The sequence below is a fragment of the Lactuca virosa genome, chromosome 7, assembly GCF_052849685.1.
Source record: "Lactuca virosa cultivar CGN04683 chromosome 7, Lactuca_virosa_CGN04683_v6, whole genome shotgun sequence".
Lineage (NCBI taxonomy): Eukaryota > Viridiplantae > Streptophyta > Magnoliopsida > Asterales > Asteraceae > Lactuca > Lactuca virosa.
Genome location: NC_136432.1, coordinates 236,743,181 through 236,815,269, shown reverse-complemented (window position 1 = coordinate 236,815,269; position 72,089 = coordinate 236,743,181). Strand labels below are relative to the sequence as shown.

At 37.4% G+C, this 72,089-nt stretch overlaps 2 protein-coding genes across 2 annotated transcripts; both read right to left on the bottom strand.

Annotated features, from left to right (window-relative positions):
• Nucleotides 1-41,466: 41,466 nt before the first annotated feature.
• Nucleotides 41,467-45,342, bottom strand: LOC145124405 (histone-binding protein MSI1-like). Its single transcript, XM_079059729.1, has 7 exons — nt 44,926-45,342; nt 43,067-43,563; nt 42,669-42,995; nt 42,309-42,461; nt 42,097-42,221; nt 41,926-42,021; nt 41,467-41,823 (listed from the first exon to the last, which is right to left on the bottom strand). Exons 2-7 carry the CDS (start codon nt 43,463-43,465, stop codon nt 41,631-41,633), a joined length of 1,293 nt encoding a protein of 430 aa, XP_078915855.1. The 5' UTR covers nt 43,466-43,563; nt 44,926-45,342; the 3' UTR covers nt 41,467-41,630.
• Nucleotides 45,343-57,156: 11,814 nt separating this feature from the next.
• On the bottom strand, nt 57,157-59,954 carry LOC145124320 (mitogen-activated protein kinase kinase kinase 1-like). The gene is made up of 7 exons (XM_079059610.1): nt 58,759-59,954; nt 58,591-58,675; nt 58,442-58,504; nt 58,197-58,354; nt 58,050-58,122; nt 57,785-57,961; nt 57,157-57,702 (listed from the first exon to the last, which is right to left on the bottom strand). The coding sequence occupies exons 1-7, from the start codon at nt 59,817-59,819 to the stop codon at nt 57,490-57,492; spliced, it is 1,830 nt and encodes a 609-aa protein (XP_078915736.1). The 5' UTR covers nt 59,820-59,954; the 3' UTR covers nt 57,157-57,489.
• Between the last annotated feature and the right edge of the window lie 12,135 nt (nt 59,955-72,089).

The window sequence follows — 72,089 nt, the reverse complement described above, 5'->3', positions numbered from 1 at the left end:
GTGTAATGTAACTTCATATCGACACCTGTGATACAAATAAACTGAGTGGGTCAGGTTGGGAAACCTGGTGAGTACATAGGGTTTTCAACCCACAATAATATAGTTATTTTGTTTAAACATCAAACAATCAACCCAATTACCCATTCCCATTATCTTCTTTACTCTTAAGGATCTACCCTAAGATTCAGCTATTCCTCGTTCATTCATTCCTCAGGAGTATCCTAAGGAATCGGCACTAAGTCTGCATAGTCGCCAGGATTTATCTCGTTTATTGACAGTATCATTTTCGAGAGTCCACTCGTAATACCTGTCAATGGGTTTTTTAGAGTACATCGGGTGAACACATCGTTCACAACACCTACAGGTTGTGAGCCTGCTACTGTTCCACTAGACTGTCTAGAATAGTCTGTGGTTGTCATCCATACTCTGGTAGATGACGGGGCCATCGCTTGGGTCATCGTTTGGCTCATCGTTTTGGCTCATCGCTTCACACCATATTTTATCACTCATATAGCATCGCTCATCATTCATCTCATCTTTCATCGCTCATCATTTATCTCATCTTTCATCGCTCATCATTTATCTCACCTCTAATCTACCCATGTTTTACCCAACACATTTTGTAGATATAAAATACATATACAGTTTAGATCATTTAAAACATGTATAAAACGTTTCATCCAGCATAGACAGCAAGTATTCAAACAGTACACACACATAGCACGTAATTTATATAAAATACTTCATTTCTATGTGTAAGATGAAAGTAACTATGCACTCACCTGATAAGGTGGTCACTCGGTACTCGGACAGCGCTTCGTTAATCTTAAAACAATTTCCCTCGGACAAAACCTATTATCATTACCACTAGAGTTTAGTCTAATGTTTGACGATACTAATTAACAGTCTTGCTATTATTACTATTATATAAACGTTAAACAATACTCTTCACCCACAATGTACAGACAGGGCCAGACATGAAACACCGGAGGACATGATCATTTTGGCATATAGCACTTCTGAATCCAGCAACCCAAGCGGCCCTCCAAACCAGATTCCCCGTACCGCGAGTGGTTAAAAGCTATTATAACGACACTTATATAACTCATAATAATAGCCCAAATACTCATTATATGGTCGAGTCCATGCAAGGTGTCACCATTCTGGTGGCAAATGGGTGGCCTATATTGTGCCACGTCACCCCTTTTGCGGCAGCACCCTGCCGACTTCTAAACCCCGTAACTTTCGCATACGAGATCCGTTTTCGACGTTCTTTATATACACGCATAGGTAAAAACAAGATCTATAACTTTGCTTTTAACTCCATAGGCTAATTCTCGACTGATTTTAAATTTAACAGTAGGAGGATATTAGAATGTTAAATGACGGCGAAGAATTCGTAACTCCTTCATACGGACTCCGTTTTCGTCGGTCTTTTTATCGTTGAGTTCCTATTAATGAGATCTTCTCTCATTCAGTTCGTGTAGACCAAAAACCGCTCGAACTAAAATTCGAGTTTCGGGTCGTGCACTGCTATGCCAAATCTTAGAAAATTCATAACTTCCTCATACGAAGTCAGATTTGGGCGTTCTTTTTTTGTATGTTCTCGGTTTAACGTATACTACAACTTTTGTTTAGATTACTAAGGCTAAAAAGTCCTCTATCGTAAATTCACTATTTACGTCTCCCGGTGTCGTGCCGGTTTTGCCGAAAAACTTCGACGGGCCATAACTTCTTCGTTATAACTCGGATTTCGGCGTTCTTTATATGTACGGAACCCTTGAGACATATTCTACAACTTGGTTAAGATTATTTATTCTAAATAATCTTTTGTCGAAAAGTCGTTTTCGACCCCTATTATCTCTAAATTGACTAGCCCAGATCTACGGGCGTTACATTTATATCCCCGGAAATCTCCCGACGAGATCTACAACTTTCGTTTAGACTCCATCGGCTAATTTTGACTTTATTTTTAAAGATATATTTTTTAACAGGCTTAGACTGTTCAAGTTTGTTAAAAATTCATAACTTCCTCATAGGATATCCGTTCTCGATTGTCTTTATATCATTGGAACCGTATGGATGAGATCTTCAACCCTCATTTAGATTGCTTTTCTAACAATCACTACTTCGGTTTCCGATCCGTATACTGCTACGCTGAAACTTCTAAAAATCATAACTTCCTCTTACGAAGTCAGATTGGGGCGTTCTCTATATATATACTCTCGGTTTAACGACTACTACGACTTTCGTTTATACTACTAAGGCTAATAATTGTCCTAACTCTGATTTGCTATTTACGATATCGTAGCCATGTCGGTTTGAATGTGAAACTTCAATGGGTCATAACTTATCCGTTATAAGTCCATTTTGAGCGCTCCTTATACCTCCATAATCCTTAGTACAACTACTTCGTCTCACTCATAAGCTATTCTTTAATCTATTTAGACGCGAATTCTATCCCTATTTTATTACATAGCTATAAACACACAATGTGTGTGTGTATATATATATATATATATATATATCTACATACAAATACCACATAATAATCAAATAACCCTCTTTTATTAACCTCAAAAGATTACAATTACTGACCCTAACCACTTCATTATCTGTATTAATTTCTATTGGGAAACATGGGCGTTAAAATTCTCTCCCCCTAGGATGATTTCATCCCGAAATCATCAAACAGATGAGGATAACGAATCTTCATGCCGTCCTCTGTCTCCTAGGCGAGATTCGGCCCATTCGAATGTTTCCATCGTACTAGCACTAATTTGACCATCTTTCGTCGTAACTTATTTGTCTTATGGTCAACAATCTCCTCGTGCTCTTCAATTAGCCTCTTACTCTCATCAATCCTTAACTCCGAGAATGGAATTATATCAGGAACTTCTCCCGATAACTTCCTCAAATAACACACATGGAAGGTGTTATGAATTCCATCAAGCTCTGCTGACAATTCTAACTTGTAAGCTTGATTTCCAACTCTCCGAAACACTTTAAATGGTACGATAAACCTTGGACTTATTTTCCCTCTCTTACTGAATCTTATAAGTCCCTTCCATGGTGAAACTTTAAGCAACATCAAATCTCCAACTTCGAATGTCATTGGTCGTTGCTTCTTATCAGTGTAGCTCTTCTGACGATCTTGAGCTCGTAACATCCTTTCTCTAATCACGTTTAGCTTCTCACCAGTCTGATGGACTATCTCTAGTCCCATAAACTGCTTTTCTCCAGCTTCAAGCCAACAAGATGGCGTACGACACTTCTGTCCATACAAGGCTTTATAAAGTGCCATCTTAATGCTTGATTGGTAACTATTGTTATAGGAAAACTTTACTAGGGGTATATGTTCATCCCAGTTACCTTGAAATTCTAGTGTACATGCTCTTATCATATCTTCTAGTGTTTGAATCGTCATTTCACTCTGACCATCAATCTGTGGATGGTAGCCTGTACTCAAACACAACTTCGTACCCATTCCTTCATGTAGGCTTTTCCATAACCTAGAAGTGAAACAACTGTCATGATCCCACACAATTGATAAAAGAACAATGTGATGTCTTACTATCTCTTTCACATAGATATCTACACGCTTATCCATAGGCCACTTCTCATTGGCTTCTATGAAATGTGCACTCTTTTTCAATCGATCTATGATTACCCAAATCATATCGTGACCTTCTTCATCCTAGGAAACTTAGTCACAAAATCCATGGTGACGTCTTCCCATTTACCCATGGGAACTGGTAAAGGCTCCAAATTCCCATAAGGTTTCTGGTGTTGCGCTTTAACTCTTGCGCAAGTTACACAATCAGCCACATACTTTGCAACATCAAACTTCATCTTCGTCCACCAATAGTAAGGTTTCAGATCCCTATACATATTGGTACTGTCAGGATGAATCAAGTAAATGGTCTTGTGGGCTTCTTCCATGAGAATATCTCTCATTCCTCATGCCTTAGGGACCCAAATCCTGTTTTGGAATACCTTCAACCCTTGACTGCTCCTACTGAATTCCAACATTTTTCCTAAACATTCTTCCTTTCGGTTATCTCCTTCCAAAGCTTCTTTCTGAGCTTTCCTAATGCTTTCTACAATTGTTGAGACAATCTTTATTTTGAACTCTCTTGGCTTATTTCTTTCCAAATTTACCTTTCTACTCAAAGCATCTGCTACCACATTTACTTTACCAGGGTGGTAAAGTATCTCACAGTCATAGTCCTTGAGTAGCTCCAACCAGCGTCGCTGGCTCATATTCTATTCCTTTTGATCAAAGAGATACTAGAGACTCTTATAATCAGTGTAAATCTTACACTTCATGCCATAAAGATTAGGCCTCCATATCTTTAATGCAAATACTACCGCTGCCAACTCCAGATCATGAGTGGGGTAATTCTTCTCGTGCTCCTTCAGTTATCGAGATGCATATGCAATTACTTTATCTCGCTGGGTCAAAACACAACGTAACCCAACTCCAGATACATCACTATAAACTGTGAAGTCTTCAATTCTATCAGGTAAAGAAAGAATCGGAGCTTCACACAAATTCTTCTTTAACTTTTTGAAAGCTTCTTCATGCTTTTCGATCCACATATATGTAGCTCCTTTATGGGTCAAAGTCGTTAAGGAGTAGCTATCAAAGAAAAGCCTTAGATAAACCTTCTATAATATCCAGCTAATCCTAGAAAGCTACGAATCTCAGTGGGACTTTTTGTTCGTTCCCACTTCATTATAGCTTCGATCTTTGATGGGTCAACCATTATTCCTTCTTGGTTAACCACATTACCCAAGAATTGGACTTTCCGAATCCAAAATCACACTTGGAGAGCTTTGCGTTCAACTTCTCTTTCTTCAGAACTTCTAACACTTCTCTTAAGTGTTTGCCATGCTCCTGCTGGATCTTCGAATATATGAGAATATCATCAATGAACACTATTACATATTTTTTGAGGAAAGGTGTACAAACCCTATTCATCAAATCCATAAATGTTGTTGGAGCAATGGTCAGTCCAAACGACATAACCAAAAACTCATAGTATCCATATCTCGTTCTGAAAGAAGTCTTCTCTATATCCTTCCCTCTCACCTTCAGTTGATGATATCTTGACCTAAGATTTACCTTTGAGAAATAGCTCGCACCCTGCAGCTGATCGAACATGTCATCTATCCTAGGTAAAGGGTACTTATTCTTTATTGTCGCCTTATTCAGCTCTCTGTAGTCAATGCACATCCTCATGCTTCCGTCTTTCTTCTTTACGAATAACATCGGATCTCCATAGAGTGAAGAACTAGGTATAATGAAACCTTTTTCCAACAACTCCTGAAGCTGCATCATAAGCTCCTTCATCACCATCGGTGCTAGTGGGTAAGGTGCTTTAGCTATCGATGTGGTTCCTGGTAACAAGTCTATCCCAAATTCTACTTGTCTATCAGGGCGCAATCCAGGAAGATCTTCGGGAAAGACTTCCGGAAAGTCACACACAACCGGTATCCTCTGTATTTCATTCTTCTCTTTCTTGGCATCGATTACGAACGCTACATATGATTACCTCCCTTTGGAAAAATATTTTCTGGCTTTCATCATGGAGATGATTCTAGAATTTACGTTTGTCCCCGTACACCATAAATGGTTCTCTTCTATGCAGTTTGATACTATGATCTTCTTTCTACACCTGATGTCAACGTCATTCACACTAAGCCAATCCATGCCTAACACTATGTCGAAGTCGTTTAGCTCAATGGGCAACAATTCCTCGTGGAATATATTCCCATTCAAGTTGATGATGATATTCTAATTGCATTCACTAACAGGTACGAATTTGTCACTAGCTACTTTTACTACTAGAGCACTATTTAGTCTATCTACATGTAATGCTAGTCTTCTACCAATTTTATGCGAAATAAAGGACTAGTTAGCTCTAGAATCAAATAAAATATTGGCAGGCAATCCATTTACGAGAAAAGTACCTGAAGCGACATCTTCTTCCACCCTTGCTACTTCCAGTGTCATCTGGATTGCTCTTACCTTAGGCCTTGGTGGCACATTAGGCTTTGCAGCCTCCTTCTTCTCCGGTCATCCTTTTACAATATCCCCTCTTCATTACATCTGTAACACACCTTCTTGTTGGATGTATATTTGTTGGCATAATGACCCATCCTCCCGCACTTGAAACAGGTCAACTCTTCACCACACTTCCCAGAGTGCTTCTTCTTGCACTTCTCACACCATTTTGCTTCACCTCATCCTCCTCCAAACTTCTTGGAACCAGACTTCGAGAACCTGCTTTTCTTGTTAGACCTTGAATATCCATCCAACTTCCTCTTCTCTCCTACCTCATCTCTCCAGACCCTTCTCTCTTAACCGGGTCTCAACATTCTTATCTACCTAGATGGCAGCTTTCAAGGTTGTTTCTTGTTTGACCATTGGACCAAAGTCTTCTGGAAATCCATTAGCAAACTTTTTGCCCTTGTATAGTTCAGTTGGAACTAAATAAGGAGCAAGCTACATTTTCTCCGTAAAACTTGCAGCGTACTCGCTAACGCTCATCCTTCCCTTCTTCAGATTCTGGAACTCGTTGTTGATCTCTAGAAGATCCTGATCAGAGCATTACTGTACTTTTAGTTGCACCAAAAAGTCTTCCCAAGACATCTTACTAGCTTCTCCTTTGGGCATGGTATCAGCTAGTAGCTTCCACTATCTTAATACCCCAGTCTTCAATCGTGTAATCGCGAGAACGATCTTCTGCTTGTTGCTGCAGTCGCAACTTTCAAACATCATTTCCATATCGAAGATCTAATCCATGACTTCCACCGGTGTTGGGATTCCAGAAAGACTTGGTGTCTTGGATGCCATGAAATCCTTATACTTACAACCATGTCCATCATCTCCTTCATTTGGTTGGTTCCTTCTAACCACATGAGGTTCCACACGACTGATAGTCCTACTATAGTTCCCTTCTTCTGATTGTTCCTCTTACAACCCTCTTTGCACAACGGATGCAGTAGGTTCTCTCCCATTCTCCCAAAGTAGACGCCTTGTCTCCTCCATCTGATGGTCTAACATCATCTGCATCATGGCCTGAACTCCGGCCATCATGATTGGCTCGAGTGCAGCTGCTACTTCTGGTTCATCCTCAATCACTCGTGGCTCAGGCTGTTGGTCACCATTAATTTTTTCTAATCCACTACATGTTCTAACCATGACGTTCTATACACCAAAGTAGATGTTCAGTGTATAGTGATGAGAATGTAGATAGAGAAAGATTCTATAGACGATAGACGTATAATCCTCCTTATCACTCCAAAATATTATATGCTAGTTCTAATACCATACTTATAAGTTTAGAAACCTGAACATATAAATTTCCAGATCTGGTCGGCAATAGACCATAGATCCGAACATCGTAAAGCATCTAAGCGCATCATAAAAATCAATTAGCACATAAAAGCAATTTTAGGCATCTTTCCTAGAATAAGCTAGTGCTAGTGTCTATTCAGGCATACTTCCTAAATATAGCAGAGACTCATCTCACGATCATTGCTTAACATTCTAATTTAAGTATAGAAATCCTATAATATTCCTAGTTTGCTTAAACTAATGCTCTGATACCAACTATGACATTCCCAATTTTACGGCCAGAAAAAACCGATTTATTTATGCTTATTTTGAAATCAGAGTATCCTTAAAAGAATAATATTGTGGAATTTGTTCCCAAAAACATGATAATGATATTATCAAAACATTTCCGAAGAAACGTATTTTATTTAAATTAAAAACCTTGGGATGTCATTTTTGATACAGTACATAAGCACAAACGAAATAATACATGCCTTACACTAGTTTATCTAGACTACTAGCCTATAGTCATCCATAAATCTCTCATCATATCATCACATCTATGCTCTTGTGCCACTACCTGTAATATAAGAAACTGAGTGGCTCAGGCTTGTGGGCCTGGTGATCACATAGGGTTTTCAACCCACATTAATTAAATCTTTCTTTATTATTATCAAATCATTAACCTGATAACCCCTTCTCGTTATCCTCACTTTTCTGTCTGTAACATCTAATTTCAAGGGACCTATCTTAAGGATCATCTTCGGGATAGACAATAATGGTTAGGCGAGTCCATAGCAATATATTTCAGTAAGGGAACCATGGAGGGATGGAGTACACCTGGTGAGCACTAAGTTCAAAAACACCTATAGGTTGCAAACCTGCTAGCATTCCACTTTACTGTCTAGAATAGTTTGTGGTCGTTATCTATACTCCGCTAGACAACTGGATCATCTTTAAATTCAAGGACTCTAATCATTTATATCATCTTTCACCTTTCATCTCTCATCATCTATGTCATCTTATGTCTACCCATCTTTACCCAACATATTTATAGGTAATAAAATACATATACAGTTTAAAATCAAGTAAAACATGTATAAATCGTTTATCTAGCATATATGTCAGGAACAATGATAATAGACACATATAGCATGTAATTATCTTAAATACTTTATATCTATGTGTAAGATTAAAGTAACTATGCACTCACATGATAAAATGGGCGACTGGTGATCTGGACAGAGCTTCGTCTAACACCTCAAATATTCATTGACGTGACCTAAGTATAATTACTAAATATGTTTAGTCTAATGATCCTAGAGACTAAGAATAGTCTAGATCCTTACTAATCCCAATGTCTACAACAAGATATATCAAGTAAGGATCAGCCAGGCAGGACAGTTAGGAAGCAGGATCATTTTGGCATAATAGTTTTTCTAAAATCTAACAACCAAGCAACATGACCATTCTAGACAACTCTCCCGTAAGTAGATCAATTAGTATAACGACATGGAATTACTGATGAATCTTATTTATAGGTTCATAATGACGAATTATGACTATAAATATAAGTTACACAGAAAAGACTAGAGTATAGCTTAACTTACAGAGGTTCTTCCTAACAGGAGTTAGTAAATTGAACTGGCAGAGCTTCTACTCGCTAGCTGCTACTTTTTCATGGATCACAGGGCTTCGCCGAAGGCTAAAACTAAGGGAAATAGGCTAAAACTGAGAGAATTTCGAGAGAGAGAGAGAGAGAGAGAGAGAGAGAGAGAGGAGGAGGAGGATGGGGAGTGAGGAAATTAATGATCAGTCGAGGCCTATTTATAGTGCAAATGCATGCCGCGCTTGGTGTACGCATCATGCACACTTGAGACGTTGCTGCTCCCGCTGTCAGCCACATGTCACAAATATGGTGGTCTACGCCCCACCTTCTAGAAGGTGCACAGTGCAACCCACCTGCACGTGATGCTTCTCTAAAAACTTCAGAAAATCGTATCTTCTTCATACGAGCTCCGTTTTCGACATCCTTTATAACCCCGGAAAGCACTCGACGAGATCTACAACTTTTGTTTAGACTCCGTCAGCTAATTTTGAATTTATTTTTAAAGTTATATTTTTAATAGACTCACACTGTTAAAGTCCATTAAAAATTCATAACCTGCTCATATGATATCCATTCTCGACTGTCTTTATATCGATGGAACCATATGGACAAGATCTTCAACCCTCATTTAGATTGCTTTTCCTAACAATCCACTGATTTCTACTTCGGTTTCTGAGTCGCATACTGCTACGCTGAAACTTCTAAAAATCCTAACTTCCTCTTACGAAGTCAAATTGGGGCGTTCTCTATATATACGCTCTCAGTTTAACGACTACTACGACTTTCTTTTATATTACTAAGGCTAATAATCGTCCTAACTCCGATTTGTTATTTACGATATCATCGTTGCGCTGGTTTGAACGTGAAACTTCAACGAGTCATAACTCATCCGTTATAAGTTTGTTTTGAGGGCTCCTTATACCTACAGAATCCTCAGTATGACTACTTCGTCTCACTCATAGGCTATTCTTTAATCTATTTAGACGTGAATTTTATCCCTATTTTATTACGTAGCTATAAACACACAATGTATACATGTATATACATACAAATACCACGTAATAATCAAATAACCCTCTTTTATTAACCTCAAAAGATTACAATTATTGACCCTAACCACTTCATTATCTGTATTAATGTCTAGTGGGAAACACGGGCGTTAAAATTCTCTCCCACTTAGGATGATTTCATCCCGGAATCATCAAACGGATGAGGATAACAAATCTTTATGCTGTTACATGGATCGTCGGTAGGATCACCCAGATAGCTGTCATTCGTCTAAGTAATTGTCCAGGTGAGTTATCTCACTATACTATGTATTACAATATATGTCCATGTATGTTAGGATACAGAACTAGTATAGTGAAGCTGATAGTATAATCTTTATGTGCTTAAGTGAAAATGTACTTGAGACTGGTATAGTAGGAATAATAAATGTGCATTTACTAGGAGAGTCTAAAGTGCAGTCTCTACGTATATGGTTGTTATGATAATAGATTTAGTTAGGAGATGATGGCAAAATGACAAAAAGGTCGGGAGCCTATAGGCTCGTAACGAAATGGCATGTAGGCCGTAAGTACACATAGAATCGTGTTATCGAAATGGCGTGTAGGTCGTAAGTACACATAGACCCATGTTAACAAAATGATGTGTAGGCCGTAAGTACACATATTATTGATGGATAGTGATTCAATGGTTGTATGCATGTATATGTATTTTGGTATGTGGTATTTTGGGAAAGTCACTAACCCTCGTTCTTACGTAGTTGATTATATGTAACATCCTGAAATTTCAGACAAATTTTTGTTTTTACTTCATTTCAAAACATTTCATAATCATGTCAAAACAACCGAAAAGTGTATCATAATGAGAATAATATCATAGTACAAATCCCAAAATCACATAATGCGGAAAACACAGCCGGATGCAGTGCGATCAAGTCGAGCCCTTCCCTTTCGAGTTGGAAGAAAACACAAATTGAAAACCGTAAGCACAAAGCTTCGTGACCTCCCCCAAAATACCCTATACCATACATACATAACAGTCAAAGCATAACTGGGTCTATTTCAACACCTTTAGTCTCTTTCAGCCGGTACTAGGTATATTTCAAACCCTTCGGTCTCTTTCAACCAGTATCAAGTCTATGTCACCCCTACAGCTAACACATTATCATAACAGTAAGAGTCACAAAGACTACAAGCATATACATGTAATACGGAAAATTTTCATGAAGATAATTATCATCCTACCAACATAGTCTAGTGGGCCGGCATTGGTGCCTTCGACCCACGAGTATAGTGAAGGAAACTCACCTCAGTCTGAAGTTATCAAATCACACTCGGGCTACCGAGTTGTGAAGTCCTATCACTAAATCACAAATAATAGAACCCCGTCACTTACCTGAGGAAGTCTATATGAAGTAATCTCCTGGCTCTTTTCATCCTTCCCTTCCTAAACCATGTTTGTCGGCTTCAGAAAGCTCTTTATGGTCTTAAATAAGCCCCTCGGGCCTGGTACCAGCCTTTTTTCATTTTTATCATCTCGACTGGCTTCACAAGCAGACGCTCTGACTGATCTTATCATATCTACCTTCTTCTTTATGTTGATGATATTATCATGTCCGCCTTTTCTTCTGCTCATATTTCTTGTATCATCACTCATCTTTCCTCTAAATTTCCCACGTTTGACTTAGGTTCTCTATCCTTATTCCTCCGTATCGTTGCTACTCAATCCTCAAAGGTTTTGTTTCTTTCCTAAAACTCCTTTGCTAAGGAACTTCTCTCTCGTGCTTACATGTCTAACTGCAACCCGAGCAATACTCCTTTAGACACTAAATCTAAACTTTCACCTGATGGTACTCCTGTAACATCCCAAAAATTCATAGTAAAATTTTCATTTTTTAAAACCATAAACAATACAAACTATTTGTTCCAAAACCAATCAAGTGATCATATCATTTAAACATCAGAGTAAAAGTCATAAATAACTGATGCGAAAAACACTGGGGGACGATGTGTAGTCACGTTGGTCCCTTCCCTTTCGTACTGGAAGTACCTGAAACCATAAATATGAGACCGTAAGTACAAAGCTTAGTGAGTTCCCTAAAATACCACATACCATACATACAATTGGACCTAGTCCGCACATTGGACACAACCCATAACAATGGGCCTAGCGCTTCCTAATCAACGAGCCTAGCCTACATACTATGGGCCTAGTGTTTGGGTGCAAAGTTATCCTTATATGTGGCTTACCCTCTTTGGATGTGTAATGGGTTTAGCCTTTCCTATAAATAGGAAGTAAGTGGATCCCATTTTATGTAAGAACCATTTATGATATTAGCCTAGTGAGAGAGTTATTACAAGACCCACTTTGTAATAGCTTACTAGATTAATGAGAGCTTAAATGAATTATTTACTCTTTGTGTTCTTCATGGTTGATTGATTCACTAATCATTATAATTCCGCATTCGTCATCATAATCGGTTCACTACACCTAGCCCAACATACTATGGGCCTAGCCCATCATACAATAGGCCTAGCCCAACATACAAAGCAAGAGTCACAAAGGCAGCTAACTGTTGGATTTGGTGTCTAAGCCCATAACTATAACTGGGATGTACTTGACCCGATTGTAGCATGGTCCTTTTGGGTTGCCTTCACCAGTGCAATTTGATAGGATGGACTTTTGAGAATAAGGTTATTTGTGATTTATTAATATATTATAAGTATAATATATTAATTGAGAAATCATATTATTTAATTAGTATTGATCAAGAATTAATTTGGAATTAATTTTGTGATCAAAAGAGACTAATTAAATATATGGGGATTGATTATGTAAATCAATGATTCTAATAGTGTGGGCTAATGATCCATGATTATTTAGGATGGGCTAAACCAATGAGATAATCCACGGATAGTCCATGGAGGTTAACCCATGGATCCTAAGTAATATGAAAGGTCATTAGGGTTTACAAAGTGTAACCCTAGCATTTGCTACACTATAAAAGAAACTTCTCATGGCCAAAATCGGTTAAAACATTATGACACAACATTCTTGAAGAGTGATATTGATTTTGTGCAAGTAACTTATTCTCTCAAGCCTCCTCTTGCATATTGGTGTTTGTGAACCATTAGAGGCATCGCACTTGAGGTGTTCAAGCTTTCAAAGGTCAAGAACTACAAGTCCTTCTAAGAGGTTTTTCATTTAACAATTTGTATGTTAGTTAGGATATATGCTTTGGAAAATTGAAAATATGCATGTATAATTAGAGAAAACATAGATCAAAAGCATTTAGGGTTGCATGTGCACCATAGGAGTGTTATAGTGCTCAAAACCCAACAGTGGTATCAGAGCCTAGCATTGTTTTCTGTTATACTTGATGCTTGCTGTTTTTCAAAGTTGAAAAAAATCGAATTTATGGCCTCTTACTGATGAACTCGCCGAGTCCACTCAGTATCAAGGGCAACTCGATTAGTCAGTTCATGCACTCGTCGAGTCCATGGTTCTGGTGGTAGATTTCAAGTTTTCTTGGCCTAGATTGGATTGGAATCACTACTACAAACTGTTTTACATCATTAAATTCATTTTATAATATGGTAGTGATTATGCACATCTAATCACAAGATAATTGTCAAAGTTTTTAAGATAATTGTTGATTTATATGGTAAACAAAGTTGCTTGCAAATTGTTTACTTAATATTATCTTGTTTATGAGTTTAGCTAGATCAATCTTGAATTATATGATAATTTTAGTTGTTGATAAATTGATCTAAATGAATTTTAATGACCACCATAACTTGTTCTCAAGTTATGGAAAATGAAAAGTATCATACATTAAAATGACATTAAACTCATAAGTTATGGAAAATGAAAGGACAATTGTCAAATATTAGGATATTAGGTTGATTATTTGTATTATTTGATATGAATTGTCTTGCTATATGAGTTAGATTAGATCAATAGAATATTATATGATATTTTTCCTTGTTATAATTGATCTAAATGTTCCTTAATGAGTTCCATAACTTTTCCTCAAGTTATGCAACATGAAAAGTCTTATCATAAATGCTTTAATGAGTTCCATAACTTATCCTCAAGTTATGGAAAATCAAGAGTCTTTTCATAAAACCAACATTAAACTCATAAGTTATAGAATTGGAGAGTTTTGACAAGTTTCAAAACTTGCCCTCAAGTTTTGGAATTTGTAAAGTCTCACAACTGAAACATTTAATTCCAATCCGTAGAGTTTTAAAAGTTAAAATTCAACCCTTATACTATTATTATATTAAAAGTAAATATATATATATATATATATATATATATATATATATATATATATATATATATATATATGTATAAGACAAGTCAGTCTTACCGTTAGTAGACCTCATTCACGAAGCTGGTCTATAAGGGGGGTATAAGGTTACTGCCTATAAAATGACAGTTTAATGGGTGTCCACTCTCACCCATTGCTACCTTGACTGGTGGAGGGTCATTAGCCGAACGGGTAGGATAGGACATTAATTCTCCCTCATTAAAAGTATAATGATAAATATAAAGTAACTAAACTTTTATTAAAATTCTCAATCTTAGTTACTTTAGGAAAATGTGAAAATGGTGCTAATCCATGAAATTACACTTTGCACCTTGTTAAGTCGTTAGTGGAGCGTGTGTGGTTAACCGGCACATTGATCTGGGACTGACAATGTGTGGCAAAGGGTAGCTTGATGTTAATCATAGATCAATGGAGCGTGTGTGGTTAACCAACACATTGATTAGGTGATTTGTAACATTGAGTGTACCAAGCTAATTTGCATGGTTATTCATACCTTGTTTGTGATCCTCGGCATCCCAGTCACAAACTTGAAGGGCAAAATTCAGATTTAAACATGCCATTAAATAGTTCAATGAATCTCAAAGGATCTAGGAATTTCAATCCAATTAAAACTTAATAATCTATTTAGTCTTTCATGGTGAAAATTGGTAAATCGTCATTTACCTACCTTCAAATATTTTACAATTGGATTACGGAATCCCTCTTCGCAATTGTAAAATATTGTGTTGGGTCCTAGCCTTAATATTTCGTTTTGGGTGTTATATTAAGGATTTAAATTAACTAACTTGAATTTCTCCCTTGTAGATGTCTCGTTCAGACAACTATGCTCTTCCCGAATCTTTTGGAAAAACTTTTCCACATGAAGATGATATTCCACAATATCATACTTCACTTCCTCCACCTCCTCCAATTATTCTCCCTCGCCCACAAGTTCAAAGACTTGAAAAGTTCAAGGTCACTCAATCCTTATTGGCTAGTAAACACCAAGATGGAAGGTCTGTGTGTGGACATGTCTTGGATATGAAGTCACGCATTGACAAGCTGGGAATGTTGGGTGTCATTTTCCCGAGGAAGTTGGTTGTTAACTTGGTTCTTCGGTCACTTCCCGAGTCGTTTAGTCAGTTTGTTAAAGACTACTATATGAAAGACCGCGACATGACCCTTATTGATCTTACCTATTTGCTTATTGTTGCTGAATCAGCAATGATTTGGCGCAATGGTCAAGAAAATTTGATTGGAAGATCTACTTCCCAAGCTGCCATGGACATAGACAATGACATAGATACTCCAGAAAAGATCCCTTCTCCTATAGGAAGAGAATTGGCTATGGTCAAAAGATTTGACCATAAGATAAAAGCCAGTTCTGAGATAGTTCCATGTGCAAATGCCAAAGAGTCCACTTGTTTCTACTGCCATTTGAAGGGACATTGGAAGCAAAGCTGCCCTGAATACCTGAAAGATCTAAGAGAAGGTAAAGTCAAAAAGGTTTGACTCTACTTCAGGATCGAAGAAAAGAAAGGAAGCTTAAAGAAAAAACATGTTGAGTCTGATCGCGAAGAGATGGATTTCAATCGCATAGTTCGATGATCAGATTTTTGAGCTGCTGCTTAGGAGTTATGATAGATTGCTTAGAAATATGTAGTAACATAGTTTTCATTTGTAATTGCATTGTAAGGAAAAGTTTTTTTTCCGCACCTTTTATAAATAAATAAAACTTTGATTTTTTATCTTATTTATATTTCCTTGCAATGGCATATGTGAAAAATGATTGTATCTTTTAACAATATGGATTTGATTCTTTCGTTTGTGGTAGTCTCAAAATTTACCAAATAAGGGAAGATTCTCATCGCCTAAGTTTCAATTGGACAGAAACTTGGAATCATGCAACTTGTTTTGTATGATGAATGAGAACCTTCATCTTTGGGAAATTAGGAGTAATTCCTTGTTCACATACAGAGGTGAGTTAAGTGAAGGACTAGGGGATCAGGTCCACCACAAAGAACGATAAGACTATTCATTATGGTTTACTAAAGTTAAGTAAATATGGTTATGCTTACAAGATTAAGTATAATTCTGAGTCATTGAAAAGTCTCAATGTATAGCAGAACGAATAAGAAGAATCAAAGTCGGCAGAAAGATAAAAGTTTCTCCAAACTTAAAAGATGGGAGAGTACTTGAGTATCATGTTTTATGATCATCTTAATGATTATGAAAAACCATATCACAATTTGATCCTCAAAGGACGCCTTAGTGCATTTGTTTGGCTAAGAAGAGGAATCAGGAGTTGTTGAAATGGTTAAATCAATTAAGATGGATCATACTTCGTTCCAAAATCAGGCCTTAGAGTCACATACTCCAAGATTGTAACTTTAGTGACATAATCTTAAGAAAGGTTTATAACACTTATCGAATGTAGATTAAAATTTTTTCTACTCTTGTAAATTTGAAATTGGTAAGTTGTGATGTTTTGGGTAAAACACATATCAACTAAGACCGATTATCAAAAGTGTTTGTCTTGATAAGAAAACGCACTAACTCTTGAATATTTGGTTGTCAAGGAATGGTCCTTGACAAAGAGAATCTTATATGTCAAGAGGTCAGTGGGAGTCTTAAAAATCTTGAAAAGTTTTAAGAACTAATCAAGAGTCAACCTATTGTTAATCACTAGCACACGACTTGAGGTTTTTAACCTATCGTGTTGACATATTCTTGTTTCCATGCCCATTCCAGTTGAAGTTGACTATGCGTGTGAGTTCTATGAGTTCTTAATTGTTTGCATAACAACCTGGAAGCAATGGCAGGCCCTTGTGCTGCCAGGTGGCAAGAAATTAAGATTGAACAAGTTCAGTCCATATGAGTTTGGATTTGTCACTAACTTTGTCTTGTGATTATGGTTTTGACAAATTCACATTGATAGGAACACATGCACCATAAAATCTAAGTGTCATAAGGTTTCTCTCCAATTCATGAAAATGATTGTGAAGAAACGCTTTCACTAAGTAAATTTTAAAGAGTTAGCAATTGTGATATTTGCATTCTCAAATTCGATTATGACTACGGCATCCCTCTTCATAGTTCGAATTGTGAGAAATGGAAAAAGGTCTAAACATTTAAGACTTATTGTTGTAAGTTCTAAAATTGTTTAGACACACATACGAGCTTTCTAATAAAAGGTGTGTGAGCTTAGATAAAGGCTTATCGAAGCATCTCGTGTCAGAAATCTGAACTTTGGTAAGAAAGTCAATAAAGTATTGATTTCTAGCAGTCCAGCTGAATTCTGGATTTATGTCAAAGCTAGTGGGAGCATAAATGTTATGCAAGTAACAAAATAATTGTTATGCTAGTGGGAGCATAATTATTATGGTAAGTGTTGCAAGTTAGCAATGTTAATTATAGAAAACAAAGTTTTCAATTCGCAAAGTTGCAGGGTTGAAAAGTTGTTTTGCTATAATTAAGGGAGAGGAACTTATACTTCATTTCAATTCTAAAAGTTTAGATTGAGATTTTAATCAAATTTAGTCAAGGATTTATATGAATACCATGTTGAAATGCTTCAACATTGGAAATTCTATATATGGAAATATTATAGCAAAAGACTGGTCAAGTATCATGTCTTTATGTAAGACATTATGAATCGTATCCCATATGCTTCGGGTATAGGATCGATTGCATATGCTATAATATTCATGTGTTCTAATTTTCCAAATGCCTAGGGCATTAAGAGGGAAAAAGGACTAGAACAGGATATGACTAAAGTTATTAAACAACTGCTATGAACAATCCAAGGTTCGCCAAAGATTGGTTGCTTATGGATAGTTGCAAGTATAGTAATGATGGACCATATTGACATTATTATGAATAGACAGGAATCTATTAACATTGAGTTGTCATATGGCAAATATGGAAATGTTTCCATAATGGGAGATGGATATCAAGAATCTATGAGAAAGTTAGAAACTTTTATGCAAGAAGAATGTTCAAAGGAATGTGCTTTGAATATGAGACTTCGGATCTATGGAATTATCTTGTAACAATCTCCAATGGAAATTTTTGTAATTGACAAAGTCTCTGTGACTTGTGTACATAGTCATTACAAAAAGGATCACTGCATATAAGTTTAGAACCTAAAAAATTATAGTAAGTGGCAAGAACTTGGTATTCTTACACTTACGATATGGATTTGGAATTGTGAAATGAGTATCGTTGGAAATGTTTACAATTGATCTATTTCACAAAGTAAGGACCGTAGGTAAACATAGTGTGCATGCTTGGAGCAAGGGATAGTTGTTGTTTTAATTCAAGTATTAGTTGATAAATCGAAAAAATATACATGAATAATGTGTAATCAATATGGTGATAAAATAAAAGGTGTTTTATTTACACTCAAAAGTTTTGGGGCCATATAGGATTAGTATTATTCTTGTGTTTCACTTTGCATGTTTTGACTTCCCGAATAATAAAATTATTCAAACTATCCACAGTCGATCATACGTTGGAAGTAAGTATGAAATAAGACTGTCATGAGTTGGCTTGTAGATTGTCTAAGGCGTTAGACATAGCAAAAGTGTGCTACACCATTCATGAGTGCTCCTGAAATAAGCTTTGAGTATTGGATTCAACCCGCGCTCACCTGAATCACTTCATGGAATTTATCACGAGTGATTGTGAGACGATAATATCATATAATCTTCAAACTAAGATATATGAGTTGTTGACTATGAGTTGGTTATGCATTGATGATACGAAAACGCATCAGTAACTTGATGTTATAAAACGTATCGTTATGGATGACTTAAGGAGTAGTTAGTACAAGCATATAATGTCGAAGTTTATCTGTTCCTTTTATCCTAAGAGGATTAAAAGCGATATCTTGGGCCCCTCGATGATTCTTTTTTGACTATGTGTCGGGCCCGGTCAGAACTAAATTGAAGTGTTCGGTTATGTTCTTTGTCAGACGAATCGGAAATCAGGAAACAAAATGCAGGACAAAAAGTATGACTATGTTCCATGTATTTTTCCGCATACATATCTTGAGAACAGAGGAGTATATGATCCCTTATCTGACAGACGCGTCACTGACTAGGTCAGAGTTCAACAGCGGCTTTTGAAAGCATACGATTGCTAAGTCGGATCCTGAAGTCGCATTGCCAGCTATAGTTATTAGACTTATCCAAGTGGGAGACTGTTGGATTTGGTGTCTAAGCCCATAACTATAACTGGGATGTACTTGACCCGATTGTAGCATGGTCCTTTTGGGTTGCCTTCACCAGTGCAATTTGATAGGATGGACTTTTAAGAATAAGGTTATTTGTGATTTATTAATATATTATAAGTATAATATATTAATTGAGAAATCATATTATTTAATTAGTATTGATCAAGAATTAATTTGGAATTAATTTTGTGATCAAAAGAGACTAATTAAATAGATGGGGATTGATTATGTAAATCAATGATTCTAATAGTGTGGGCTAATGATCCATGATTATTTAGGATGGGCTAAACCAATGTGATAATCCACGGATAGTCCATGGAGGTTAACCCATGGATCCTAAGTAATATGAAAGGTCATTAGGGTTTACAAAGTGTAACCCTAGCATTTGCTACACTATAAAAGAAACTCCTCATGGCCAAAATCAGTTAAAACATTATGACACAACATTCTTGAAGAGTGATATTGATTTTGTGCAAGTAACTTATTCTCTCAAGCCTCCTCTTGCATATTGGTGTTTGTGAACCATTAGAGGCATCACACTTGAGGTGTTCAAGCTTTCAAAGGTCAAGAACTACAAGTCCTTCTAAGAGGTTTTTCATTTAACAATTTGTATGTTAGTTAGGATATATGCTTTGGAAAATTGAAAATATGCATGTATAATTAGAGAGCAAATCCAACAGTCTTTCTAAGAGGTTTTTCATTCAACTACATATGATGGGTTTTTGAGCATTCTAACACTCCTATGGTGTACATGCAACCCTAGAAACCTTGGATCTATGTTTGACTATGATACATGCAAATAATTATTTTTCCAAGGTTCTTATCCTATCTAGCATGGCATGGGGAACTTGAATCAAATCAAGCTAGTAGAATTACTTACCTTGTAGTTGTAGTTGATTGCTTGGAGTTTTAGAGCCTAGCACCAATAGTGTGGATGCCTCAAATGGAAATCACAAATCACCACAAACTTGGAACTTTGAGAGAATAGTAATCACCTTCTTGAAATCGGCCCTCTTACTTTACTCACCACAACTCGTGTGATTTCAAGAACCAAAGCCTCCTTTATATAGTGTGGTGGATTAGGGTTACATTCATGTAAACCCTAATACCCATGTCTTTTCATTTCCATGAGATCCATGGGTTAAAGCTCCATGGAGTATCCATGGACTTTCCATGCAAGCCTAGCCCATTCCAAATAAGCATTAGCCCACACTATATAAATACAAGAGCCCATATTTAATTAGTCATACTTTTGATCTCTAAATTAATTCTAGATTAATTATAAATCAATACTAATTAAATAATATGATTTTATATTAATATATTAGGACTTATAATATATTAATAAATCATAACGTATACTATTCTCAAACGATTATCCATAAATTGTTCGGGTGAAGTGAAACCCAAATGGACCATGCCGGGTCGGGTCAAGTACATACCAAATATAGTTATGGACTTAGACACTATATCCAACAGTCTCCCACTTGGATAAGTCTAATAACTATAGTTGCAAGTATGACTTCAGGAACCGATCAGCAATCGTTAGCTCTTTAAACTCTATTGAACTATGAAGTGCCATTTTAGATAAGTGATCATATAATCCTCTGTTCTAGATATCAGCCGGACAAATACATGGAACATGGTCTTGCTTATTGTCCAGCATTTGTTTCTCGATTTCCGATTTGTTTGACATAGAACTTAACTGAACACATCAATTTAGTTCTGACCGGGCCCGGTACATAGGTCAAAACAAAATCATCGAGAGGCCCAGATATTGCTTCTAATCCTAGAAGGAACAGATAAACTTCGACTCATTTGTTTGCTCTACTACTTGTTGAATTACACACAAAAGCACGGTTTATAACATCGAGTTACCAATGCGTTTTCGTGCAATCAATGCATAACCAACTCATAGGCAACCAATCATATCTCTAGGTTTGAATACTTATATGATATTACCGTCTCACGATCACTCGAGATAAATTCCATGAAGTGATACAAGTGAGCGTGGGTTGAATCCAATACTCAGAACTTATGAGCACTCATGAGTGCTGTAGCCCCGCTTTGTCTAACATCTTAGACCTCTACAAGCCAACCCATGACAGTCTTGATTCATATCTACTTCCAACATATGACCGACTGTGAAGAGTTTGAATAATATGATATAAACCATAACATAATTATTCTGGAAGTCAAAACATGCAAAAAGAAATAATAGTAAATGATTGACAAGAGATAGCAACACTTTACTCATAAATAACAGCTTTTATTTATCATCAAATGTCAATTACATTTTACAAATTTCAATATTATCTAACTACTAAAACTAATATCATCCTTCAGCCCTATGCTCCGAGCATGCTGGAGATGCTTAGCCCGAGTCAGTCCCTTCGTGAGGGGATCTGCTGGGTTCTCATCCGATTATACCCTCTTTGCCACGAGGATTCCTTCTTCTATTCGATGTCTAATGAAGTGATATTTTCTGTCAATGTGTCTGGATCTCCCATGATCTCTTGGTTCCTTGGCTAAGGCAACCGCACTATTGCTGTCACAGAAAATCTCCATTGGCTCCTTTATAGCTGGTATAACTCCAAGGTCTCCGATGGAGTTCTTTAGCCATATAGCCTCCTTTGCTGCCTCGCTTGCTGCTATATACTCTGATTCACAAGTGGAATCAGCCACTGTCTCCTGCTTGGAACTTTTCCAAGTAATTGCCCCTCCGTTTAGAGTAAAGACCCAGCCCGACTGAGAGCGGAAATTATCCCTGTCAGTCTGAAAGCTAGCATCACTGTACCCTACAACTCTCAAGTCCTCACTGCCACCGAGGGTAAGGACCCAGTCCTTAGTCCTCCGTAGGTACTTGAGGATATTCTTTACCGCAGTCTAGTGTGCCTTGCCAGGGTTCCCCTGATACCTGCTAACCATGCTCAAAGCAAAGGCTACACCAGGTCGAGTACACGTCATAGCATACATGATCGATCCTACAGCTAAAGCATAAGGTATTCGACTCATTTCTGCTATCTCAGCCTCAGTACTAGGGCTTTGTGTCTTACTCAATCTGGCGTTACTCTGCATGGGTAACTCTCCTTTCTTGGAGATATGCATGTTGAACCTTTTCAACACTTTGTCCACATAGGTGCTTTGACTAAGTCCAATTAGTCTTTTACTCCTGTTTCTCAAAATCCTTATCCCTAGGATATAGGCAGCTTCTCCAAGGTCCTTCATAGCGAAACACTTCCCAAGCCAGGACTTTACTTCCTGCAGGGTTGGGATGTCATTTCCTATGAGTAGTATGTCATCCACATACAGTACCAAAAAGCTGACTATACTCCCACTAGCCTTGATATAGACACAAGATTCATCTTCACTCCTTGAAAAGCCAAATTCTTTGACTTTCTCATCAAAGCAAAGATTCCATCTGCGGGGTGCCTGTTTTAATCCATAAATGGATTTCTCGAGCTTACACACTCTACTAGGGTACTCTGTACTGACAAAACCCTCTGGCTGAACCATGTAAACATCTTCAGCCAACTTTCCATTAAGGAAAGCGGTTTTGACATCCATTCGCCATATTTCATAATCATGAAATGCAGCAATGGCTAACAGAACCCTAATAGACTTAATCTTGGCCACTGGTGAAAAGGTCTCATCATAATCAACTCCTGGAGTTTGAGAATAACCCTTTGCAACCAGTCGTTCCTTATAAGTGTGTACATTACCATCCATGTCGGTCTTCTTCTTGAAGATCCATTTGCACCCAACTATCTTACGATCAGGTACATTGTCAACCAAGTTCCAAACTTGATTGTCATACATGGACTGTATCTCGCTATCCATAGCCTCTTTCCATTTAGCAGCCTCAGGGCCTGCCATGGCTTCCGTGTAGCTGTTAGGCTCATCCAGATTTACCAGTGTGTTATCACTGATAAGTGTCTCACCTTCTGCAGTAATATGAAAACCATAATAATGCTCAGGTGCATTCCTAACTCTGGTGGAACGCCTCAGAGGTATAGATTCTTCAGTCGGCTCAACAGGAGTTTCCTCCTCAGGTTGAGGGCTAGGGTTTGAGGTTCCTTCACCACTTGACTCTTGAATTTCCTCAAGGTCAATTTGCCTCCCACTGTCTCCTTGGCTCATGAATTCTCTCTCTCGAAAGAATCCTCTTCTTGCTACAAAGACCACATTATCACTGGGTTTGTAGAAGATGTAACCAAAGGATTTCTGTGGGTAGCCGATGAAAGTACACCTTTCGCTTCGGGGTTCGAGCTTATCGTGAGTCTCGCGTCTCACGAAAGCCTCGCAACCCCAAATCTTGATGTGGTCTAGATTGGGAACTTTTCCAGTCCACACCTCGTGAGGTGTTTTGGCAACCTTTTTTGTAGGGACTAGATTAAGGATATGGGCGGCAGTCTCTAAGTCATACCCCCAAAATGAGATTGGTAGCGAAGCTCGACTCATCATGGAACGAACCATGTCCAACAAGGTCCGATTGCGTCTCTCAGCTACACCATTCAACTGTGGTGTCCTAGGAGGTGTCAATTGTGAGACAATCCCACATTCCTTAAGATAGTCAAGGAACTCAGTACTAAGATACTCACCACCACGATCGGATCGAAGCATCTTAATGTTCCTGCCCAACTGATTCTCCACTTCTTGCTTAAACTCTTTGAATTTCTCAAAGGTTTCTGACTTATGCTTGATTAGGTAGACATATCCATATCTACTAAAATCATCAGTAAAAGTCACATAGAACCGATTAGCATCTCTTGTGGCGGTTCTGAAGGGTCCACACATATCCGTGTGTATGAGGTCCAACAAACCTTCACCCCTAGCACAAGTGCCAGTAAAAGGTGACTTTGTCATTTTACCAAGCAAACAAGATTCACAACTATCATCTGACTTTAGGTCAAATAACTCCAAGACTCCATCCTTTTGGAGTTGGCCTATGCATTTCTTGCTTACATGTCCAAGATGACAATGCCATAAGGATGCTTTATCTAAGCTAGTGGAAGAGTTAATACACAATACATTATTTTCTAGATTATCTACAACAGATACAGTTTCATACACGCCATCACAAGGTAATGCTTTAAAATAAAGAACATTATTAAAGAAAGCATCAATACTACCATTATTATTATCAAAATAAAAGGTAAAACCTTGTTTATACAATGCATGAAAGGAAATAACATTTCTTGCCATTTCGGGCGAATAATAACATTTATTCAAATCTAATGTAAACCCACTATTTAGCACTAAGGAATAAACTCCTATCTTGGTGACAGGTGAAGCTTTCCTGTTTCCCATGATCAAGTTTATCTTTCCCTGCTCCACATTCTCACTTCTTTTTAGTCCCTGCAAATCACAACATATGTGAATACCACAACCTGTATCAAGGACCCAAGACTTAGAATGAGGTGAGTTATTAGACAATATAGTGTATATACCTGCATGGTTGGGTTTTACTTTCCCATCCTTCAAATCTTGCTGGTACTTTGGACAGTTTCGCTTCCAGTGCGACTTTTCATGGCAATAGAAGCATTCAGCCTCATTAGGGTTAGCAGAAGGAGTGACAAAACCTTTCTTGGTTTTGCTTGAAGAGGAGCCTTCAAGGGTCTTACCCTTGGTACCCTTAGAAGGGTTCTTTCTCTTCTTCCCTTTGCCATGCCCGATTGCCAAGACATTGGCCGCAGTTGGAGTAGGAGTAGGAGTAGTAACAACTGACTTACCCTTTAGACCACTTTCGGTGGTCTTCAAGAGTCCTTGAAGTTTGCTGAGGCTGACTTCTTCCTTGTTCATGTGATATGTCATGCGGAATTGATCATAACACGATGGCAAGGAGTGCAAAATGATGTCTATTGCTAACTCCTCAGGGAAGTTCACATTCAGCTTCAGTAAACGGTCCACATACCTTTGCATTTTCTTCATGTGGCCCGTGATGGGTTCACCATCCTTCATTCGGGTTGTTATCATGGAGGAGATTATTTCATATCGCTCTTGACGAGCACTTTGATGGTAGCGGTCCATCAAGTCCTGGTGCATCTCAAAAGGATAATAGTCCTCATAGGACTTTTGGAGCTCGGCTGTCATGGTGGCCATCATGATGCATGCCACTTTTGTAGCATCTCTTTCATGTACCTCATATTCAGCAAGCTCTTCAGGAGTAGCAGTTGGCTCGGGTACCTTCAGCTCCTTGTCGAGAACATAGTCTTTTTTCTCATACCGAGTGACCATCCTGATGTTTCTGATCCAATCTGTAAAGTTGGACCCATCAAAGATGACTCTCCCACAAAGATTCATGAGAGAGAAGGAGCTAGTAGGGTTTGAGCCAGAAGCATTGTTATTGGAAGACATCTGAAAAGAAGAGGGAATAGATTAGATTAGATATAGAGATAGTCCTTAACAAAACACCCAAATGTAATATTAAGGCTACGACCCAACACAATATTTTATAACTTAGAAGAGGGATGCCGTAATCTAAGCTATAATATATTTGAAGGTAGGTGAATGACGATTCACCAATTTCCACCATGAAAAACGAAATATTTAATTAGGTTTTAATTGGTTTAGAAACTCCTAGATTCTTTGAGATTCATTGAACTTTCTTCAATGGCATGTTTCAATCTCGAGTGTGCCCTTCAAGTTTTGTGACTGGGATGCCGAGAATCACAAAACAAGGTGTGAAGTAACCATACAAATTACTTGGTACCCTTAATGTATTACCCCTCAATCGATGTGCTGGTTAACCACACACGCTCCATCGATACTATGATAAACATTAAGTCACCCTTTACCTACCTTGTTAAGTTCAAGTTAGTGTGCCGGTTAACCACACACGCTCCACTAACGACTTAAACAAAGTGTAAAGTGTAATTTCATGGATTAGCACCTTATTCACATTTTCCTAAAATAACTAAGATTGGGAATTCAATAAAGTTTAGTTACTTTAGTATTATCATTATACTTTTAATGAGAATTTATAAGTCCTTGTCCTACCCGTTCGGCTAACGACCCTCCACCGATCAAGGAAGCGGTGGGTGAGAGTGGACACCCATTAAGTTGCCATTTTATAGGCAACAACCTTATACCCCCCTTATAGACCGGCTTCGTGAATGAGGCGTACTAGCGGTAAGACGACTTGATCTTATACATATATAAATATTATTAAACTTATAATATTATAAAGTATAAGGGTTGAATTTTAACTTTTAAAATTCTAGGGGTTGGAACTAAAGTTTTTAATATGACTTTACATGTTCCAAAACTTGAGGGCAAGTTTTGTAAACTTTCAAAACTTTTCATTTCTCATAACTTATGAGTTAATGGTTATTAAAAATGAAGACTCTTCATTTTTTGTAACCTATGTGTTCTTTTAATGGTTATTTATAAATGTGACTTTTGGTTATCCATAACTTAGGAACTAGTTATGGACTCCATTAAAACACATAAAGATCAAGAATTAATCTAATCAATTATTAGCACATAATTTCTATGATCTTCTAAACTCATATGTTTATGAATGTTCATATAAAAAATTTCAAGAATCGTAAGTACATATACAAAACTTGAAATTTTGATACGAGCTTTTGAACAAAACTTCGATTTTCAAGTTTTTTTTTTTTTTTTTGCATCAAGTATCAAATAAACAAACCAGGCTCTAATACCACTGATGGGTTTTTGAGCATTCTAACACTCCTATGGTGTACATGCAACCCTAGAAACCTTGGATCTATGTTTGACTATGATACATGCAAATAATTATTTTTCCAAGGTTCTTATCCTATCTAGCATGGCATGGGGAACTTGAATCAAATCAAGCTAGTAGAATTACTTACCTTGTAGTTGTAGTTGATTGCTTGGAGTTTTAGAGCCTAGCACCAATAGTGTGGATGCCTCAAATGGAAATCACAAATCACCACAAACTTGGAACTTTGAGAGAATAGTAATCACCTTCTTGAAATCGGCCCTCTTACTTTACTCACCACAACTCGTGTGATTTCAAGAACCAAAGCCTCCTTTATATAGTGTGGTGGATTAGGGTTACATTCATGTAAACCCTAATACCCATGTCTTTTCATTTCCATGAGATCCATGGGTTAAAGCTCCATGGAGTATCCATGGACTTTCCATGCAAGCCTAGCCCATTCCAAATAAGCATTAGCCCACACTATATAAATACAAGAGCCCATATTTAATTAGTCATACTTTTGATCTCTAAATTAATTCTAGATTAATTATAGATCAATACTAATTAAATAATATGATTTTATATTAATATATTAGGACTTATAATATATTAATAAATCATAACTTATACTATTCTCAAAAGATTATCCATAAATTGTTCGGGTGAAGTGCAACCCAAATGGACCATGTCGGGTCGGTCAAGTACATACCAAATATAGTTATGGACTTAGACACTATATCCAACAACATATTCTCTTTCACTAAGGGTAAAAGACCATTTTACCCTTCCAAGGCTAAAGCCACCTAACTTGGCCCAAAGCCTAAAAATGGCCCAAGTGAACCTCTTGGACTATGCCCTATGTACTCCATACTTACGCGCTACATATTAAGTTGCCACCGATAGGGAAACGGGACAAAACCCGTTACACCATGCGTACTATAGGGTTACACCCTACGTACACTTCTGATGCGAAAATCCACTTTTACGCTCTTAATACCTTAAGACCTTAAGTCTAACTCTCTGACTCTAAGGACGTATAAAATCATAAAGTTCCTAACTTTATGACTTTGCATTGCTTGGGAGAGCCCAAAACCAAGCCCTAGTTCCAAACCTTCACAAAATGACCAATAATCCATGCATGGAAGGAATATAACCATCAAGATTCGATTTTTATGACTTATCAACCTCATAAATGGCTAGAAATGATGCTCAAGGGTTCTAGAGTAGGCCATACTTACAAAAAACCAAAGCTATGGGACCAAAAACATGTAAGGATTCACCAGCAAATAAGATCTAGCAAATGAACCATCAAGGTGTGAGCTTTTTACCTTCTGAAGAAGCTAGATGAACAACAAAACCTGGATCTACAAGCAATGGACTCCCAAGAGCTACTCCAATAATCACCATCTTCACAAAACACCTAAAATAACACTCTAAAAGCTCAAGAATCTCACAAGGTAGCTAGGCTTTCGAAATGGTGCTTTGAGACAGTGAGGGCTGGTGATGAGGGAGGCCTCAAGGACTTAAGGTCCTTTAAATATGGTCCAAACCCTTAAATTAGGGTTTTGGGATCTTCCAGCGTACACCCTGTGTACATTAAGTATGCCTTGCCAACTGCATGAAGGCCCCACAACCATTTTAATGATGTACGCCCTGCGTACATCTTATGTACGCCCAACATACAACCAACTCTATTTCCATCTTAACTTCAAACAGCCATAAACCCTTCGTTCCAACTCTGTTTTCGGTGTTCTTTATATACATGGAAAGGTATTGAAGATCCCCACAATCGTATCTCATTACTTTTGACTTAAAACATACCGAACTAAAATTCTTAATAAACGCAAGAAACCCGATCTATAACTTTTCCCCTTTCTTCCCTTTTTTGGTCCAACATACGAATCAAGGGCTTAGACCTTACAACCAATATTATCATCCTTTAATAAGGTCCAAACTTTACTTTCTCAAAGCCCGAAGCCTTTTCATGATCGAATTCCAGTCCACAACCTCGAATTTAGAAACGATCTGAAAAGGGTGTTACAACTCTCCTTCGCTTAAATTAGATTTCGTCCTCGAAATCATTTCTCACTACTTCCACTACCATACTGGTCGATTTTGCCTAAAATTCTTAACTTCTGATTAGATTAGGTAAATCATCTCATGCTGACAACTGCCTCCCAATACTACAATCAAAACCCAAACTTACAGGTATCATATACCCTGACGAAGAACAGATCCTTAACCCACTAACTTTAACCAATGAAGAATAACCATCACTATTCTGCCAGAAATCCGAAAACCTAAAAGCTTGTCTGACTTCCAGACAGATAGAACTATTTGAAACACATCCAATATGACTCCACTACACTTCACGAACTGAACAAAACCCTTCCAACCCTGAATTATCTTGCTGATAACCGGAAAACATAATCCAAGACCATTCATCGATGTTGAAACCTTACATTTGAAAACAAGGGGAACTCCCAACAGGAGTTTCGCCCCTAAGTGCCAATCCAATATATAACTCACATCCTGATAACCAAAGATTCGCGTTATTAATTTATCTGAGATCTTTTGATTCCATGCTGACCTTTTACTAAACTGGGATGCAGAATCCCTAATCGTCCGTTGATACTGATATTCTCATACATGATCACACCACGAGACTCCACCCAAGAGTCTAGCTGATTAACGCTACCCTACCCTAGTTACCATGTGGCTTAAATCTGTTGATCATGGAGTTTCCCCACTCTAAATGCGATCCAACACCTTAACCAAGCCAAATACTAACGGGTCTCACCCTTAGGAGTCATGCACTAACTTCCCTATGCATATCCTCGAATTCCTGAATGGTCTGCTTAACCAAGTTAACCTAACCAATCGGACCCTTCTCAAGAGTTTCACCCAATCTACATACTCGAACGGGCCTCGCCCATGGGTCTCACCCAATCTACATGCTTGAACGGGCCTTACCCACGGGTCTTGCCCACCTGAGGGATATACAAGCCTAGAATACCGACACAACTCCAACAATCCTCATTCCCAACAAGGAGTGGTCAACTAATAATAACAGTCCGAATTGACACATGCATGTGTTGTGATCCTCCTACACACAAGAACCACTCATGCAATGGTCTATCCCATCTTGGTGAATGCTACGACTCCATCATATACATACAACACTTCCACAATAGCCTATCAACCTTTTTTTGCTACGGCCACCCCATAGTCTTATAACACTCCCATAATTTCCATGGGCTCATCCCATGGTCTTGCCCTCAATCAACCATAAACAACCATAATCAATCATGAGTCGAAACCGTGTCCGACTATACCACGATCAGGTTTTTGGATCATGCTTCGAACCCTAAAGCCTTCATCAGACAAGAACAGACAGAGAGGTTCTAACACAAACTTTAACCTAAACCCAGCCACGAACCCATAAAACTTCGCTACCGATGCTTCACGTATTCGAGCAGATAACCTGAATCATGAAGTTTGGTTCGTCGTCCATGCATCTAAAAAAAGGACTCTTGTCCTTATGATTGACATAAGGAAAGCAACGAAATGCAATGTGGTGGTGGTAAGGACTTATGGCTGCAGCAGGAGGTGGCTGGTGGCATACAACGACAATGGGAGCTGGCGGCAGCAAGGCGGCAGGTGGTGGCCGTTGGTGACTGCCCTCAATTTTTCCTTTTTTTTGAGCTGGAACGATGTGAAGGAGGGCTGAGATGATGGTGGTGTTTAAGCGGGGTTATAAGGGAGGTGTTGGGGGTTTTGGTGGTGGTTTTAGGTGGTTTAGGGTGGTGGTGTTGAGTGTTCTTGGTGGTAAACCAAGAAAGAGATGGAGGCTGGTTTTAAAGAGAGATAGTGAGGTTTTAGAGGAAGTGAAGATAGATGGAAGTTTTGAGTGAGTTTATGAGGTGATATGAGGCTTTATTTATACTAAAATGTACACACACATGCTTCATACTTCCATCTAAGCTTTGTACCACTTTGTGTAAACTTACACTCAAGAAGAAGAGAGGGGGAGAAGGAAGCCCACGTGGGTTTGATCCAAGGAGGGAAAAAATCATATTTTTGGTCTCTTGGGTCACATGTGGGCCCCACATGGGGTTATACCCCCATTAAATGCCTAAACACACTCCAAACCGAGTGCATCAGGATCTAAAAGTCGATAAATTTTTTCAAAAGTACCATTATATAGAATTTAATTCAAGGATTCCAAAACATCAAACGGATTAATTTTTGGAGTTATGGAACTCCGGGAATTTGCGTTCGAAGTTTTGTGTCTAAATAGTCGTAAAGTCCGTTTTTCGCGACTTTTGTAAATAGTTTCATTATAAATATTTCGAGTATGAAATTAAATAATAGACTATAGTATGGTTCCAATAACATTCTCGGAAATCCCATTGGCAAAGCGTAAGTGCCTCAACGGATCGATTCGGTTTTACGCAATTAAAGAAAAAAGTGTTTTACTGTCTGTTTTCTTAAAATTGTTGTATCTTTTGCATACGAATTCCATTTTGGACGTTCTTTATAATTTCGGAAATAGGGGAACATTTACTAAAAGATTTTAATGTTTGCTTGGCTCAAAACAACTTAATGCAAAATTTCAGTTTTTCAGACGTATTACTATGGTTACATTTTGTGTTATTTGATTCGTTAGAGATTTTATACATTTGGAAGTATGATATCATCAGATATCATATAATAGTTGAAATGAACTTATTTATTTTACTTTAAATTCACTAAAACTCAATAATTCAAGTCACAACGAGATTCACGGTGAATTGGCCACCTAATATTAGCCATATATTCTGGGATGTCACATTACCTCCCCGTTAAAGGAAATTTCGTCCCGAATTGAGTTCGTACCGATAGTACACGGGGTTTCGATGAATTATAATGTATTTTTATGGTACTTGATCCATGTCTGGTCCTTCTATAATCGCCTTGTGCATACATGTCGTATATAATCAAGATTGAATAGACGATCGAATAAGTGATTCTACCTTAAGCCCACAACCAAACAAGGAACAGGAAGTAAAGCGGAGTCACAAATCCTAAGTTCATAGAATCTTATTTATATACACCCCTAACATATACACTTAGCAAGCATAGATTACCAGCAAGGGTCCTTAGTTTCTACATGAATGACGTGATTATCCAGGGTGAGAAGGCAATTAGTAAGTATCTCTAAAGTGCTTTTCTTTATTTGGATTCTTTCCATCTCTATTGTGTAAGTTTCATTAATTTTGCGGAATTTATGTTTTTGTCGTGTTTCGAAACCTATGGTCAATAAAGCTTTCATCGGCACCAGTATCAATTAATACCGAAGCCTAAACATTGTTGATATGAAATGTACCAATAACCACAGGTGGTTCATGGAGAGCATTTCCAGCAGTGATCATAAGTTCTCTTCCATTGCCATCCTGATTCTTCAGTTTCGGACAGTACTTCCTAAAATGCTCTGGTTGATTGCATTTAAAACAGTTACGGCTTCCTCATGTTGTAGTGGTTGAGGTTTTTCTGCAATACTTCGAGATGTGACCTCTCATGTTACACTTGTTGCAGATTACCTCCCTGCAATTTCCGACATGGTGGAAATTGCACTCTATACAATGACGTAAAGTCCTAGTGTAGGACTTAGCTGGGGTGGGAGTGTTGGTAAATACGGCATAGACAGCCATAGGTTCTGGTTCAGTTTTGTGATGCTTAGAGGACCCCTTGGATTTCCTATGAAAATTTATTTTGGTACTTCCATTATGGTTCTTTTCTGCTGGTGGGGCCATGGTACCCTGAAGGATACACTACTCAGTCAACTGATAGGCCAGTTTCTTAGCACTATGGAAAGTGGAGGGTCTAGATGCAGTAACCAGACCTTGAACATGTGAAGCTAGTCCCCAAATGTATCTCTCTATCTTCTTATTTTTCGTGGGTACCATTCATGGGAAAATGTTAGCAAGGTCATTGAATCGGTAGGTGTAGGCGGTTATCTCATCCTTGCATGGTCAGATTCCAAAGCTCTTGTTCTAGAGCCTGGATTTCCTTTCGGGGGCAGTATTCTCTGATCATCATCTGTTTCAGTGGTTCCCAACCCATGGCATAAGCTTTAGTGATTCCCATGGACTTTACATGGTTATTCCACCAAGTTAAGGCGGAGTCCATCAGCGTGCAGGTAACGAACTTGACCCGACAGTTATCGGAGCAAGCATTGATGTGAAAAATTGCCTCAGTCTTTTCTATCCAACGGGATAGACCAATAGCTCCTTCAGTGTCGTAGAAGGATCAAGGTTTGCAGCCCATGAATTCCTTGTAGGAGCAGTGTCTAGGGTTGTTTTGGTGAGTTATTGGAGTGTCACTTCCACTATTCCCAGTGTTTCCATTTCGGGCTGCCTCGTATGCTGCCAAGGCTGTGGAAATTCCTTGTGCAAGCATGTTTTGCATCATGGTGAGGTCTATTTGGAATGTTGGTTTTACATTTGTTGCATTAGTAGTTTCTTCACGATTCAGAGTTTCTACTGAGGTTTGCGTTACTTGTGGGACCTTCCTCCAGTTGCCTCGAGGAGTTGGCGGTGGACGAACTCGTTGTTCCTTTCATGGGTTCATCCTCCTAATATGTTCAAAACGGACACGTTCTGTTGTGTTAACACTATGAAGTCCTGAACAAGTATGTATGAGTTTCATTATATGATAGTGTATTAGTATAATTTGTTCATAAAATCCTACAGATTTCTAAACGAAAGGGTGATCGATTTAGAAATCCTCAAGATTTCCAACTGATAGGGAGAAGGTGATTGTTTCAGAAATCCTCTAGATTTCCAAATGATAAGGAGAAGGTGATTGGTTCAGAAATCCTCTAGATTTCCAAATGATAAGGAGAATGTGATTGGTTCAGAAATCCTCTATATTTCCAAATGATAGAAAGGGGACCTTAATTGCTAATGATTTTGAAATGTATAATTGTTTTAAAATGTATATATGGATTCTAAGGTACTAGGTTGCTACAGCGAATCTGAAGAACATTCTTCAATCTTTAAAACAATCAACCGTTGTAGTCTGTCAAACTCCTTGCTCAAGGTTGGTTGTGCACTGGCTCGACCATAAACAACATAGGTGCGCATTCCAGATTTATTTATGGTATGACTTATGTACGGTACTAACTATAATTGAGGCGTCTAACCTAAAGGGTTGAGTTGGTAGTTTTAGTTGAAGGGATGTTTAGAATTTTCTTAAGTGTCCTCATCGCGGGTCAGAGTGTATATCAAATCATATATATTATGGTTGGTGGAGTTTTTAGTATTATTAAAATTTTGTTTTGTACTCCAAGGTTAATATGTACAGACGAGGGTCATACATGAAACACCTCAGCGCAGGACCATTTTGGCAATTAAGTTGTTCTGAAATCCAACAACCATATGCGGCCTTTCAAACCAAATTCCCCGTACCGTATGTAGCCAAGAAGTACTGTAATTAATAATAATACTTTTATTAGGAGCTTGTTGCTATAGTTGTATTTCCTCTTTCAAGGATACGAGTTCTCTATAGCCAATTTAGCTCTGATACCATTCTGTCACACCCCCGGCCGAGGCGGAACATACCAGGAGTGCGACTAAGTTCATGGATCACAGATAAACTGAATATATAGAACAAGTAAAAGGATAAACAAAACAACATTTGTATTCAATCATTAAGTTTGAATACAGGTTTTTTACAGATAATAATAGTATAGTAGTCGCCTTAAACAGGTAAGTAGTTAACAAAAACTAGATAGATAGGTCGTCTGTAATCAATGATCAATCTTCTGTCTGAAGCCTGTCTAATGATCTCCTGAGAATTTATGTAAGTTTAAGGATCAACACAAAGGTTGGTGAGTGTCACAAGTTTTCTGAAATAATTATACTTTTAATATGATCTAAAAAGTATTGTCTTTGTTGTAAGTAAAACTGTGTTTGGAAATGTTTGATAAAGATAGAAATCTAAACTGTGGTTTCTAGATAATGAAATCTTGTTAAAGTTTATAGTGACAAAGTTGTACGGATAACGGATAAACAGACATATGAATATACGGATAAAGTTATCTGCCAAGGTTGTACTTAACAACCGCAGATACGGATAAACGGATGGAAGGAAAGTATAATTGATAAGCATAAGCGTAAAGGTGTACGATACTTGTTTAAACAGTTGATAAAACTTAGGCTAGTGTACACAAGCACATATATGAGCCTAAGATACAAGTTCTATAACTTGTATAAATATATAAACTTATATATTTTTGTGTATGTATGAGGTATATTGAAACTACCAAGTTGATAACCGTCTATACAGTCATAGCACATTTGTAGTCGAAAAGTATATGTTATTTTTTATTTGTTGTATTATTTTTACAACATAACATATGTAAATATTAATGTTTTAAAACAATTTTCTTTACTTAACCTATAAGCATTTAAACAATTATTTCTCAAACTAGTAATGTGTTTACACAAAATAATGATATTTTATGTGTATTTTGTATGATAAATATTACTTAGTACCCGTACTACCATGTACAGACGAGGGCCAGACATGAAACACCGGAGGGCATGATCATTTTAGCAATTAAGTCGTTCTGAAATCCAACAACCCTATGCGGTCCTTTAAACCAGATTCCTCGTACCGTAAGTAGTAGAGTAGTAAATAATATTTTTGTGTGATTTATATCGCAAAAAAATGATGATGTTGTTGGTATAAACAATACATTTAGACACACACACACACATGTGTGTGTGTGTGTGTGTGTATATATATATATATATAGTACATGTATCCCCCCCCCCCCGGAAAATATGTAAAAGTGGGGTCGTAACACTAACCTTAACGTGCAAATGTCGATTTGTTTTCGAGAGTGGATGCGAGAAAACTGGGATGTGTTTTCGTGAAGTCGTGATCTCCGAGATTAATTCGACTTCCTAGAAAATTTCGATATAAATTAATATTTGGGAGTGATTGGTCTTTTGACTAAGTATGAGGTTCATTTATTAATTTAAATAAATCAAATGGGACTAAGTTTGTCAATACTTTTCAAACGAGGGATTAAAATTATTTATTTAAATTCTAAGGTTGATTTTTGGATTTATTTGGCAAATAAATCACAAGGAGGGGTTAAACTTAAATAAATAATTAATAGTTTAGGTTCTAGGACTTGTCTCATAAAATATTTCCTAGGGAGGGGTGTGTTCTGCACTTTTTAATTGGAGTTTCAATATTCTAGGACTTGATTTGAAAAGATTTCTGGAAATAGGCCATAAACATTATTTTGGAAATGGAAGTTTGACACCCTAGGTCTTAGTTTGTAAGGAATTTCCAAGGGAGGGTGAGATTTTAATATTTTAAAATGGAGTTTCTAGAACTTAGGACTAGATTTGCAATGATTTAAGGGATTGGGTTTTAATACAATTAAATTGTATTGAAGTTTGGTAACAAGAGGTTAATACCTCCTTTTTGGTTCGTCGTCCATGTATCTAAACAAAAAAAGTCCCTAGTCCTTATGATTGACGAAAGGAAAGCAACAAAATAGTGGTGGTAAGGACTTACGGCTGCAGCAGGTGGTGACTGGTGGCATACAACGGCAATGGGAGCTAGAGGCAGCAAGTTACGGAACTTCGGGAATTTGCGTTATACCCCCATTAAATGCCCAAAAGCACTCCAAACCGGGTGCATCGGAATCCGAAAGTCGAGAAATTTTTTTGAAAGTACCGTTACATAGAGTTTAATTCAAGGATTCCAGAACATCAAACGGATTAATTTTTGGAGTTACGGAACTCCGGGAATTTGCGTTCAAAGTTTTGCGTCTAAATAGCCATAAAGTCCGTTTTTCACGACTTTTGTAAATATTTTCGTTAAAAATATCTATAGTCTGATTCAAAAAACGTTCCTGGAAATCCCTTCGGCAAAGCGTAAGTGTCTCAACGGATCGATTCGGTTTTACGCGATTAAAGAAAAACAGTGTTTTACTGTCTGTTTTCTTAAAACTGTCGCATCTTTTGCATACAAACTCCGTTTTCGACGTTATTTATATTTCGGACGTTATTTATATTTCGGAAATAGGGTAACATGTACTATAAGTTTTTAATGTTTGCTTTGCTCAAAACTACTTAATGCAAAATTTTAGTTTTTCAGACGTATTACTAAGGTTATAGTTTGTGCTATTTGATTCGTTTGAGATTTTGTACATTTGGAAGTATGATATCATCAGGTATCATATAATAGTTGAAATGAACTTATTTATTTTACTTAAAATGCACTAAAACTTAATAAGTCAAGTTACAACGACATTCACAATGAATTGGCCGTCTAATATTAGCCATAAATTTCGGGATGTCACAACACTGCAACTTCGTCTGACCCATTGTGCTAAATCTTACGTATCAATACAGCTACTTATCGTCTGATTAAACACTCAGTTCTCTTCTACCCAAAGCTCGCACTAACAACGGCTGACATCCTATGACCAACTCAGCCAGATACACACTAATCATAACTCGCGGTATACAAAATGGCATATGATGACTCTTGATAATAACAACCAAGAAATCAAAAAGGAACTATGATCCTTACGGGGGACTAACTAAACCGAACATAAAGTCTTACACAAACAAGCATATATATATATATATATATATATATATATATATATATATATATATATATATATATATATATATATATAAAGAGTGAAGAAAACGAATGAAACATAACCGCGATAGCATCTGAAGAGACTTAGGTCTCCTCCACTGCAGCTGAAATGCTCGGATCCTCACTATTGGAGCCTCTGCCTTGCTCTTGTAACCATCGGTAATCCTAAATGTAGCAAGATCAGGTGCTCTCACTGCTCCACTCATCAATCTCGGATAGTCGACCTTCTTGTGGCCTACCTGATTGTAGTGAAAAGACATCGGAATTGAGCTTCGAGGACAATTCCTGCTAAAGTGACCAGTTTGACCGCAACTGAAACAACCCCTTCCTTTTACACGATAGCTCCCCTCGTGAGTCATCCCACACTTAGAACAACGGCCCCGACCCTGATGGCCTCCCAATCACGAATCTTGATTCTTTGGCCTTTTCGCCTGGCCCACTATGGGTTAAGCCTGCTCTGGCTTGCACTTAGCCTGAAGCTCCAGCTCAATCTCCCATTCCCGGGCTCTAGCAATCATGTCATTCAGGGTATTGCACCCTGACAAACTCACAAACTCTCTGATGTCGTCCTTCAACATATCGTGATACCTCGTCTTCTTCATCTCCTCATCCACAACGTACTACGGAACCAACAATGACCTCTCTGAAAACTTGGCAGGATCTCTTCCACAGTCTCAGTAGTCTGGCGAAGATCCTAAAACTCCCTCGCCAGCTGTTGCACCTCAATCACTAGTGCAAACTCCTCATTGAATCTCGTAACAAACTCCTCCCAAGTCATGGCCACCACAGTCGTAAATCATAATGCACCGACCTCCTCCCACCAATCACAGGTTCGATCTCTCAAAATGCAGGATGTAAATCCCACCTCCGCTCCTCAGGACAGAAGCTTTTTCACTTACCATTCTCCATGTCAACGACCCATCGGTGGCTACCAATGGGGTCCTTAGCCCCAAAGAACTCTAGAACTCCATATGCCTTGAACTCCTGAAAAGAGGGAGTATGTACTTCGAATTGACATATTGGAACCTCGTCCCGGAAGGCCCCGAGTCGCTCATCCAGCAGCTCCAGAATCCTAGTGCGAAACATGCCCAGACGCTCATCCATAATCTCCATGATACCCTCATTGATCATACCAAAGATCACAGGAGTATGATCCAAAATACCGCAGGTGATCTCCGACGATATGAACTCTTGCATCTGCTCATTGATATGTTTATATTTAACTATATATTTAATGCATATTTCTAATACTTTTAACTATAATTATGTTTATTTTGGGACAAAAGATACTTATTATGTTTGAAATATGTTTTGTAGTAGCGAAGACATGCTTGGGACAAAAAGGGAGCATACGAGGAGCTGGAAGCAGGAAAATGGAAGCAAAGGCAAAAAGAAGACTAGAAGACCGAATACCACGTCATGGAGATCTTCCAACACGACGTGGTGAATGGAAGATGCTCGATCAATGGGTTGACTTGGAAAAGATGACTTAATGAAGCTGAGAGGATAACCCCCGCATGGCTTAATGAAGCTCTTAAAACTCAAAAGGACTTAATAGATGACTTAATGCATGCATGAGACCACAAACACCATAAAGTTTGCACCTTTAAGCTTAAGAAACTCATAATATGCCCAGATCTAAAAGAGTAAGCTCCACAAACGACTTAGCTCAACAAACTAACCCAAAAGGGACCAAAAGCATAAAAACTATGACATGAAGAGATCTAAACATACAGTGATAAAGGTTGGGACTTTATACCTCAAAAGTCACCAAAAGATGAAGCTAAATTTGGATCTTTAAGCTTCCTTCTATGAATGAGTCTTCCACTTCTTCTTCTTTCACTTCAAGAACCACCAAAAATCAAGATCAAAGCTCAAGAACACTCAAAGAGGCTATTAGGGTTCGAGATTAGGGCGTTAGGACAATGGAGGCTGGTAAAGATGCCAGCCCTAGGGACTTAAGGACCTTATATAGGGTGAAACACCCTAAAATTAGGGTTTTTTATCCTCCATGTACGCCATGCGTAACCCTCGTACGCCCAGCGTACGAGGCTTCTGCTCCGATCAGGTGCCCTCCTTAGTACCCTAAGTGTATCCAATGGTACGCCCCGCGTACTAACTCCAGGGACTAAATTACAATAAATTAAATATAAAGGGCAAAAGGAAACATACCCAAATTGAGTGTTACAATAAGGAAATGTGGGTTTTCTTCTTGAGCATCTTTTATTATGTATGTGTACATGTGTGTGTGTGTGTGTGTGTGTGAGAGAGAGAGAGAGAGAGAGAGAGAGAGAGCGAGAGAGAAAGGAGGAGGATACTTGTGGGGAAAATGGTACACAAGTTGAACCCATAAGTTCCATCTTTCGTATTCACCTTCATCTGTAAAAAGGAATTGAAGCTCATCTATTATATTTTTTGGTGACGATGGAGGTGGTTCATATTTAATCCCTTTATTCTTCACTAGATTTCATCTGATCTCTTTGAAAATGTTGGGGTTTTGAAGGTATGTGTAGGTTTTTGTGAAGTTTTTTTGAAGTGTTTGTGTGCATGTGTGTTTTAATTTCCAGGAGAGAGAGAGAGAGAGAGAGAGAGAGAGAGAGAGAGAGAGAGAGAGAGAGAGAGAGAGAGAGAGAGAGAGAGAGAGAGAGAGAGAGAGATTTCTATTTTTGTTTTTTATTTATTTTAATCAAAAAATTAATAAATTAACAAAAAAACTGAAAAATAAAAAAAAATAAGGGCAAAATCATCATTATAAAAAAATTCAAAGCAAATTGGACCAAATTCACAACAAAATGAAAAGTTTGAACCTCTGTTGATAGTCAAAACCTTTTTGGATCAAATTGGTAATTTTCAGCCTAACCAAAATGACCATTTGTGCAGTTTTGTCAATCTTAAAAGCCTTGATAACCTCTGGACGGTCAAGGATTTTTTTTTAATAGAGGGAAAATTCCATAAAATCGAAGTTTGTTTTTTTTTTTTAATAAACACTAAATAGCCTTTTGAATTTTAAACCACTTTAGTTTGAAATTTTTTGGTTTAGCCCTCAAGGGAGACAGACCCTTCAGCGGCTTATCTTCTTAATTCAGCTTCCGCAACCGGTGAATCGAAAAAACCTAAGTATTTATCTTCGGAGACAATATCCGATTTAGCATTTAGTGGCAAAACCCCCTCCCGGGCATTCAAAGAAAACTTTATTTTGAAGTTAACCATTAAAAGTTTGAATTAAAAAAATAAAACCATATTTAACCTCAAAAAATAATCTTCCATTTGTTTTTTTCAACTCATTATTCGAAAATCTTTGTTTTTCCGAGAAAAAAAATCTCAGTGGTTAACTTAGAAAAAAAAATCTTTTGGTGATTAAAAAAAATCAAAACTACAGCAAATTTTATAGAATCTGGCCTGAAATTTTTTTTGGTGATTAAAAAAAATCAAAACTACAGCAATTTTTATCCCCTTTTGAAAGAAAAAAAAAAAGATAAAAGCATTTTCAAAACAAGATTTCGATGACAAAATTGAATTTGTTCAAAATGATTAACTAAAACTTTCTATAACAACACTGCATATGATTATGAAGAAACAAAAGGGAAACCAAAACATAAAACCGATTCTAATACCATATGTAATATGTTCATTTCAACCTCAAACTTATATAGCATCATCATATCATCCCCATTAAACATCCTAACAGAAAATCAACATCTAAAGTCAACTGTTTATATAACCAAACTAAGCAGCTTTAATGGCTGGTAGTTACTCATCATTGTAAATATGGTCAGCCATCTGCCATATTTGGAGGATGTTATCATCAGCAACACTAGCAATCACCCAATCTTCACATGGATTCCATGACAAATCTACAACTCTATCTGTATGTCCACCATGGATGAACATCAGCTCTGGTGGCCCATCTTCTGCATCCTGTGCCGATTGTTCTTCCCCAATCCTGTGTTTTTTAATTTTTTTTTTTTTTAAAAAGAATTGCTATAATTCTGTAGATGTAATAAGAAGAAAAGAATAAAAGTAGGTTGCTATTTACTGAAGTTACCTACTAAGATCCCAGACCAGGAGTCTCCTACCAGCACAAGAAGAAGCTAAAATTGTCTCATTCTGTGGGCTCCACCCAACCTGAATCACCTCATTCCTGTGATAACACAAGTAGAAAGATGAAAAAAGGCATAGACAACTTCAAATAATATTTATAAATGAGAATTCTTACAAGTGAAAATTAAACGTATGGAGAGCACTTGTGAATTTTCGCAAATCAAACAGCTTCACTGTATTGTCTACGGACCCCGTTGCCACTATCCATTCGTTAAAAGGATTGAATGCCAAGCAGTTAATCTACCACAAAAAAAAAAAAAAAAAAATTTCAAAGTATAATCCTTGTAACAGAAAGTAGGAAATGAAAGTATGTTGGGGAAAAAGTACGAAATGTTGGTGGGCCATTAAAGTTTGGATGGGTTTGGTGAGACATGGAGAACGAAGATCAAATATATGCAAGTATTTGTCATCACCACATGAACCAAATAAGTAGTCATGCTTCAAACTCCAAGCTACATCTTCAACAGGACCATTATGAACCTATTAAAACATATCAAAAAAAAAAAAAAAATGATAATTATGTGTAAACTTTTATGTATAAAACTGATTTCATTTCTACTTCTATGATCTATCTCTTCTGTTTCTTCATTGTGTCATTGTGTATTGTCAAAAACAAACCATGTTTAAATTCTTCTTACTCTTTCATTCAACAAAGATTATTGGTAAAGATATTATGTTATATTGTACCTTATATATTTGCATTGGATCCAAAGCATGATTCTCTGGGGTCCGATTTATGTCCCACATGCAGATTTTTTCATCATAAGAGCCACTCAACAACAAACCTTGTTTGAATTTACTCCATGATAACCCAAATCCATCACTTTCATGACCTTTCAATATCAAATCAGGATTGAATTGTTCATCAGGACAAGGCTTTATTGGATGATGCCCATAATCAAAAACATAAACTCCTGAATCAATTGTCTTTGTGGCAATTACACAAGTGTTTTGAGGCATATAACGAGCCCTATGCACCTCTCCTTCATGACAAATTTGTTGCACCACTTCAATCTGATCAAATTTTTAAAATTTAAAAATCCAAAATTCAAATACCAATCTACTTTTAGTAAGAAATCACAAACCTTGCGACCAGAATGTTCATTCTCATTAACATGAGAATCATCATACTCCACATCAAATAAAGGAAGCTTCACTTGTGCAATAATGAGATAATTAGGTTCATCATCTAAAGTGTGGGTCCCACAGATAATCTTTTGGACAGAATACTCCCCGTCTGGCGACTCTACCTGATCAGGAAGCCATTCAACAGTGAGTGAAGGCCACTCAAGTACACGTGAAACGACCAAATCGTACAAAAATGGAGTTTCTTTTTTCCAAATTTTGTACTCTTCATTAACCATTCTCTCAAATTCTTCCCCCCTTGAGTCGTCTATGTCTATGTTGACTAGTGTTTCTTCACCGATCTTGTCTCCTGTTTCATCCTCTTTCTTTTCAAGATTCGTATCCTTTTCGTCCTCCATCTTCAAGACTCTATGGATTCAAAAGGGTTTGCTTGAATTTGTAGCAATCTTATCTCCAAAATCAAGAATTGAAGGATTGATTCCCCTTTGAGCAAACCCTAGGGATTTGATGCACAAAATTGGTTATAAAGATTGAATGTCGAGACCGATGATGGGCCGGTGTAAAGAATGAGCATTAATTACTGGATTGGTAACTTATTGGGCCGATTTTTATAAACATGTTACTCATACCCATAAATGATTTGTGGGATATTGTTGGATTTGTTCCAATTCTAGACATGCTTTGTTTTTTTTCTTATATCTAAAATGGAAAGTGTCACCATGTGTCCATGTCATTATACTATAATGAACTTTTCAATGGACAAGATCATGTACATATTTGTCTCTTAATCTCTCAATGTAGATTGTTTTCCTTAATCACTAAAAAAGTCTTATTAGATATTGGCAAATAAGGTGAGTGTAAGTGCATTCATTGCAAAATGAAAAGGTTGAACTTATTTACTACAGAAAGAGACAATTATAATCATAAACAAAGAACTAGACCACTAACTAAGTTCATTAGTACTTTTTCTTGTGTTATATGATAGTTTCTGCTTTTGCATTGAAATTAATTCATATATTACTCTTCATTTCCAAGTCATACAACTGTTACACTTTTAAATACCATTAATTTGGCTGCTAAGAGATAATAAATTGATATGGTTCACAAATGGTGAGCAATTCAAGATGCCATTCATGAAGAGTTTACCTATTGATACTAGTATCTTGTGTTGTCTAACATACAAATTAGTGAATAAAGTACCAATCAAGAACTGGATTTGGTAACTCTAAAGGTAACTAGATTATGTAGAAAAGTGGAAAAGTGGCAACTTTAAAGAACTTAGTGAATTAAGAACCCCTCAAGGTTTATATTTTCTACTTCAACCTAGCTTATTGCATCTCTCCAGTGTATGAATCTTCTAGTTGTGTCTTGTGAGTAAGTACATCTTCAAATGGTTTTAACTTAGTGGCAAGAATCAAATGATGGTTTTGAGTTGTTACTTACTAATAATAGTATATGCATACATCTTTCTACACATTGAAAAGGGATTTCATGAACTAGAATCTGGTACCTTTTGAGCAAATTTAGTAAGTTTGCACATTGGCAAATCACTTCATATCATCCTTATCATCCAACCCCATTGTTCAACAAATCAAACATTACCCAAACCACTAGATTATGTTGTTGACTTGTTGTATGCAACAAGTATGTTTCATGACTTAATCTTATGGCAAAACACTGATTTCTCGAAACCATGTGTGCAGATGGATATAAGAACTTATTGTTCTCTGATAAGTTCTACCCTATTCTACTATGAAATATTTTCTCATTTGGCAAATAAACTACATTTAGAAAAAGTAAATAATACCAATTTTGTCACCTGCGACCCTAATTTCAGAAAATACACATGCGCACAAACCTTGACGTTGGAGCACCCAAACCCCCGGAGGGGTCAGCTCCATGATGAAAAGCATCAGTATTGGCATCTTGAAGAGGATACTGAAGTGAACTTGAGCCAGCGTAAGGTAATTAGGTTCATTCTCGGAGGTTTCGGTCCCAAGTATCAACTTCTGAAGGGAATAGTTTTTTCTAGCGTGTTTCTCGTGATCGGGGAACCATTTCATGGTGAGGTACAGCGACTCAATTGAGTCTTAGGTCACCAATCGTAACATGAACTGTGTTCTTCGATATCTAATAATCTTTCTTTGATCGGCATCTCATCTATGATCTACCTCCCCTCTGATACCATAACTGCCTTTTGAAAGATTTTGATTGGGATGCCCAGACCCGCCCAAAACATCCGATCAGTACGGTCAAATCCGATTAAAACCCATTAAAACCGACCGGGTATCGATTATAATAAGTATATCAATATCGAAAGACCAAATGAGCAGTCTAATATCATTACGGTTTGATTATTAAGAGGTGTTGTAGATTTTATTTTGTAGTTAAAAAGATTTTTATCAAATGGACTTATTGACGTATGAAAATGAGAAAAGAAGTTTTAAAAAAAATATTAGATTAGCTTTTATATTTGTAAAAACGAATAAGTGAATGAGTTGAAAAGTATTTGGCTTAGAGTCTTAAAGGATGTTCTTGAAAAGTAATAAACTATAATAAAAAAAATGTTTTGATACACTTTTAAAACTCCTTTTTGTTTTTGTTTAGGGATAACATAACTTCATAAGTATGAAAGTAGGTCTTAATTAATTAAATTTGTGAAATAGCACCAAAAACATTCCATTATCAATTTTCATAGCCGAGTAAAAGGTTTTACAAATGAAATTTGAGATAAAAATCATCGCGCACATCAATAACATAACTTTAGAAATATTAAAATAGGTCTTAAAAATGACATTAAAAACAATTTATTCAACTATATTAACAATTTGTTATAAACATTATATTATAAATTTTCTTAGCTAAGTAAAAGGTTTTCACAAATGAGTTTTGAGACGAAACTCATTGTGTCAGTCGATAACATAACTATATAAAGGTATTAAAGTAAGTCTTGTGTAATTAGATTTATGTAATGGCACTAAAAACAATTCATTCAACTATATTAGCAACTTCAATAACATAACTTTAGAGGTATTAAAATATATTTTACGTAATTAGATATGTGAAATTGCATTAAAAACAATTTCAGGGCCGGCTCAAAGAGTTTGGGAGCTCTAAGCGAACCAAAAATTTGGGGTCCGTTGACAGTTACTATACTTAATGTTATAAACCCTCATCATTTATCCGGGCTTGGGACCGGCAATAATAAACTAAAAAGTTTACAAATTGCAGAGTTAAAAAAATTATACATATGTTTTTGTGAATATATTTAATGACATAAAGTTAATTTTTCTAGCCTTTTTAGATGCAAATTCTTAAATGAAATTTTCATAATCACTTTCTTTTACTAAATGTTTTTCAATTGACAAAATAGCTAATCCATTTAATCTTTCTTGCGACATTGTAGATCTTAAATAATTTTTTAACAGTTTTAATTTAGAAAAACTTCTTTCTGCGGAGACAACGATTACAGGAATAGTTAACATAATCATATAAGCAACATATGCATTTGGAAAAGAACTAAACTTTTTAATGTAATTAAGTATATTAATAATTGTATCACGTTCTAAATGTACAATATGTCTTAAAAGTTTTAGTTCATGAAATAAATCTAAACCATCGATATCTAAGCTATCATCATGCTTTACACCCCGTTCCCGGGTTCAACTTAACGAGAGAAAAGAAAGTAAATGGATGGAAGTGAGAGGAAAGTAAAAGAAATTAGTGTTCCCGAGTTTCATTAAATGAGAGAAGTGGAAAGAAATGAAATGATCACTTTCCCTCCTAACTTTCCTTCTGATTTGGACGGATTTGGAGAGAAAGAACAAAATGTTTAACTTTCCTTTCACTTCTCTCCGATTGGGGAAAACGAAAGACAAAATTATTTTTCTTTCCTTTCTCTTCTTTTCTCTTCTTTTCTTTTTCTTTGCTAAAATTGGGGAACGAGGTGTTAAAGATTTTTCAAGATTTAAACAATGTTCTTTTAAAGTATTTTCATCAAATGATTTTAATTGTTCTATACTAAATAGAAAACCAAAAATATTTTTGAACTCGTTAAATTGCTCAAATCTACTTTTAAGTGAAGTAATTGTTTTATCTACTATATATAAAAAGTAATCAGTTTTAAATAACTGAAGAGGAGTTTTAATAGTTTCATTAGCAACATTTTCATCATATCGTCTATTTCTTTGAATGATACGTTTTTCACGAAATTCAGGTTTTACGTTCATTTCTAAAGCCAATTCTTTTGCATAATCTAAAGCCTTTTCAAATCCATTTTCTCTATATTCTTCAAAGAAACACAAAAGTCCATTTAGTTGATCTATAGTATCATCGATACACATATCATTTGATTGCAAGCTTTTACTAACAGTGTTAATAGCAAACAAAACATCATACCAAATAATCATTCCTAATAAAAATTCATAGTTTTCAAGTTCATATGTAGCTAAACATTTAGCCTCACTTTTAATTTTTGGATCTCCATAATTTTTGGATAATTGTAAAAGTGCTTTTCTTAATTGTGGTGCTTGAAATCTAATTGTTTTTACACTGTCTACCCTACTTTCCCAATGAGTTTGCGATAATGATTTAAGTGTTAGGTTTGATATATTATCTTGTAATATTTTCCACCTGTGAGTTGATGAAGCAAATATCGAATATATACGTTGTATAACTACAAAAAATTCACTAGCTTTATCTCACGAATTAGCCATATTACAAATTACTAAATTTAAACTATGGTAACCACAAAGAGTGTAGAATGCTTTAGGGTTAATATCTAACAATCGTTTCTGTACACCTTGATGTTTTCCTTTCATATTTGAACCATTGTCGTAACCTTGACCCCTATCATCATTTATATTTAGTCCTATATTTTTAATTTCATCAACTATAGCATCATATAAGCCTTTATCGTTTGTATTATCTACAATTAAAAATCCTAGAAAGTGTTGAAAAAGGAAATGATTTCAAATATTCCTCCCAAATTTAAGGATCAATCTCCGTATGTTACAACTATTCTCCAGCCTAGAATCATGCACAACCTTTCCTTGTATATGTTATTAGTATCCTATAAATATTAGCTTCCAATGTATTGTAATCAATATACAAAAAAGTCAATCAATAAAAGTTTTCAGCTCTCTGATCGTCAATATGGTATCAGAGCAGTGAGACGTTCACAGACTCAACTAACCCAAACTCATCTTCTACCCAAAATCAAGTTGCCATGTCCGAAGATGGTAGCTCGAATAACAGCAACAATGATCTTACTGCCCAACTTACAAACCTTTTCAAAACAACCCTCAATAACCAGAATCAAACCACAAAACAGAGTTTATCAGATAGCTTGAAGATCATTCTCAAGCTTAACAGCCAGAATTACGCCCTTTGGGCTCAGATGATCCGAGTTGCGATTGGGGGAAATCTAAAAGTTTGTTAAGCCATCTTTCGGGTGTTCCTACACCGCCAAATCCCTTAGACGACCGGTACGAGCAATGGGAACAATATGATTTAATCGTGTTCTCATGGCTAATACAAAACATTGAACCTGCACTCGCTAGTAATCTCACTGAGTTTCCCACGGCAAAAAAACTATGGGATGCCTTAGTGGTTACGTACAGTAGTGGAAATGATAAGTTACAGACCTTCGACCTTCATGTCAAAGCAAATGAAATCAAGCAGAATGGGGCTCCTCTCGAAGATTTTTGGATAGCCCTACAAGGCATATGGGGTGAAATTGAGAGGAGAGATCTGAATCCAATGAAGTGTGACATCGATATAGCCACATACAATAGTATCAGGGCTGAACAAAAACTCTTCCAATTTTTGAATGCCTTGGATCGAAGATTCGACCCCATCAAACGGGAAAATCCTTGGATGGGATTCACTTCCCTCTGCAGAGAGGGCCTACGCGGCTGTTAGGAAAGAAATGGCTCACCAAGGAATCCTTGGAGGCACCACTGAAAACTCACTGCCTGGCTTGGCGGCCGGCCTTGTCGCCGGCGACGGCTCATACGATTCCGGTGGGTCACAAGATTCCAGTGGGATAGGGCTGGTCACGAAGGGGAAACACCACAGATCTGACTCCTCTGGGAAACCTCCATCTCGAATGGATAAATCAAAACTGAAGTGCAGCCATTGTGGTATGTTGAAGCACACTAAAGATCAGTATTTTAAACCGGTCGGTTACCTAGAATGGTGGAATGATGGCCACAAGAAAACTGGTGTTCCGGCTGAGAAAAGGAAGGCAGTCGTGGGTACCGGCACCGACGACAATCAGATGCAAGGGGGATTTGGTGGTATCGCCACCTCTGGTGTGAAAAACGACGAAGAAAATGCAGGTAAAGGGTTTGGGGCTTTATCCTCAGACCCTTGGTTATTAAATCCTAAATTTTTTAGTCCCCAAACTCTTGAAATATTACAAAATGAACCCCAAACTGTTAGACATGCTAAAATGGCTCGAAATTCTCATAAGGCACAAAATTCTCATAAGGTTATTTCACGTTGGTTGGCGGGAACCTTGTGACGTGGAAGAGAAAGAAACAAAAGGTTGTTGCACTCTCAAGTGCAGAAGCTAAACTCAGGGGCATAGATCGAGGACTGGCAGAAATTATATGGATCAAGAAGCTTTTAACAGAACTTGGTTTTCCTCCGAAGGGCACAAGTAGAATGATGTGTGATAATGAGGTTGCGATTCAAATCTCCGAAAATCCAGTTCAACATGATCGAACAAAACACGTGGAGATTGACCGACACTTCATTAAAGAAAAAGTGGAAGCTGGAATTATCGAACTTCCGTTTGTCCGATCAGAAGACCAGGTGGCAAACATTCTAACAAAGGAGGTCAATGGAAGAATCTTTAATCGCTATCTTGGCAAGTTGAGTTTTGGGGCTCCCATTACTCAACTTGAGGGGGAGTGTTGAAAAAGAAAATTATTTTTCAAATATCCCTCCCAAATTTAAGGATCAATCTCGATATGTTACAGCTATTCTCTAGCCTAGAATCATGCACAACCTTTCCTTGTATATGTCATTAGTATCCTATAAATATTAGCTTCCAATGTATTGTAATCAATATACAAAAAGCCAATCAATAAAAGTTTTAGCTCTCTAGTCGTCAATAGAAAGTACTCCTTAACTTCTATTGGAGTTGTTGAAAGATCTAAACATCGTTAGATAATTGACATTTGTTCCTTGTGACTTGTATCAGGAGTACAATCAAGTATTATTGAAAAGTATTTAGCCTCTTTTACTTTTTTAATAATTTTAGTTTTAACTTCTTCTCCTAATAAACTAATAAGTTCATTTTGAATATTATGTCCAAGATAATGATTATGAATTTCTTTGTCATTAATTCTCTTAATATGTTCTTGGATAATAAGATCAAATTCCGCAATCATTTCAATTATAGTTAAAAATTTACCATTATTTTCTTCATAAATTTTTTCATTTGTTCCACGAAATGCTAAATTATTTTTTCCTAAAGTTTTTACTACAACAATGATTCTTATTAACATATTTTTCCAATGTTTTTTTTCTTTATTTATTTGTTCTTGGATTTGCTTTTTAATTGTTTTATTGTTTGCTAATCTAGTTTCTAAGTCAATCTGTGACCTCATATTAAGAATGTGTCTGTTACTTGCTTCATGTATTTTTGGTATACTAGAAATATTATTTCAATCATTGTTACCTTTATGTGCTAATGAACATGTAGATATATTCATATTAAATAATTTACAACAAAAACAAAACACTTTATCTACATCTATGGAATAAACCAACCATGTTCGTTCATATTTTTCTCCATTTGGTATTTTTTGCATATAAAGAGATGTACTAAAGCTTCCTAAATGTTGATCTTTTGGAAATTTAAAATCATAAATTTTAATAGGACCTTTTTATACAATTAAATCTCTTAAATTAGTACTAATATTATTCCATCTACTTGGATCATATATGTTTAAAGGTGTGTTATGTAACGCCCGCAGATTCGAGCTAGTCAATTTAGAGACAATAAGCGGCAAAAATGACTTTTTGATGGAAGATTTTGTATAATAAATAATCTTAACCAAGTTATAGTATACGTCACAACACCGGGAATCGTAAAAAGTGAGTTTGCGATAAAATACTTTTTAGCCTTAGCGATGTAAACGTAAGTCGTAGTATACATTAAACCGAGAGAGTGCATAAAAGAACGTCCAAATCTGACTTTGTATGAGGAAGTTATAATTTTTCTAAGATTTAGCATAGCAGTACACAGCCCGAAATTCGAATTTATGATCGATCGATTTTTAGCTGACACAACCTAAATGATAATTGAAGATATCATTAATAAGAGCTCAATGATAAAAAGACAGTCAAAAACGGATTCCGTATATAGAAGTTATGAATTTTACACGGTCGTTAAATAGTGTAATCTTATCATACTGTTAAATTTAAAATCGGTCAAGAATTAGCCGATTGAGTCAAAAGGAAAGTTGTAGATCTTGTCAATACCTACGTGTGGATATAAAAAACGTAAAAAACAGAGCTCTTATGCGAAAGTTGTGATTTTTTTTAAATTGGTTGTTTTACGTGCGTCTGGCGCCACGTGTCAGCACCAGGCGAAGCCTTGGTGCCCACGCAAGTCCACGACGTGAATTTAAGTTTCACGACGTGAATCGCCCCCAAACACCCTATTAATAGAGACACAAATCATCCATTTTCTTCACACATTCACCCTTCTTTCTCTCTCAACACTCCCAATCTATCACTTCCATTCCCTAGCAACTTCTAAGTGCTAAAGGCGAGTCCTGGAGCACCAGAAGGCTCCGAGAAGAAGAGCTTTCGGCTCGGAAGTTCTGCCCCCGCAGAGCCCGGTTCCTAGCCAAACCTCCTAGTAAGTGAGTTATGCTTACCCTACTTTAAGTATAGCTTATGTTTAAGTTCAATATCGTTATTATGAACTTATAAACAATACATATATTATAAAATATAATATACAAAGTGTTATTATAATATCTTTGAACTACTCGCGGTACGGAGAATCTGGTTTGAAGGGCCGCATAGGGTTGTTGGATTTCAGAAGTGCTATAATGCCAAAATGGTCCTGCCCTCCGTATATAATTTTAAAAGCATACACATAGCAAATTCCATATGATCATCCGAGTTCAAATATCAAATAGCATGACTAGCATATTGGGGATCTACTTACTTGGCTCGGCTGATCACGCGCGTTGCACTCTCATTTTTTCCTTCTTTCAAAAGCTTTTTATGTCATTTTTGAAAACAATTTACCATTTCCTTAGTTTGAGTCCTGACACACCCGAGGGTATGTCTGAATCCCTCAAACCAAGGCTCTGATACCAACTTGTAACGACCCAAATTTTACAAAGAAATTTTTTCATTTTTAATTAGTCAACCATTTTTCATAAAACATAAAGATTCCAATAATTGTTTTCAAAACCACAAACATTACAACATTATTATTTTCAAAACATCAGAGTGTCCCCCAAACCAGATTGGAAAAGAGAGATAGAGTGCACGCCGCATCATCACGCCTTGCCTTTGCTCTTGGGCTCCGATGGTCCTGAAACAAATCCACAAACAGTAAGCTGAAAGCTTAGTGAGTCCCCCCAGAGCATACCCCACACAAACCACATATCACATTAGCTATAAAGCTACCTCTACCACTTATCACATGTCAATTAGCCATGAAGCTATCTCTACCGTTAGCCACAAAGGCTATCTCTACCATTATCCATAAGGCCATATCTACCATTAGCCATAAGGCTATCTCTACCGTTAGCCACGAAGGCTATCTCTACCACATATCATGCACACATACATATCACACCTCTACATAACAAGTAAACCAACTATCACAAAATGGGCCGGCCTTGGTGCCTTAGACCCATTGGTATGGTGAGAAAACTCACCTCACAAAGCTGAATCGGCAACTAAATTCAGGTATACCCTATGCTGCTCTTCCCAACTGCCTATAATCAATGAGTAAATAACTCAGCATAACCCCATAAATACCCCGAAGGTCAAAGTCAAAGTCTATAGTCAAGGTCAACAGTCCATATTGACCTTGACTCGTCGAGTACAATCATTCACTCGTCGGGTTCCCTGCTTAACTCATCGACTCGCCAAGTCACCCAAGGGATTCGTCGAGTTCCTTGATGTTTACGGCCGTAAACCACCAACCGTACACCCTTGGTCGTAAACCCTTGGCCGTGAACGAGGAAACCCTCTCGACTCGCCGAGTCTCTTGCACGACTCGCCGAGTCCCTATTAGTCCATTATGTTTACGGCCTCTTCCAGTGGGACTCAAGGCCCCAAACTTCAGATCTATACTCTACTAGTGTGGATAACACGTAAAGTTGCAAACTTTACATGCATGCAAAGCCTCACATGGCCATAATCACCAAAACTAACCTTCCAACAAGGTTTTCATGCATGGAGAGAAAAGGAGCTTAATAAAGGGTGCAACTTTATGATGTTTGGGACCTAAGGAGGTCCAGATGTGGAACCATATCCTTGTGATAGGTCCAGATCCAAGGTTGCTTCTATTTCCTCAAAGTTGGTCACAATTCTCAAATAGAATCTAGGCTCAAGGTAACAGATTCATACCTCAATTTTAAGCCTAAGACGAAATAGATGCTTGATCTAACACTTCTCCATTGATACTTCCTCTTCAAACTTGGAATCCTCCCCAAAATCTCAAGGATAAGCTCTCAATTGATCTTACTTCACTCACAAGAGGGTGTGCGGCCGTAAACGTTCTTCTATGGTGCTAAGGGAGGCTACTGGGGCGGATAATGACGTTTATATATGGGTAAAACCTAAAATTTAGGGTTTTCTTTAAGCAGCTCGGACTCGTCGAGTTGACCTTTGACTCGCCGAGTCGGTCCCGTTCCGCGTTTCATGATCTCACGACCCTACTCGACGAGTTGGCCTCCCAACTCGCTGAGTCCATGCTTAAATCCTTTCCAATTCAAACCAGGTGTTACACATGTTATTCTCATAATATAATAATAGATTATTTATTTCAATTTATTAATCAAATAATAAATCAATCTCTCTCTCTAAAAATCATCTTGTCCAATTCCTAGGTTTGAGGGCAACCCAAAAGGACTGTGCTACTATCAATTCAAGTTTATACCAATTATAGTTATGGGCTTAGACACCTAAGCCAACAAAACCTTGCAATGTGAACAAACATCTAGATGTCGAGCATATTCCACTTTGCACTTTGATTCCACCTTCTCACTCGTGCCAAAATCATTTGATACAACATTTTTTATGTTGCACTACTACTCTACGTTGATGACATCGGATTAATCAGTGCCTCTCTATAAGAGATCACTATAATCAAAGTCACGATTAAATGGGCAATTTAAACTTAAAGACTGGTAAATTTAAACATTTCCTAGCCCTTGATATTGCTTGTTCAAAATATGGCATATTTATTTCACAGAGACGATATAACGTTTTTTTGAAGATATTGGCTTGTTCAAAACGACCTCCGATTAAGTACCCTGATGTACGTTGCACATAAAGGCAATAATGTTATTTATTTTGTATCTCTCATTTCCTCCTTATTAAGTTAACATATTCTATATTTGCTTTACATTCATTTTCTTTCTCCATTTCTATTATGAATGTTTCCATCCATCGCTAATGGCTTTTTATGCATGTGTTTTATCAACAACAATTTGCACGTCTTGGACATCAACATGAAATGGAATGTGCATTCTTTTGGTCGGTTGAACCTCTCATGTGTTATAGAGGTTCTAAATAACGTTAGGCGTAACTTGGCGGCAATATCAAGCCTCAAGCTTTTACGAGCCGTGGTGAGCCACATCGTTTGTAAGGCGTGGCATAAGTTTACAATTGTGTATATAATTAATATTTTATATATATTTTTATATATAGGGGTGCAAACGAGTCGAGTCGAGCCGAGCCCGAGCATGGTCAGGCTCGGCTCGGGCTCGTTTAAATTATACGAGGCTCGAGCTCGAGCTCGGCTCGATTCGAGCTTCTTGTACTGAGCTCGGCTCGAGCTCGTAAATAATTATACAAGCTCAACTAGGGCTCGGGTTTGGCTCGTTTTTTGTCTGACGTGCCTAAATAAGATTAAGCTCGGCTCGAGCTCGTTAAGAAGCTCGTTTACTAATACCCTAAATCCCTAATCCCTAAATATGTTTTTATTTTAATATATAAAAATAATAATAAATTATTTTATATAAAGGCTCGTTTAGGCTCGCGAGCCTAATCGAGCTTAATGACATAGGCTCGAGCTCGAGCTCGTTTAATAAACGAGCTTAATATTAAGCTTAAGTTCGGCTCGGGCTCGTTTAAAATCGGTTTCGAGTCGAGCTTTTAACGATCCGATCCCGAGTAGCTCACGATCCGATCCCGAGTCGAGCTTTTGTTAAAGTTTGGTGTCAAGTACAAGCCTTGAAGCTATAACGAGCTTTTTAGAACCTTGGTTCTAGGGCTTTGAATGTTACTCTAGCTTGTTACGTTCGTTAAAGAATCTTTGAACCTTGATATAATGTACTTGGAATGGAAAATCGAAGACTGAAGCGTTATGTACACATTACTTAGGGTTGTTTTCTCGGTATCTGAATGTCTTGGTGAAAAATCACAACACCCCCTACTATAGAAAGGTTGAGCACTTAATAAGAGAACTTTGAGAGCTTCTTTGATGGTTGGACCAAATGAGTTACACTCTTATTTATAGGTGCTAGTCTAACCTTCCACCTTACTATAGGAAGGTTCTAGAGTCTCCTAGCTGCTTGGTATATGAAAGACTTCTCTAGAGTATTCTGACAACTATGTGTATCTATATATGTTCTTTACAGAGTTTTAAATGTTCTACAATACAACTATTTTCAAGGCTCCTCGTGTTTATAAGCAATCCTAAAACCTTCAACCATGTTCTAGAGAATTCTATAATGTTATGGAATCTTCCAAGGTCTTTCCAAACATTCAAGAATTGTCCATTATGAAACATTTTAAAATATTTTAGGGAGTTTTAGAATTTTTCATGTCATTTCTAGAAGCTTCCAAAAGATATGTGAAGATGTATTATGTGAAAAATTATGGATATGGTTTAGATGTTATATTTTTTAATGGTCCCTAAAATTTATTTTTTGCATCCCTTGTCTCTGGCTCTAATAGCCGTGTGTGGCCTCCCATTAAGTACCCTTACGTGTGTTTCATATGAGGGCATACTATCATTTCTTTCTTATCTCTCGTTTCCTACTAATTAAAGTAGCATATTATATGTTTTTTACTTTCATCATTCTCCATTTCGCCTAGTAGTATTTTCCATCCATCGTCAACGGCTTTTAGTGCATATGGAATATCAACACTTTACATATCTTGGACATCACCAATGGATACCCCTACCATTGTTTAAAAGTGGTATAATTGTATTTTTAGATGGGTTAATGTCATAAAAGACAACCAATAATCCATAATTTTATCTTTATGTCACTTATCTTTTAATTGTGACATTCAATATTTATATACATCAATCTAACACTGATATTATATGTACTATAAGGGAGGAGGGAGTCGTTCCCTCCTAACCCACCGAACCCACTGCCATATCAATTTTTCTCTTTTATTTTTCTTCATCTTTCCGAACCCACAACACATGGAATCCTATCTTTTTGAACCCACTCAATTAAAAAAAATACAAAACAACTAAGGTATAAGTTTTAAAACACATGGTACAAGAGAAAATAAGAAAGAGAACGTAGAGAGAGATGATGAAGTGGGTTAGTGAAACCAATCAACCCACTCGTTGAAGCGGGAGTGGTACCGCCGATAACTCTATTGCTAATTAAGATTTTACATTTGATTATTTTGTATTTTTTTTTTAATTGAGTGGGTTCAAAAAGATAAGATTTCCATGTATTGTAGGTTCGGAAAAATGAAGAAAAATAAAAGAGAAAAAGTGATGTGACAGTGGGTTGGAAAGGAATGACTCCCTCCTCCCTAACACCCACTGTAGTAGAATTACCCAGTTGAAATGCATTTCAATGATGTAATGATAACCAAAACAAGCGTACATATACAATTTAAAATCCGATTGATCGATCAATCAAACAATTTTCTTTGATTTTCCCATTTGTCCAAATTATGTACAACATCTCTCTACAAACAGTAACAAACACCCCTATTTATGCCACTCTTTACAACAAACTGAAACCACAACCACCTCTGTAAATACAACTTACAACATCGCCAGAGAAAGCAAACAAACCACAACCCCAAAAAAATAAAATTCATCAAAACAGAAACAGAAACAGAAACAAAAAACAAATCTAATTCCACTAACAATACATTTTTCACAAGCAGAATGGAGACAATTTTCAATTTTTGTCTCATTGACATCAGTCACACATCACAATAAAACAGTCTGCTACAACTGTACACCATTATAACGTGGAGAAGCAAGAACCGAATTCATAGAACCAGATTTCTTCAAAAAAGGATGCTGCAGTAATTGGGCGGCAGTAGGGCGGTCATTTGGGTTGACTTTCAGGCATTCAAGTATAAAATCTTGGGCCTCACGAGACAATGTGTTGGGAATTGGAGGAGGTTCTCCACGCCCAATTCTAAAAAGTGCTTGCATCTAACAAATCAAATATTGTATTAATTTGATATAGTTATGAAAATAATAATAATAATAATAATAAGTGAAATGTCAAACTTACCCCTTCCAAGTGGGAGTATGGAATTTTACGTGTTAACATCTCCAACACAGTGCATCCAAGGCTCCATATATCAGCTGCAAGTCCATACCCATTATTTGATCTACTGTTGTTAACAACCTCAGGTGCCATCCAATATGGAGTCCCTTTGCAAGATTTTATATCATTCAATGTGGTTGCCTGTATATAAATATTATATATACAGTGAATATGAATGAGTTCTCATAATCTAATGTAGAAAAGAAAATGATAAGTGTGTTTCACTCACTTTTGCCAATCCAAAATCTGCTAGCTTCACAGATCCACTTGCATCAACTAAGATATTAGCACACTTGATATCCCTACAAGGTGGCATACAACAGTTAAATTTTGATACATGATATGATAGATTTTAAAGATGAAAGAAAGTATATACCTATGAACAACCTTTCGTTCATGGAGGTAATTTAAACCACTCAAAATCTGTCTGGTGTATGCTGAAACTTGGGAATCACGAAGTTCATATTTTTGATAAAGTTTTGCTAGTGAACCTTTGGTTACAAGCTCAAGAAAGATATATAGTTTCCCATCATCCTGAAAACCATTACCATGTATCAATATGATGAAAAAGAAAAGACTATAATTTTTGGGGTTTTAAGTTTTATGACATGAAATGCATACCGTATCTGTACCAAGATATCGGACTATGTTTTCATGATGGAACTGACTTAATAAAGATATCTCCTGGAAAAGTAAAAGGAAGAGAAAAAGGGGTAATTGTTTAGTGTGCAGAAACTTAGGGTTTGATGTTAAGAGAATTTATGAATCACCTGTTCAAGTTGATAAATGCTCTGTTTTCCCTGGCTACCTTGATCAAGCAAAGAAACCTCCTTCACAGCAAAAAAGTTCCCAGCCCTGCAAACAAAAGCAAAGCTCAATCAACTCCATTTATGCGTAAGATATCAGAGGCTTTATATGATGATAGCCACTGAACTTACTCGTTAAAGCCTTCGTAAACAGTGCCAAATGAACCACTTCCAAGAAAATCTCCCTTCTGCCAGTTTTTAAAACTGCCAAATGATCCATTGGACGAAAGGGAATATTCAAGTTCAGCAGGTGCACTAGAGTAGCCGTCGTTTTCATCATCCAGCGTATTTGAACCAGTTGTATTGATTCTTGATGTCGTCGTCCTGTTTGCATCAACGTTGGTAATGGCCCTATCTGGTTCATCTGATCCTGAGTCTTCGTTATCTCCAGGAGCAAAACTCCGAATCAAATCCCAATTTGAATCCATAGTATCCACAATCGCTCGTGACATAGGAGGTGGAGGAGCGAGTAACGGTGGCCGTGGACCTTTGATTCCACTTTCAACGACTGGATGTCGTCTCTCACGCGTTTTATTCGTGTCATTATCACCACCATCTTCCAAAACCCTAGCCCTTTGAGCTTTCAATAAATCAGCACCATTGCTTGTTTCCGAGCAATCATTTCCAAGCCTGTTTTCATCAATCCCACATACGCCGACGTCATCACGAATCGCAATTCCATTTGTCGCCAAAACCCTAGCTTCACCAACCTCAGCCGCTCTTGAACACTCGCCGTCGGACTTAACATCGTCGTCATCTGTAAAGCTAATTTTACTTTCAAAACTCACGGAGAAATCACTCTCCGGCGATTCCCTAGTCGAACCCAGAGGAGAATGACGAAGCCTAGAGCTATGGGGTAAGCTACCTCCCGTAGGAGAATAAGATTTATGCGCTTCCCAAGCAGCCGTCGGTATTGCGAAATCCTCTGGCGAAAGCCCTAAAGTGCTGAAGATCAAGTCCAATTCGCCGTCGGTTCCTCCAATTCGAAAACTCGTTCTATCGGATAGCGATGAAATATCAAGTGATCGAGTTCGGTGAGCCGATTGAGTGTCGAATGATGATGAAGATGTAGACGCGTCGTAATCGATGTTCTTGATTGCGTTTCTTCGATCGAGCCTCGGCCCTGTCCGCTTCGGTCTCGAGTACAAGTTCATGCTCCTTTTGATTCTCTCTTTAGATCTTGAATCCAACATGGGTTTCTCTCTGTGTATGCATCGGTGTACGTATACGCCTTCGCTTTGAACGATGGAGCAGCCCAGCGAAGAAGACGATTTGGTGTCTGCGTGAAATCGGATGAATCTACGCGTATGCGGGTTTTGTTGACATAGTTTTACCACCGTATTAACGTACTACACGACAAATATATTTTATTTGGGGGTGTTTGGATTATTTTTCGCATCAATTTTTTTTTTACAAAAGTTCTTTCTTTTTAAAAGTTATTTTAAAAAGTAAAAGTTAAAAATTTTTTAAAAAATGTTTGGATGATATTTCTTAATTTTTGAATTTGGAATGTTTTTTACTTTTTAAATGGCCAAAAGTCACAAAAAATTACAATTTCATTACTTTTGAAAAACTTTTTTTTTTCTTTTTGGCAAAAATTTCTTTTGAAATTTTTTTTTTTTAATTCCCAAACATTTTCAGAATTTTTTAACTTTTTAAAAAAATTAAAAGTTAAAATGTTATTTTAAAAGCAATCCCAAACACCCTCTTGGTTTAGTTTTGTTTAAATTTTTATTACTGTATTTTAGTTAAACCGAATATTTGGCAAAAACTATATATATATATATATATATATATATATATAAACAATTTATATTAAAATTGATATATTAGTTGCTAAAAAAATTTCATAACTCATTCTTTAATTATTAACCATTATAAATTTATAATTGTTTATATATTGTATTAAAAAGCAACAACTTATTAGCCAAATATCAATTAATCTTCGGTTATTTCTTTTCTCTTTATATACAACTAAAACTATATTAATCCGCCTCTACAACTTGTATGGATACATCTGTTGGATTAAGTGTCTAAGCTCATAATTATAATTGGTATGTATTTGACCCGATAATAGCATGGTTCATTTGGGTTGTAACACTCTGAAACAATTTGATAGGATGGATACTTGAAGAAGAGGTTATTGTGATTTATTAATATATTATAAGTATAATATATTAATTGAGGAATTACATTATTTAATTAGTATTGATTAATAATTAATTTGGTATTAATTTAGTGATCAAAAGAAACTAATTAAAGTTACGGGGACTGATTAAGTAAATCGGTAATTCTTGTAGTTGGACTCATGACTCATGTTGATTAGAGTTGGACTAAACCTATATGCAAGTCCATAAAGGTTTAGCCCAAAGGGCCTATGAAATATGAAGGGTCATAGTGGGTTAGGGTTTGCATAGATGTAAACCTAGACTATATAAGAAACTCCTAACACCTAAAATCGGTTACCCCATGCACACTAAGAGTTGGTAGCCGATTTTGAGCTCCCAAGCCTCTCTCTCAAGTCCATTCTCTTGTTCTTGGTTTCTTATAAGACATTTGAGACATCACACTTGAGGTGCTAGGCTCCTAAAGGTCAAAGACAAGCAAGCTACTACACAAGGTACTTTTCTAACTGTTTTAATGATTTAAATGTTACCTTGCATGCTAGTTTAGGCTTTATGCTTTGGAAAAACAATGTTGCATGTATAATTAGAGAAAGCTTGGATCCAAAGCATTAGGGTTGTATGTGCACCATAGGAATGTTAGAGTACATAAATCCCATCAGTGATATCAGAGCCTAGGACGTTTTCTATTGTATTGATGCAACTGTGTCATTTTCAAAGTTGAAAAAACTGCAAAACTGGATCCTGCCAGGGCCTACTCGACAAGTCCATATATGAACTCGACGAGTAGGTTCCTTATGATGATGAACTCGTCGAGTTCATAAGTGCACTCGACGAGTTGGACTGTTTGTGGGTAGAATCTTCGAGTTTTGGCCTGTTTTGGATTAGGAACATTACCACAAACTGTTTTGGTTCATAAAATTCGATTTTAATGATATGGTAATGTTAATCCCCATCCATGTAACATCCTGGAATCTCCAGGTATCATATTTGAGAAATTTATGTTCCTTAGCAGAGCAACTCAATGAGTTAGATGTCCAACTCGGCGAGTGGAGTCATTTTGGTCGCGTGGGTTTAGTGACCAACTCGGCGAGTAGAGAGACCAACTCGGCGAGTTGGAGCTGTTTGGAGAAACCCTAATTTTCCAGGTTTATGTCCTATTTAAAGGGCCTTAAGCCCTCAAATCCGCCTCCCTTATCCCCAGAGAGCCCTGTGAGAAACCCTAGATCGGTTTCATCCATTGTGAAGGAGAAAGAGACTAATTTGGGTGTTCTTGTGCAACTTTGGAAGAAGATTTGGAGAGCATCTTGGCTTGGACCAGGGAGGGACGTTTGGATCCAGATATTCTTCAGTGGTTAGCTTCTGTTGGAGGTAAAAAGATGCTAACTTGATTATCTTTTGTGTAGATCTTGGTTTGGGGGAGCTTTTAGGATTTCCTCCCATCCACCTTGTGTTATTGAGTCCCTTGAGCATATCTTGAGGTTGAAACCTCAGATCTGGACTATAGTGTCACACCCCAAAACCAGAACGGCGGAAACGTTCAGGGGTGGAGGACGTCATGTTCAGTATCACAACAATGCAAAGTAGTAAACAAGCAACAACATCATCCATTGCATTAATAATATAATTTCATACAAGTGTGTTCTGTCAAGTTATATAGACACCAAAAATATACATCAAAATAAAAGATGAGTCTTGAACGAGCTCCATCTTCTCAAAACCTGGCACCGGTACCTGTCTACTGGTGACCTTAGTATACAAGTTATTTTGAAAGAGTTTATCAGCTTTAAAGCTGGTGAGATCATAAGTATATTAATGTCTGTGTTTGTATGAAAGTGTTTGTAAGTCTGTAATTGTATAAGTTTGTAAAAGTTTGTAATTGTTTGAACTCTCCTAGAAAACCCTATGTTTCCTACTAAAAGTAGCCTTCTACCAAGGCATCTAGTATCTGTGTGTGTGTCTCTTGTAAGAGTGTGTATTTTCCCAAATCCTACTATCATTAACCATAAATATAGTTTTTACATTATTGTTTATTGTGTGAAGATCACAAAGTAAATGTAATGGGAAAATGAAATAGTATTGTAGTGTTGTATTAAGTAACTACTGCTGTACTAACTACCTTAAACCAATTGCTATTTAAAGTACCATGTGATCGGCCTGTATCCTGCTACCGACTCTATAGAAAAACGACGATGTAAGACGTCGTAAGAAATGACGTTTGGCACCCGTAGACTTGCAAGTCCCACTATAGCGAGCAGCAAGGTGTAGGATAGTCAATCCAGTATAGATCTATACACAAACTCATACGCTCCCCAATTAAGGAGATTCTGGATACAAAACGGTCATGGCAGGTGATGCCATGCCCCGTTTCGTGGCTCACATAACTCAAGAAATGTATATGTAATGTATGTGCTAGCTGTATTGTATGTTCTCCCTCTGTCTAGCCTGTATTGTAATGTACTGTGTGTACTAGCTGTATTGTGTTCTCTCTCTATCTAGCAGCATGTATTGTAATGTACTGTGTGTACTAGCTGTATTGTGTGTTCTCTCTCTATCTAGCATGTATTGTAATGTATTGTGTGTACTAGCTGTATTGTGTGTTCTCTCTCTATCTAGCATGTATTGACTCATGTATGAACTGACTCATTGTATGATTCATTGTTCTAGTAATAGTATTAGTAACTCCCTAAACTACACCTATAGTAGCTTACTAGTAGTATGATTTGAATGTATAAACATGTATGTATGCCTTTGCTACCCAAAGGTTTTGAATAGAAAGAAGGAACTTTTATATCTATATACATATACATAATATATAACTAGGATTCAAACGACCTTCGGACAAATAACCGATACCTTAAGTCCACAACCAAACGAGGAACATGAGGTAAGGTGAGTTATCAGTTCTAAGTCCTTTCAATCCTACTTATATAACTATATCTATAAAGATATACATTTAACAGAAAATAAGTGTAAAAGAGTTTAAGTAAAAGTAATTGACATGTAAAAGAGTTTGTAAAACAGTTTGAAAAGCAAGAAATCCACTTGCGTGGTAGTTATTAATCACATGTGATTGATATAATAACTATAATTGTTCCACTTGTATCCCCCCCCATAAAAGCATTTAAAAACATTTAAAAGGTTAATTAAAGGGGTATGAACTCACCTGTAGTGAGTGGTTTGGATGAACGGAATGTATAGGATGCTAAGTGTCAAGTGAAGACTTGAACACACACAAGGATCCTAGTTAACATATAATAACACATATATGTATCCAATTAGTCATAAAACAACTAATTAACCAAGTTTAAGACATCCTAAGACATGTAAAACACTTGATTTAAGTGCTATAAGTCCTAAGGATTGCATCTAAGGGTGGTAGGACCTTGTATTTGAGTTTAGGGTTCAAGGGTAAACTTTCTTGGAGTATACGGTTTTGTGACCATCACCCTTTGAGTTTACGGTCGTAAACTCATGAGTTTACGGCCGTAAACTCATGGTACATCTACCATTTTGTGTTTTGAAGCTTTTCAAGGCATAAGGAAGCATCCTACTTCAAGTATAAGCCTTAGGAAGTGTTTGTGGCATCATTTCACTCCTAAATGGAGTTTACGGCCCATGGACCACTTCTCCATGTGTTTACGGCCGTAAACCCATATGGTTTATGGTCTTTTTGATGTTTTAAGTCCTAAGCACATCAAGGATGGGATCTAGACTAGTTTCCAAGGCTTGGTAAGGGACTAGGGCACACTTTGGCCCCTTTGTTAGGGTTTACGGTCCAAGAACATCTTGGACCGTAAACACCTTTGATCTAGTGTTTCCTTGTGATTTCTAGATGTTTTAGAAGTGTAACAAGTCTTATAACAAGCCAAGGTAAGAGTACTTACTATGTAGAAGCTTGAAAAGGTGCTAGAAGTCCAAGAACACTAGTGTGTGTTCTTGGTGAAACTAAGAACACTTGAAGATCTACACAAATGGAATGATTTCATGGATGAAATCATGTAAGATCACTAGATTAGGGTAGGTATCAACTAAACAAGGAAGAAAACACTTACTTTCTTGAAGATTTTTGAAGAACTTTGGATGATACTTGAGAGAGAATTGGTTCTAGACTTGGAAGTGTGAAAAAAAGTTAAAAATAAACTAAGTGTCACTTATATAGTCATTAGGGTTTACGGCCCTAATACCATTTGGGCCGTAAACTCCAAACTCTTGGAGTTTTTGGAACTTTATCGATGCACAATAAACCCTAAGGCATCCTCTCTCCTGTTATCTCCTGAAGCACTAACTTTAAAACACTCAAACTTATTCCAAAAAGCTAGAAAGTTAGCAGAAACTGTTCTGACTTCTATTGAATTGAATGGTTGTACAGAATAGAAATTTCGGGTTGTCACATCATCCCCCCGTTAGAAGGAATTTCGTCCCGAAATTAGAGTTTAAGCAAATAAGTAGTTACAAATAACTAAGTAAAAAGATGAGGATATTTCAGTTTCATCTGATCCTCTCGCTCCCAAGTGAATTCCGGTCCTCGCTTGGCGTTCCAGCGAACCTTCACTATCGGGATACGGCTTTGTTTCGTTTTCTTGACCTCTCGGTCCATGATCTCTACAGGTTCTTCCACGAAGTTGAGGCTCTTGTTGATCTCGATCCCGTTGAGTGGGATTACAAGAGTCTCGTCGGACAGACACTTTTTCAAGTTCGAGACGTGGAAAGTAGAATGTACGTTACTGAGTTCGCGCGGTAAGTTGAGTCTGTAAGCTACAGGGCCGATTCCAGCGAGAATCTCGAAAAGCCCTGCGTAACCTTTCTGTCGGACAATTAGAGGCTTTTAATCGTCCATTAAACTGAACGATCTTCTCTATTGATGTCCTCTAACTCCAGATCGTGCATTTCATAACTAGATTTGAGTGTTTCCAACTGATGGGAAGCTTAGGTAATAACCTTACCTCACTGCATCAGAACACACCCAAGCCCTTGATTTGACGTATCGAAATAGACAACGAAGTCTTCTATCCTTTCAGGGAGGGATAGTATTGGCGTGGTACACAAGGCTCATTTTAGCGTTTGGAACGCTCTCTTCGGCTTCTCTTCCCAGTCACAGGCCACGCCCTTCTGGGTCAAAGCTGTACGGGGTTCTCGAATCGGGAGAAGTTCTGATAGAATCTACTTTAGTAAACTGCGAGACCTAAAAATTTGCGAATTTCCGTAGGTATCTTCGGATCTAATCATTCTCAACGGCCTGAAGTTTGTAAGTGTCTACTGGAATTCCCTCTTCACTAGAAATGTGACACAGGAATTTGACCCTTCGAATCCAAACTCTCATTTAAGAGAATTTCGCGCAAAGATTCTCTGATCGAAATGTTTCCAGTACTTGTTGAAGTTGTTGACTATGATCCTCCTTACTACGAGGGTAGATAAGTAACTCATCGATGAAGACGATGACGAACTGATCCAAGTAAGGACGACACACCCTATTCATTAAATCCATGAATACTGCGGGCGCGTTTGTTAATCCGAACGGCATCACTACGAATTCGTAGTGCCCATAACGAGTTCGGAAGGCTGTCTTCGGAACATCCTCCCCTAGCACTCGTAGTTGGTGATATCCGGATCTTAAGTCGATTTTTGAAAAGAAGTTCGCCCCTTTAAGTTGGTCAAATAATCCTCAATACGAGGCAGAGGATAACGATTCTTAACGGTCAACTTGTTGAGCTCCCTGTAGTCGATGCACATACTAAACGACCCATCTTTCTTCTTGACGAACAAGACTGGAGCTCCCCATGGTGAGAAGCTTGGTCTTATTAAGCCCCTTGCTGAGCAGTTCGTTAAGTTGACTGGATAGTTCTTGCATCTCTGCAGGTTTTAGGCGATAGGGCGATTTGGCTACTGGGGTAGCCCCTGGAACTAAGTCGATTCTGAACTCGACTTGACGTTCCGGGGGTAATCCTGGGAGTTTTCGGTTCTATCTGAATCTATTTATTTGATCGGTGGGAAGGGCATTTGATTTGGATTCTAAGTTTATCTGCATGGCAGTACTATCACTCGTAGTCTTGGGCAGTCTCCGTCCTAAAGTTCATATCGGAAGTCATATTTGGTTCATCAATCACAGTTTCGTGTATACGAGTCGTATATAATTAAGACTGAAAAGGCAATCGAATAAATAATTCCTCTTCAAGCTCACATCCAAACAAGGAAAAGAAGTTGAAGCGGAATTATCAATTCTAAGCCTGTAGAACCTTGATTATATACCACCCTTGCGTATACCTTCTTCAGCGATAGATCAATCGTATGGGTCTTCGGGTTGAACTTGACGTATTGTACGAGTGGTACTCCGGGGAGTTTTGCTGAAGTGTCTTCGGGAAGGATACGAGACATAAGGTACTCTCTGCATGAGTACCTCGGAGTTCTGGAATGACGGCTTCGCTAGAAAGGCGATTTCGGAGAAAAGAATTTACACATGAAACTGGCATTGTGAGGATCGCATTTACTCAAGTTAAACGATAATGTCGGACTACTCGGAATAAAAGGCGTTAGACTAGATCATAAAGGGGTTACAAAACATCACAGTGCAACTTCTACAGATTTTAAGTACCTTAGGTTTATCTATAAGACTACTGCTGCGAACAGGGTATACCACAAAAAGCAAGTATACGCAGCACGAGAGTCCCTTGACTGACGGGATCTCGCCAAAAAGATAAGACTCGATTTGCACCAGTTTTTAACAGTTTATAAGTCTAATAAAACAAAACGCCCTAATATTTCAACGTGGGTCCGGAGTAGTCTCCCCTACGGCTGTGATCCTTAGTATCTTCCCGTCTGCGCCAGAGTTCTTCGTTATTAGACAATCCTTCTTGAGATGTCCTATCTCACCACATAAATGACACATCTGGCTAGCACCCGTATCGGTGGTGGAAATGATGTGTCGGGTCAGAGTTATGTAGACACGATTGCTTTCGCTGCTCCTTCTTTTCGAACAATTCCTCTTAAGGTGTCCGATTTCACCGGCACCATAGTAAGCCTGGCTGACTCCGATGTCAGGGGATTGAGTGATGGGTCGTGCCGGTGCTCCACAGCTACGAGCATGGTGCCTTATTTTGTGGCAATTGCAGCATTGCATTTCATGGCAATCCCCATTATGATGAAAGCTACACTTGTCACACTTTAGAAGCTTTCCTTCGTATGGTCTGATCGGTACTGGGATGGCAGGGGTTGCCACTTGTTGCTGTTGCATGGCAAGTCTTTGGGATCGCTTGCGCTCCTTTTGGGCTTGACGCTTTCATTTTCTTTTCTCGGTTGTAAGGCTTTGCAAGTCTGTGACTGTTATCATTTGTTGGTTTCCCGGATTGATACAACGATCGGAATCGTCTACCCCCTTGACAACCTTGCTTGTGTTGTTAGTGCTGAGGTTTGCAAGGACAGCTGCCACGGCAGCTGATACTGCGGCTTGGAAAGTAGCGGCGTCGATATGAAGGATAGGGGTTTCGTTGCTCGGCTTGATATTTCTGGGTGACGACATGATTATGTTATGGAAAAGAAAATGAGTTCGTGAGTGGTTAGGGTTGAACTTAGGAGTATTTCGACCATTCATGTAAAGAGTAGGAGTAAGTTCTCGAGGGTTTGACCTACATCCCTATGATGCAGTCCTAGTAAAGAGTAGAAGTAAGTTCATAGAATGGTTATAAGACAATTGCTATCCAACCTTCGGCAAGAATTGGAAGGAATCCCTGAGCTAATTCACCATAGCTCATTAATTCGACGAAGTGAGGGTTTAGATAGGATTCTAACGATAGCAAACGAAAGTATCTGAACAGGGATTGGCACAGAATTTAACCGACTGACAATATCACTGATATTTAAGATGTAATATATTTGGGAAAAATGACCTTGGAGTAGGTCTTACATCATATCCGAAGTAGCAAAAGTTGTGACGGCATACTGGCCTAACTAGAAAGTACTTATAGTACAAAGTTAGTTACTTAGAAAAGTGGTACTTAGAGCATAGATAGGAAGTCTATTCTTTCCACCAACGAAAGAATGGTAGAATATCTCCTACTGGTGACGGTTATCCCTTGGGTGAACCCTTAGTTCAGCCAGCTGACACTCCATATCAATGAGGTGCCTTTCGTACACCCTTTGGCGTACTCGGAGCTCTGTGACTTCAGCTTGAGTTTCAGCTAGCTCTTGCTGAAGGGTCTCATGGTCTACTCTAGATCTGTCACGAGCATCTTCCAGCCGAATGGTGCGGAGGGTATGCATTCTTGTATTGGTGACAACTTTCGTGATTTGATGGAGGGCTGTCCTGCCTTGAATCTCATTTCGGGCCACTCTGCGGACCAGGATTGGCAAGACTCTGTCTGCTGAGCCTCCTTCGCTCAGGTCATAAAAGCTTCGGTCTCCATTGAATGGCATGGGCCCATCCTGCCCTTGGCTCCATGTTTCCAAACTTTCCACCCACGGAGGCGTCGGGCCTTGAAAAGCCGGACGAGGGTTAGGATTTGGAACAAGAGCCATCGGGGGTAGGTTCTCAACTCCAGGCTCGGAGTCAAAACCATCTGCGAAGCCTTCAGCCTGGTGACCATCCACGGGGATTGGGTGGTCATTTCCTGGATCAGCTTCAAACCCTCCTCCATTACCTTGGTTAGGGAAGTACAAGTTGCCGTAGGGATGGAATCCAGCCATGATCTACGCGAGAAAAGGGATATAAGAATCTAGCACATAAGTAGTTTATAGTAACACAAAATACCCCTATAATATTTTAGGTTTATGTTCTATTGTTCTCATTGTGGTATTGTGGGTAAGTTTTTAGACTTGTTGCAACCTCACAACCACACATAGGCACATGCTAGTCAACCCTCGGATAATATAGTTGATCAGGCTATATCTTCCCAGTTTTGACTATATGTCTCTAAGTCTACATGTGTTGCCCAACAATCGTAATACTTTAGTTCTGTCCTAGTGACGTTGATTTTAGTATGAATGCAGGCACGTATACTTAATTAAATATTTTATTATTTAAAAGTATAAACTCTTGGTCAGAGTATTTTAATCCCATTGTATTTATAGTCTGTATATCTTTTATGGGTTGATATACTCAATTCACTATAAACAATGCTCTGATACCAATCTGTCACACCCCAAAACCAGAACGGTAGAAACGTTCGGGGGTGGAGGACGTCATGTTCAGTATCACAACAATGCAAAGTAGTAAACAAGCAACAACATCATCCATTGCATTAATAATATAATTTCATACAAGTGTGTTCTGTCAAGTTATATAGACACCGAAAATATACATCAAAATAAAAGATGAGTCTTGAACGAGCTCCATCTTCTCAAAACCTGGCACCGGTACCTGTCTACTGGTGACCTTAGTATACAAGTTATTTTGAAAGAGTTTATCAGCTTTAAAGCTGGTGAGATCATAAGTATATTAATGTCTGTGTTTGTATGAAAGTGTTTGTAAGTCTGTAATTGTATAAGTTTGTAAAAGTTTGTAATTGTTTGAACTCTCCTAGAAAACCCTATGTTTCCTACTAAAAGTAGCCTTCTACCAAGGCATCTAGTATCTGTGTGTGTGTCTCTTGTAAGAGTGTGTATTTTCCCAAATCCTACTATCATTAACCAAAAATATAGTTTTTACATTATTGTTTATTGTGTGAAGATCACAAAGTAAATGTAATGGGAAAATGAAATAGTATTGTAGTGTTGTATTAAGTAACTACTGCTGTACTAACTACCTTAAACCAATTGTTATTTAAAGTACCATGTGATCGGCCTGTATCCTGCTACCGACTCTATAGAAAAACGACGATGTAAGACGTCGTAAGAAATGACGTTTGGCACCCGTAGACTTGCAAGTCCCACTATAGCGAGCAGCAAGGTGTAGGATAGTCAATCCAGTATAGATCTATACACAAACTCATACGCTCCCCAATTAAGGAGATTCTGGATACAAAACGGTCATGGCAGGTGATGCCATGCCCCGTTACGTGGCTCGCATAACTCAAGAAATGTATATGTAATGTATGTGCTAGCTGTATTGTATGTTCTCCCTCTGTCTAGCCTGTATTGTAATGTACTGTGTGTACTAGCTGTATTGTGTTCTCTCTCTATCTAGCAGCATGTATTGTAATATACTGTGTGTACTAGCTGTATTGTGTGTTCTCTCTCTATCTAGCATGTATTGTAATGTATTGTGTGTACTAGCTGTATTGTGTGTTCTCTCTCTATCTAGCATGTATTGACTCATGTATGAACTGACTCATTGTATGATTCATTGTTCTAGTAATAGTATTAGTAACTCCCTAAACTACACCTATAGTAGCTTACTAGTAGTATGATTTGAATGTATAAACATGTATGTATGCCTTTGCTACCCAAAGGTTTTGAATAGAAAGAAGGAACTTTTATATCTATATACATATACATAATATATAACTAGGATTCAAACGACCTTCAGACAAATAACCGATACCTTAAGTCCACAACCAAACGAGGAACATGAGGTAAGGTGAGTTATCAGTTCTAAGTCCTTTCAATCCTACTTATATAACTATATCTATAAAGATATACATTTAACAGAAAATAAGTGTAAAAGAGTTTAAGTAAAAGTAATTGACATGTAAAAGAGTTTGTAAAACAGTTTGAAGTAAAACAGTTTGAAAAGCAAGAAATCCACTTGCGTGGTAGTTATTAATCACATGTGATTGATATAATAACTATAATTGTTCCACTTGTATCCCCCCCCATAGAAGTGTAACAAATCTTATAACAAGCCAAGGTAAGAGTACTTACTATGTAGAAGCTTGAAAAGGTGCTAGAAGTCCAAGAACACTAATGTGTGTTCTTGGTGTTCTTGGTGAAACTAAGAACACTTGAAGATCTACACAAATGGAATGATTTCATGGATGAAATCATGTAAGATCACTAGATTAGGGTAAGTATCAACTAAACAAGGAAGAAAACACTTACTTTCTTGAAGATTTTTGAAGAACTTTGGATGATATTTGAGAGAGAATTGGTTCTAGACTTGGAAGTGTGAAAAAAAGTTAAAAATAAACTAAGTGTCACTTATATAGTCATTAGGGTTTACGGCCCTAATACCATTTGGGCCGTAAACTCCAAACTCTTGGAGTTTTTGGAACTTTATCGATGCACAATAAACCCTAAGGCATCCACTCTCCTGTTATCTCCTGAAGCACTAACTTTAAAACACTCAAACTTATTCCAAAAAGCTAGAAAATTAGCAGAAACTGTTCTGACTTCTATTGAATTGAATGGTTGTACAGAATAGAAATTTCGGGTTGTCACATCATCCCCCCGTTAGAAGGAATTTCGTCC

Coding starts and splice junctions, on each gene's coding strand:
- LOC145124320 (XM_079059610.1), bottom strand. CDS start 59,819: ATGTTGGATTCAAGATCTAAAGAGAGAATCAAAAGGAGCATGAACTTG. Junction 58,355..58,441: donor GATATCTTGGTACAGATACG/GTATGCATTTCA, acceptor AATGGTTTTCAG/GATGATGGGAAACTATATAT. Junction 58,123..58,196: donor GAACGAAAGGTTGTTCATAG/GTATATACTTTC, acceptor GCCACCTTGTAG/GGATATCAAGTGTGCTAATA.
- LOC145124405 (XM_079059729.1), bottom strand. CDS start 43,465: ATGGAGGACGAAAAGGATACGAATCTTGAAAAGAAAGAGGATGAAACA. Junction 42,022..42,096: donor CATACGTTTAATTTTCACTT/GTAAGAATTCTC, acceptor GTGTTATCACAG/GAATGAGGTGATTCAGGTTG. Junction 41,824..41,925: donor CTGGTCTGGGATCTTAGTAG/GTAACTTCAGTA, acceptor TAAAAAACACAG/GATTGGGGAAGAACAATCGG.